This window comes from Lissotriton helveticus, chromosome 10 (genome assembly GCF_964261635.1).
Source record: "Lissotriton helveticus chromosome 10, aLisHel1.1, whole genome shotgun sequence".
NCBI classification, from domain to species: Eukaryota; Metazoa; Chordata; class Amphibia; order Caudata; family Salamandridae; genus Lissotriton; species Lissotriton helveticus.
This window is the reverse complement of record NC_136071.1, coordinates 1022284011-1022356099: the sequence shown is the minus strand read 5'-3', so window position 1 is coordinate 1022356099 and position 72089 is coordinate 1022284011.

Sequence of the window (72089 nt, the reverse complement as noted above, 5' to 3'; positions counted from 1 at the left end):
ACCTCTCCTTTTCAGAAAGGAAAATATGCTTTCCGCTTGTCAAAAGTGGTTTGTTGCTGTATGCGATTTACTTGGAGGAATAATGAGATTATCAAATCTTATGAGAAGCCAGGACTTCCCCCATATTGAAATGAGTGACTGCAAACTCCAAAGTCTTCCCTGCCTGATCTCCACTCTCATTTTATTGCAAAGTCTGCGTGTAGTGTGAGGACTGCATATTCAAGACATGTTACATATTCACTACAATTGCTTTCTTTTATCCGTCTATTTTCTTACAACACTATTAAAGTTTTGAAAAAATATTGCATCCCACATCTCTGTATGTCCAACGTGTACACTAACTACCTAATTCTGTCTACTTACAGGGTGCACAGTTATGCATAAGTACACTTCATAATGCATCACAAAACCACTACTATACAGACAGATGAAAGTAAGTAATTAATTAGTAATGACTTTAAAATGAATATATTTCCACATTTAAATATATATGTAACGTGATGGGCAGCAAAAGAAATAGCCCTACGGTTCATATCTAGTTTGATTTGCATCCAGAAAGCTTACCTATTGTTAATTTAGTTAATGTTTTGGCTTTGTGTGCCAAACATATGCAATATAGAGATCACATTATGTACACTTGTGCTGTATGGGCAACTATGACTGGCACAGAGGCTATTTCACTCAAATCACTGTCACCCCTGCTGTGCAGCAGGTATTGTTGTGCACCATGACAGACTAATACGTTCAAGGTGCACAAGGCTACTCACTACTTTCGAGATGATAGCTTAAGAGTACCTGCAAGTGTGGGTGTCGTCGCTGATTTTCTCCTGGAGCCCCCCCGCTGACCCACATACAGATCCATATAGATGTTGAAGCAGGCCCTGATCCCCTTTTCTCGTGGCGCGGTTTAGCTTTGGGAAATACCTAGTCCAAATTTCAGAAGACTTAAGTTCACCCTATGGAAATAGGCTAAACTGTATTCCTGTCAACACTGAAGGGGTGGGTGCTGGGCGATTCTTTGAACACTCAAAAAGAAAGGATTTTACTTCAGAAGCAAATATTTTTATTTTTACATTGTATATGAAAGATACATGTGTTTTATTCACATATTCCAAAAGTAAAAAACAGTTTTATGGTATAAAAATCATTAGAAAATACACTTTCCATTTGTTGTTTTCATCTGTTCCCAATCACTTTACATATCCTTAATTTCTAGAGTATAACATGTTTCAAAATTACGTCACTAATATTTCCTTTGATTACCACCACATTTTGTCCTCTATTCCAGTCCTTGCATTCAACTATAGGCCATTGGATTCTATACATTCATTAATTTGTAGGCCATTAGATCGCAATTGATGTCACAGCCAACCAACACCTATTTTGAGGAATCTTCCGCTTACACCAGTTGGGCTTCTAGTATTCTTCAGGTGGAGATGCGCGGGGCCATCAAAAGTTATATAAATCCAAAATATTAAAATCCTTTTAACCCTCATTGCAGTTCCCATAGTACTCAGAAATTAAAGAGCTCTTTTTGTGGGGTATAGTTTGTATATCCATGATGTGGGTTTTGCCCCAGAACTTTCTATAATGAGAATGTGTGTCAATCAGTAAGATATAACCTTCCAATGAGCCACGTCCTTGTTCAAATATTCCTCTCAGAGATTGTATGGCCAAAGAACCAGCTGCTGTACATTCAGCATCACAGTCGGGGCCTTGATGGCCCCTATGGTGACGGAAAATGCAGCCTCTGCAGGTTAACAGCAAGTATTTTGTTTGGGTAGAGGAAGCTGTTCTTGGAAATCAGCCACAGGTCTCTACTGCTGAATTTTTTTTTTAACTTCCTCACGTTGTACACATTTATTTGATCAGGTAGGTATGTGTGAATGTATGTATTTGGTATTTTTATAGTGCAAACCTGTTCTATTTATTTAGCTAAACCACTGTTTGAGAGCAGAGTAATCTGTCAGATATGAAACAGAATTGATGGATGTGGAAGTTAAATGATTATAAGCAGATCTTGCAATAGTCACACCAGCGTCTAACCACAGAGAGTGAAAAGACAAAAAACAGGTTTGTTTTGCATTTAGTTGGTCGCATTCACTGTCTTAAATTTTTCCATGTTGAAACATGGATAATCTAGTCGGTGCCCCAGAAAAAGAAAAAAAAATATAAACTTTGTTAATAGGATTATAAGATTTGTGCAATATAATGTTTTTTAGATTATTTCTTTCAAAAGTTAATTTGACTTAAGTCAAAACAAGCTATGCTCACCACACCACAGGGTTTATAAATGCTATGCCAAACACAATCATTTCTGCTTTGAAAGATGTGATTGCTTTTTAATGTGGAAATTTCTCAAGGCTGCAAAGTGAGCACAAAGTGAAACTGTTTCTTATAACAAAAGTCACTTTCGGAAATGTTCTAAAATTTGCTGACAGTTTCCAGATATCCTGACACACGCTCTGTGCCAGAGAGGTGTAATCCATTGATTAGCACAGCCTGGGAATTATGTTTCTACCCTACCTTTCAAACAGACAAATGTTCCTCAGATGGAGTTTATGCATAGATTTTCTGAAGCACTGTGACAGTTCTGCTTGCCTCACATCTAAGCATTACAGACACAAATAAGAGTGAAATGCAAGTTCAGAAACACAACAACTATGTATTTGAGCAATTATGGCTTATTATAATTTTTTATCTTGCATTAGGGATCCACATAGGTATACTAGCAGAAAATCGAGTTCTAAATATTGTGCTGCTAAAATATTGTAGCCAGTATATTGATTTTTTTAATGGAAGGTAAGTATAAATAGTAGGTATAGATTGATAGTGTTTAACCACACACAGGTCGAGTTATGAAAAGTTAATTTATATATCCCTATATAAACTCACCTTCTTGGTATTGTGGCAGTCACTATTCTGGCAATTTTAGTTTTGTAGCACAATATGTTTGGAGTTGATATGCTGCCATCCAATCATTTAACAGAAGAGATTGGTGTGTCATGCATACTGTGGCAGTGTCTGCTGAAGTGTGTATACTATGTTTCATCTTTAATTGGTCCAGCTTACACTGGCCAGGCTTAGGTTATGGATGCATACTCCCTTAGCTGAGGTGAAATGCTCGTTTATGTGGTACCTGGTTGCAGTGAGTCAGTGTGTTAGGCAGTGGCATTGCTGCATTTCTTGCAGAACAGACTGGGGATAGCATGCTAAAAGTACTATTAGGTTGCCACTGCCAGCGTTCACTGTTTTTTAATTGCTGATCTTCTGAATTTCCTCTGCTGCTAAGAACTGGAACAACATTTAGTGCTGTTGCCCACAGGTCTGGGCAATACCAGCTGGTAATTCATTGTTATATCAATAACAGACCTGCACCACATGTGAGGGTTGTGTGATGGAACCACGCATAAGATTACCAAGCGTTTGCCTGTTCCACGCAGTCTGATTAATTCAGGTCTTAACCCTAAATATGCCTTTACCATGCATGCGTTAACAACTAATTTTCTGTTCTTAAGGCATGTATGGTGAAGACATATCCTTGGTTAAGACTTGACAGGTAAGTCTTAACCCCCCGACCTTGCCCCCGCTCTTGAGTCCTAAAACTACCCCCTCCCTCCTATAAACCAACCCTGAGCCCTAGAAACTTCCCTACCTCCAGACCTAAAAGCTACCCCACCCTCCACTAAGCCCTACAAACTTCTCCAACCTCCCCCTGAGTCCTAAAAAACGACCCCACCTTCCCCTAATCCCTCAAAACTATTCAGAAGCCCCGAGCACTAAAACTACCCTGCCCCCTGAAGTCCGAAAAAGTATTACGATCTCTGCCCCTCCCGCCCTGAGCCATAAAACGCCCCCCAGTCCCCCACCCTGATGCCTAAAACTACCCTCTCCCTCCTAAAAAAACAACTCCCTCCCCCCAGCCCTGAGAACTACCCCCCCCTCCCCTGAAAATGACCCTGATGCCCCGGCCCTGAAAACTACTCCGAACCCACCCCAGCCTGACAAATTTCCGAACCCCCCACCCCAGAAATCATCCCAAACCCCATCCCTGAAAACTAACCCCCCCCAGCCATGGAAACTACCCGAACCTCCTCAGCCCTGAAAACTATCCAAACCCCCCGCCCTGAATACTACCCTGAACCCCCCCCCCCCCAAACAATACAAACTGACTGGTCATGGCAAGGGTGGTAGCGCTTGCGTACTCGGAACACAAATGGAGGAGGCCACGGTGTTCCGACTGTTTCTCACATGTGAGCTCTCAAAAGGAGGGAATGTTCATCTATAGCTGGTACTGCTCCACTACTAAAGGCTATCTACACACTAATCAATAATGCTGAAAAGCCACCCCTCCCCCTGAGCTCAACCGTGACTCTGGCACCACTCACACTGAAACCTCTATCTGCTGATCCTCCCTGCCCAGCACCAAAATACATTGCTGTTTGCTAGGGTTCAGTGTCCTAATTCTGCTTGTTAATCCTTCGTATGCCAAGCACTGTTGGTGATATCTGGTGCTCACCTTCTGCCTCAAACTTGAGCCTCCCTCGACAACAGGACTGAAGACCCACCATTCAGCATATTTCAGAAGTGTTGTGCAGGCCGACCTTACAACATGGAGCACTCACACATTGGTCTCAGCGAGCAAAAGATAAAGGGCCCAAAATTCTTTCTTGCTTCCAGGAAGTGATTTCCTGACTGCTTTATTTTCAACGTTTCTGGTTCTCAAAGAACATGTCAGGGTGATCAGCACTCTGAAGGCTGCTATCAAGTTGCTTATATGCATCTGAAAAGCAGCCTTCAGTGAGCTGTCACTGGGTATGCACAGCTTTTTTTTTAAAGTTGTGATTTTCTGTTCCATCTTTCACTCTGAATACACAAAAGAATACATACATTTTGAAAACAATTCCAAGTAGTACATGACAGTGAAAAGTGCACATTTACTTACCTCTGTAACTTACTGTTTGTTTTTAAAATATTTTACTTTGAGTGAGTTCTTAGCACAATTATTCCTTTAAACGTGAAAGAGATACATGTGATTTAAAGTAGCTGGTAATATAATAGAGTCTGTATATGTTGGTTTTGAGCCTGATTGTGTGCATTTATATGCAGGAAAGGGGAGGTGTGATTAGGTGTACTCAGTCCTGGCTTTAGGGCAGTGCAACCAGTGCTGCCGCACCAGGGTTGCTGCATTTTGAAATATCTTATGGGGCTTAAAGCGCCTTCTGTAGAGTTCCTTGTGCCCACCAATTTTCAGGGAATAATACAAATGTCACGATAATTCTGGTGGTTAATGTATCTATTGGAGAGATGTGAGTTTTATCTAAGCTAGCTTTGGCTCATCATACTGTACAACAGAGGGTTAATGTGCCTGCTGCAAAGAACATATAACATGCAGATCACAGAATTGTAATTTATGTAGGTAACGCAGTGGGTTAATCCATTGGTCTCAGAGAATCTTTTGTTATTTGCAATACATGAGTTATAATCCTTTTACTATAGCACAGTGAGGTATAAACTGTCAGGAATGAGCTGCATGGAAACTGCTAGGCATAAGTTTAGAACATTATGTTTTCCCCCCAGTAGTTCGTTATCTTGATGCTGCTAAAAGGGGCTCATTGGGGTAGACATATATTCTTATTAGTAAAGCCAACCCCAATCACTGTGTTACCTTTTAAATCCTGAGTTTGTACTTCTCCAAATCCATGCTGAAAATATACTGCCTACCAGTAAGGATGATATGTGACACCTACACCTTGTAGTCCTCATTGTCTTATGTGACATTTTCTATGTATTGATTTATTCACTTGGGGGCACACTTATAGAGTGGTAGTGAGGGAATCTGTAGAAACGGAAGTCACTGGGGGCACCATCAAAGACTGTTGCACTTGAAGCCACCAGAGCTAAAGTCAACCCTGGCCATACTTGTTCATTGTTGCCTAGGGCATCAAAAACCCTAGGCTGGGCTCGTGCGCTGAGGCAGTGAAAGAGGCCTATCATCACAAAAACACAGGAAGGTCAAGGTGACATGGTTTGTACACCGGTAGAAGGCATGGAAGCAGGCCACACTGTCCCACCTTTGAAACCTTGACTTGGCGGCGGCTACAGAAAGCTTACTGAGTGGGTAAATAACAGTGGTTTCCATAAATCAAGCCACCTGGTTGACTATCGGGACTCCTACTCTCCACTGCGCCTTCTAATGAAGAGTAAAAACATCAAAGATTAAAGGCAATTGTGAACGTGTGCCAGTGAGTATGCTAGTTTGTATCTGTTTACTTTCATCTGTTTGTTGTGTAATGCTTTAAAATATATACCCTGAGTAAATATTTTAGAACATCTCTGAAAGTTACAAGCAATTCGTTACTTACTTGTTCTAGAACTACACCACAGACTCATGATTTTGGATAGTGAACTTGTATTTAGATTCAGATTTTCTCTAAGTTCCAGACCTTTGATTTTAGCAACAGTGTAATATCATTTGCCTTGTGAAACATTTAGAATAATGGCAATATATTTAATTATCACATAAAAAGTCACTTCAGCTTCTGTTACTAGTTGTAGTTTGTTTATTTAAAAAAAATGTTTATCTGTTTGATTACGTGTATTAGAGTGTATTTATTTATTGAGGAGTTTGTTGTGAAGCTACATGTCACTTTAGGGTTACCGAAAAGGGATGTGCAGCTCTGAATGCATTTTCAACGTTGTTGTTTTAGGAGGAATCTAGCTGAATGAAAGGGGAGACCTTGTTCACTTCTTAGACAGATCAGATGACTTCAGCTGAATACAATCTGGAGAGTCAAGCTTTCAAGAACTGTCAAACTTTATTTGACATACAACTGATTTACAATGCTGAGTGGCAGAGACTGTGAAGCACTTTCGTGCACAAATTCTCTGCTGAGCTCGGACACTTCATTACTCTTCTCACTAGCAGTCAGTTGTCTCAGATCCTTTGAATTTGCCATGGTGGGAGCCATATTTCTACCTATCTATGTATGTATGCGGTATTTGTATACTGTTAACCAACCGATTGTATTGAAGCTCTGTACAGGTTCAAAGGCAAATAAATATATAGTTAACATGTGAGTGGAGAGCAAGCTTTTTTCTAAGAGCAACTTTCTTCATTGAACTTTGTCATCCTACCTACCATTTACTCTTCTGGGATCTCACAACCCTACCATTGAGGGCTCGCCCTCACACGCTTTGTTGTCAAGTAATAGTGACAATCCTCCATCCAAAGGCTGGCCAACACTGGAGACAATACATGGTACTGAATTTAACATAACCTATCAAAGGCCAGATAGCACCCTGTTTGATTTCTGGTGAACCTGTATGTTGTCTAGGTTTTCACCTCTTTTCACTTGTTTTCTTCTTTCCATAGTGTGGTTATGTTCATTCATCTTCTGGTGTGTAAACACGACGGCTGGTGAGCTCCTCAGGCTACCTGCTGAAACAGTTCACAGCCCTTCCCTGTTCCATGCCTGCAGGACCCTCTGGCTGCTCACCATGTCTATTAATGGTAGGATGTTAAAGGTCGAGGGGGCTTGAGCATGGTTCTCCCCATCTCACCTGTAGGGACTTCAGCACTGTCTCCTGAAACCCTTTCTTAGTCTCTATACCAAGTGCCTCAAAGAACTAACACCTGCTCACTGCTACTACCTACAAGCAGTCATGTTTATTGTAACTCCTATGAAGATTAAAAAAAAAAATTAAGCACACAAATCAAAGAAATTATTAATAGATTTGAAACTTTAAGAAGTAGTTTTCAAAAACAGCTATACAGAGAAAAAAGAAGTAGAAACACATTACTACGTTGTTACACCACATCCACATAATGTATCACAATGATCACTGTAATTTAAACAATTTCGAAAATGATACGAACTGTATTGGAACACAAAAGTGCATAACAATGCACATTTGTGTTCCAAAGAAATTAAGGCGCCATTGTTAAAATGCCTTTAATTCCTTGTGCATGCAAAATAGCTGGAGGAAGATCTGGTAGGCTTTCAATAACAATAATGCAACAAGCATTGGAATTTTATTGAAGTAAGTAATGGCACCCTACTAAGTGGAGATACTAGCAGTCACTGGTAATAAAAGTGCCTTCAAATATGTAACAAAGGGGGCAGTGGCAGCCGTCATAAGTAAAGGGTGGTGGGACGGGTGGGGTCGCACAGGAGTCGACACGCGGGCAGGAATACAATATTTTAAAACAAACTGAACTTACCTTTTGCCGCCGGCTGCCTCCAGCATTGCATCTCATTGCTCCGCCTCTCCTGTTCTTCCTGGTCCCAACTGCCCCTAGGACAGACTCCCTGTCTAATCCCCGTGCCGCAGAGCAGTGCAGGGATTGGTCTGATCATGCAGGAAAGGAGCCTTGCTCAGACCAGGGAGTCTGTGAGGTTTCTCCAGCCCGGCTGCCTAATGCAGCTGGGCTGGAGAAAACCTAAGAACTCTTCCTCCTCACTACCATGCCTCGGTCCTGCTCCTTCAAACATCACTGGCTATGAGCGGTCAAATGTAAAATAAAAGGATGCAAGGACATCCTTTTATTTTACATTTGCTGGCTCTGAGCAAGTGAGTGGGGCGACGCTCCTTTGCCGTTGCCGAGGAGAAGCCACTGATTGGGGAACTACATTTTATTGAATGTATACATGTGCACAATCAAAACGCGGTCATACAAAGTGAAAGTATACAGTGGTTGAAGTGACCTGACCTGACACAATGTCTGTTACTGTTTGCTGTAGTGAAAGGAAACATCATTTGAGTGACATTTGACAATGGATGTGGAGGGTTAACTAGAAGTCCCCTGTAGGCATGCATTTTTCTTATGAATGGTTTGGAAAACATGAAGCCAGCATACAGCTAAAGCTGTCTTAAGGCCAGACATGAAAAAGGAGAGCCACATAAATAATACTTAACTATAATAGAAGTATTTCCAAATGATTCAGTCTTCAGAGTTCAGTCAAGGTTTTGGCAAGCCATGAACCTTATGCCACTGTCATCAAGAAGTAATAATGATTTTGTAGTACGCTTTGGAAATACTGTAAACAAATGACAAAATCTTAATCAAAATAACATTATAACGATAATATAAGACATTATGCAAAAATGTACAAAACACATCCAAAAATACTCATAAAATATCACAATAGAGATTTTTATAAATTTGTTTAATAATCTGCTCTAGTAGGATCATGTAAAGTCTAATTAGTTTTTGCTTTTACAAACACACCAATACAGATTCTCCCACCTATGATTATCAGGGTTACATCTTTAATTATAAAGTATCATATTTGTCTCACTCAAAAAACAAGCCTCTATTTGTGTATTCTTGCAAAGCTTACCCAATACCTCAAAAACCCTTCATCACAATAGTACTTCCTTGTACAGTGCAATCATCATAATTCTTCCATGAGCTATTCAGAGTTCATGGCATGCATTAAATTGTTTATGTTTAGCATACAGTAACATGGACTAGTCTTGTAAAGATATAGTGATGCACACAAGAGGTTTTGAATACTGGGTCAAGTTAGTGCGGCCCTATATGCCTCACTCCAATGACACAGGGTAAACAGGACCTGGTCACTCCTGCTAATCATTACACGGTATGCTGCCATAACCTAGCGTGTGCAGCTTTACGCCTGGTGAAGGCGGTAGCCTACCACCACTATGAGAGTATCGCTTTGGGCGCCCAACAAGACTGCAATCGGTGAGACAGGCCTATGTCATGGCACAGACGCATGATCCATGTTTGTCTATGACAAAAAAATTAATATTAGGGATCCAGACACGGATGTATGACGGTACGACGTGGGCTATTACCACGCGTACCATTACAACGCGTGTTTTACAACGCAAGTCGTTACCACGACTTGCGCTGTAGGGGGCGGACTTAGGAATAGTTTAATTTACTATTCCAACACCAGTCCCCGTGGATAGTAGGGAAGGTGTTGGAATAGTAAATTAACTATTCCTTGTCCTTGAGCGCCCTCCAGCGCAAGTCGTGGTTACAACTTGCGTTGTAAGAGACGCGTCGTAATGGTAGCGCGGGGTAACATCCGCATCGTAAAGGATGTTCCCCTCCAGACACCAGTATTGTTGAGCACTCAGGGCTTGGGTGCACATCTCTTACCATGCAAAGGACTTTTCCGTCCCAACAGAGTGGGATTTTTCTTGTGTTGTGTTTTCACCTTATTACTGTTTGTGTGCTGCATAAGTACTTTACACATTGCCCATCAGTTCAGCCTGACTACTTTTGTGCCAAGCAACTAGGGGGTTAGACACAGGTTAATTTAATGACTATTTTGTGGTTCACTTTAACAAGCATTGTGGCTGTTGCTTGAGCAGGGTTTCATCCTTCTCAACCAACAACACAAGTTCTACCAGTCTTTACGTAGTGATGGTTTTTCAAGTTCTTGGACCACCTCCAATATACATATTGTCTTAGAGTTTGCATTTGTTTGAAATTTTGGATTTCCATTGGTGAGCAATGCCCACGGTCACCTACAATGACCAGTAGATATTTAGGAGAGTATTGCATGTTAGCTAGGGAGCCTTCCATACATTTTGTGTTTCTCTAGAAAGCCAATAGAGCAAGAATTAGAATGTGTGGTCATACTCTTTGTGGGCTGAGGTAAATCAGGCTGCCCCATGTGTAAGTGTTTGTATGTGTGTTTGTTGGTGGATCCCTATGATCTGTCTTTATGGAGCTTCAATGGTTCACTTTTAATCCATGTGTTTGCTTCACTTTTAATAGTACCACCATTTGTACCAATAACTGTGAATCTGACCCTAGGATATACCTTTATATCAATAGTTCAAGTTATGACTTATATTGGGTTACTTTGCTCACTCTATATGTGTAGGTACACCTGCAGCTTTTTTTTTACCAGAGGGATCTCCAGCAATTTTGATTTTAGGCTATTATTGGTGTTATCCTCATTAACATCAGAACTGACAAACAATTATGTGTTTTTCTTTTGAATGTGGATCTAGTCAGGAATAGAAATTCTAGATTTAATGGGTCATGGTTTAGAACATTTCACTATATGCAAGGAATATAACATTTTGTTCCTCTGAGATCATGAGGTCCATTTTAGTCTCATCTGTGTATTGGTGTGGTTAGATACAGATTTCAAATCAATTCTCCAAATTCTTCACATTCAACAATGTGGGTTTGTTAACTGTTATTACCATTACTCTGTGGGCTATTGGTATATGTGGTGATATGGAATCTTTGAGTTTTACCTTCTGCATCCATATTTGCAATACACATCTCCTGCTATGCCTCATTTCATTATGTTGATGAGGGTCTTGTGGTTTGCTGTATCAAATGCTGAAGTGGGCTTCAAGAAAATGAGCAGGCAAACCTCTCCTTAGTCATGAAAGTGCATTAAATCATCTAAGATCTATATGGTGGCATTTCAGTGCTGCAGTCCACTCTGTATCCTGACTAGTATTCCCCTAGTATTTTGCTTTCTATGATAAGTGTGTTGAACTGATGGAAAGAATTATTCTCTATGGTATTTCCAAGGATCATGAATTAGGATGACTGGGAAAAAGCTGTTAAGATGCTCTTGGTCTCCTGTTGCCTTCTTCATCAGAGTGATATCCTGGCTGACCTTGAGGATCTTTGAGAATGTGGCTTGTTCCTCAGAGGAAGTTAAGATTTTGAGTCAGTTGGCTATTTATTTAGGTAAGGCCTATTTTATGGGGCCTCTACCATTAACTCTCCAATGCAATTCATGTGTCTTAGGGTGCTCCCTGTTTTCTACATGGCTTCCAACACATTGTGGTGAAATCTCACCAATGTGTTGAAATGATTCCTTCTGGTGTGAGAGTAATAAGTAATAATAAAGGAGTTTGAGCAGACTTCTTGCCTCATCTTGGGGAGTTTACCTTGGCACAATTCAGTTTACTCCAGACATTTTTTCAGTATGATACGGGTCATTGTAAGAGTATTGGATTAGAAGTTCATCTTGACTTTAAGACTGATACCTCCCATAGACATCACCAACCTATAAACTAAATACAAATAAGTGGATTTTTTTTACAATGCCAGCTTTATATTTGAGTCATTATTCAGTAATACAATTACACATTGGGCCCCACCTTCTTTAATTTTTATCCTGTTCATTGTAGATCAGATGACAACACATATTTTCATCTTATAGATAGTTTATCAGTGAACAGAACTTAGTGATTATATATAACATCTACCCTCATGCCTCAACACCCTTAGACTCATACACACTGCTAGAGAAAGACATTTTCTTTTCTTTAAAAACTCTTTGACTTGTGTATTCACAGTGGTACTGAGGTCATGCACTCCAAACCTGTTTTCAAAATAAGTTCAAGATTAATGACTCACAAGTGCCAATTGTAATTTTATTTACATTTCTTTTGGCATTCTAGTTGTTTTTATAACTAGTCTGACACCCAGGCTGCTGTTCTGCATTAATACACAGTGCTGGACAGATAAAATAAACACTTGAAAGACACAAAAAAGCAAAGGCCCAAATATTCTGTCTTTAAAAAACAAAATATTCTATTAGAAACACAGTTTAGATTAGGCCCAGTGCTATACCCTTACCTTAAATTTACATAACGTCAACAAATACTGATAGAATATACAATACTCCATCATGTTTTGTGTTCCTCTGACTTGTATGGCCATTCACTTGATGGAATTATAAGAGCGAAAACACACTTCATTCTCACCTTGAAAAAAAAGTCAACTTCCAAAATATATGAGGCATAATGAGAAACAAATGTACTCCACTTTTATTAAATATTTAAAAGTTTTTGAAATTTAAATATAATTCATAGAGTTTACTAACTTTGCCTTTAGGTGAGTGGACAACGTTTTGTGGATTTTGTAAAACTTTGCTTGTGGAAGAAGTTACATGCAAAAACCTTCTTTTCATTAGAGTTATTAAATAAAAGTGAGGTTTGCTGAGTAATTTTATGTGCAAAACCCACATTATGAGAATTTTGGTCCCACAATTAAAACTTTGCTAATTTCACCTCAGTTGCAGATCCTGCACTTAAAAAACAAAAGAGCGTCATTTATTTTGTATAGGAAAAACTTTGCACATTTCTTTTACCTGGGGAAATTCTTCAGCTATCAGTAAGTTAGTCTTTCCCATTGATTACCGTATGACCTTTATTGAAGTCTGTGTATTTGGCTATGTTATACACATTGGGGAATAATGGTTTTCGAAATAAGAAAACAAGTTCTACAGGGACCTGGTCTCGCTCCCCCCATCGACTCCTTTGGTCCCTCTCTGACACGATTTTGGTAGACACTCAATCAGAAACATAGCAAGGCTGCGCCCTGTCTTATTTTGGGTACGTCTCAGAAGGCCCCCCGAACTATTTTTTTATGCTTCCGGTTTGACCGAATTGCTTCGCATGGACAAAGGCCGCAAGATACCCTGGGTTTCAAATCTTGAGTATTTGATGGGGGAAATTGGGCTAGGAGATGCCTGGGAAAGCCAGTCTCCACCACCCAAGCAGGTAGTTAAGAAGGCCAATTGGGAGTGGGTGTCCAATGAAGCAATACGAAATCTGAAGCACGGTTCCCTGACGGAGAAGTTCCTAGATTCCAAGCCCTCCCCCAAACTGGAACCCTTCCTGGACCTCAATGAATCCCCTAGAGACAGGGCTTTGTATTTGAAGTTCAGGTTAGGCACACTACCTGTGAATGCTTTCACTGCGGGGTGGAAACCCTTGGGAGAGAGGGAAGGAGGTTGCCCTGGTTGTGCTTCCCCCACAGAATCCATACCCCACTTTCTCTTCGCCTGTCCAGCATATGGCTAGGCGAGACGGAGGTGGTTGAAACCCGTGTGCTCTAATTTAGGGCCAAACTATCATAAGGAGGCATTGCGCATTCTTACATCAGACACCTCTGTGCCCAGCGTAGTATGTGGGACAGCTAAACATCTGGGAAGCGCTTGGCTACTTAGATCCAAGCTCCCCTAGGCGCATCAGCTGCAGATTATGAGCCCCTGCAATGCCCTCTGTTTTGTTATGGTTATCCTTGCCTGATAATTGTCTAAAATCAATGTTTTTTATGGGTTTTAACTGTTTTTAAAAACACACGTCTTTTAAATTCTATTTTTGTATTGTATGTATGACAACGCGCCATTATTTGTTCTATTTATGAAAAAGGGGCTGTATTTCTGTTTTTAAAAATGATGTATGAACTTGTACACTTTTATGATACATTCTATCGGGAAACATCACTTACAAAGCAACTTTTACCACGCAGTGCCTTTACGACGCAACTTTTACAACGCAAACCATTACAACGCATTGCACTGGGGGCGCTCTAGGATAGGGAATGTATTTATTATACTATCTAACACCTTCCCTACTATCCACGGGGACTGGAGTTGGAATAGTAAATGAAATAAATCACTATCCAGCGCCTAAAAGCACTATGGGATGTAATGGTATTCGTTGTAAATACCGCGTTGTAAAGGCATGCGATGTAAAAATATGCGTTGTAACGTCATACATCCCATTCTATCGAATAAAGTCATACAACAGCAATAATGGTTTTCTCCGGATCAAGATATGTCCCATATCAAGCACAATTTTGTTCAGTATTTTTAATGGGGCTAAAACTCACTCCAAAAATAAATTTCTGAAGTACGGCTATGACAAAACGAATAATGAGTTACACTTATAAAAATACCATCAGAGGTAAATGTTGTAACCCTACAAATCACATACATATAATACTCTTACATGAAGAGATGGATTCTTATTTAAATGGGCTTAGAGGTGCTAAATCATATACATGTCAACAATATTTTTGAATGCAATGTATAGGACAATCCATCAAGAAATTATCTTTTACTAAAATAATTCAGTTGACGCCTATCTTTAAAGTTAGCAAACAACTGCTTTGTGTCCCAAATGGAACTGTTATTTTAAATGAAATATTCAAAGTTCCTCTAAATTAAGAATTTTGGAGCATTTTTTTCAATTGGAAGAAACATGAGAATCTATAGTGGCACTTTTATTATTATAATGCAATAGAATCATATATACCTTATAGTGCTAACTGGAAGCTATATTCAGTACTAAATAAGTGCAACTCAACATGATGTTAGCTATATATACCTGATAACAATTCTAAAGTGGAATGCAAGTTTGTCAAAAACATAGGTGAGCTCTTGAATAGTCTTCTGAAGCTGAGATTTCATAGTTTAGCCGTTTGCTCAGAGAAAGTTGCGCTGTCCATGCTTTTTTCTTGTATGCTGGGAGTTTCCGAAGGGGTGCCCAGTCTAGAGGGTAGGTTTGAGTATTGGATTTTTTTTGTGATTTTCTTCCTAATTAAAAGTGGTATCTTTCTGATGAAAAGTGCTCCATTTCCATGAATTGCCTTGTGCATGATACAAGCCAGCTTGAAATAGGATCTTCTGGCAACTGGTAACCAGAGCAGTGCCTTCAAGTGCCTTACTTGTACATGTACAGAGTACTGAATCCTCTGTACTCTTCACATGGTTGATAAAGGTGAGCTTTGATATAGAACATTAGCATAATCTAGTTTTGACAGCACAAGAGAGATTATTGCTGGGACCTTGTGAGCGAATAATAGGTGTGGGAATGGTTTCATGTCACGAAAAGTTGATTTCGATTATTTATCCACTTGGGCATTCATGGACACTTTAGATTCATTGGTAATACCAAGGTTTTGTACCTCCTTGGATTTTTTTGATGTTAGTTCTAGATTGTCTGGCCAGGCACAGAAAGGGTCATAAGTCTTCCAGCCATCACACGTGACTATTTTAATTTTGGAGGCGTTCAAACGGAGGTGTCTCCATGCCATCCACTGATCAACAGCCCGAGACATGTGAAGATGTTTGAGTTTCCAATGTCATAGGGGCTCTTCAGTTTAAGAAGTATCGGTGCATTGTCTGCTTAGGTATAGTAGTGAACTCAAACATTGATTAGTTCTGGTTAGAATCTCATGTAGATGTTGAAAAAGAGGGTGAGGGGATAGAGCCAATGAAGACTCTTAGTTTTATGCTGTAGTGGTTTGATGAGAAGTATGGATCACATGTGTTCTATTGTGTAGATAACATGAGATCCAAGTGAGAGTGGTACCCTTTATGCGGCTTCTTTGAATCTTATTATTAATGTGTTGTGATCGACTGAAGGCAGCTGAAAGGTCCAAGAGAAAGAGAGCAGGATCCCAATTCTGGTCTACTGGGTTTTGTGTTTTTAAGGTTGTCCAGGAAATTAGCGTTGATTCTGTGCCTCTTCCTGGACGGAATCCCATATGAAAGTCGGAATGTGTAGAATTATCTTCTGTGAATTGTGAGTGACATCTGGACAAAGGCTCCTCTTTCTGTTCATTTGCCAAGGAATGCTCCTTTTGTTATTGGCCTTTAATTATTAGGATCTTGAGAGACAGGGTTTGTTTTCTTTAATAATGGGCATATGCAGGCCTTTTTTACATCTTCTGGAAAAACTACTGTCAATAAGGAGTTGCTGATTAGTGTTCTTAATGGGATGACTGCTGAAATTTCAGAAGATTATTATAGAAATTTTGGGGGAGGGGAGAAAGGACCAGTTGGCTGGCCTGTTTGCTCTGACAGAAATCTGAAATTTGGTTGGTGATTGTTCTTTGGAAGAGAGCAAACGAGGGATTTGTTGAAAATAGGTTTGCACAGTTTGTCTTTGTGTGTTTGTGTGCGTAGGTATATTTATAGGAATAAAACGTGTCTGCTTTGGTTATGTAAATAGTTGCCAGTTTGTTACATAATCCCTGAGGATGGGTTCATTCTCTGCACTTAAATTCTGAAAACCTGTGAGCATTCAAAAAAATACTTTATTGAGGCATTTTGTGTTGTGGAATCTGCTTGAATCGTAGCATTTTAGTTTTTTGATTGATGATTTATATATTCTGTTATGTCTGTGTAGGCATATTTTGTCTTGAGGGTTGTTTGGTTTGAAACAGATCCATTGAAGCTTTGTGATTTATTGTTTTGCTTTTTTTAAATCTGTCTTCTTCCAACCGGCTTTTTTCTTTTATTATGTTTTGATTTTTTTGTGGGATTATTATATCAAATGTTCATGAAGTCATCCATAGAGTTTTGAGCTGAGTTTATTATGGCCAGATCTGTGTTGGAAGTAAGCTGAGTTTGAGGTCCTCCAAATCCAGCTTTTTTAAATATGGATATGTAGTTGTGGTTAAACTGAGTTTTGCTGGGGAGAGTTGTGATGTCTTTTGTTGGAAGGCAACCAGGTGGTGTTTTGACCACATGATGGAGTAATCTTTTGGAACATGACTAGATCTCAGTTGCTGGTTTGGGAATGAATTGTTGTATGTTCAGTGTCCAGATCTGAAAAGATTGTTCTGGAATGGGGCATACTATATACGTCAAACCATATGTTCAGCTCATCAAAGATACATTGTTTGCATATTTAGTAAGTACTTACTGGGTAGTGGTCTGTAAAGAAGGAGAAAGTAACAGGTAAATGCTGTATCTGGCAGGAAGGCCGCAGAGCCTTGTAATGATATATTCTCAACTTTGATGAGAGTTGGTGTTTCCTTAAATATGTCATCTAAGTCACCTCCTTCTTTTGCCTGTGCGATTTCTGTAATGGTTCGATAGCCTAGTAGTGGAACAGCTTCATGCAAAACTGCTATCATGTATTTTTCCAGACATGATTCAGTTATGAAGAATAAGTATGGCACTGCGCCCGTCAATATGTTGAAGTGAAGATGCAGTACTTTTTTGGACATCGAATGAGTGTTTAGTTTTATGCAGTTTTAATGAACTGTTTTGGAGGAGGTGAGATATTGTGTGCAGGAATGTAAGAATGGTCCATGGAGTTTGTAGGTGGTCTGCTATTGGTGAATGAGCTTGTTCTGGCAGGAGTAAAATTGATTTGTTTTTGGGTGCCTTTATACTCATCTAACCGGCTTTCAAGGCATTTTGTAGGGTCTATGGGCCAGATGTAGGTAATTCAATTTTACCGATTCATAAATACCGAATTCCTTCCGATTCGGTAATTATGAAAATAAAATTACCTACATCTGCCCTCCTCTTTTTTACCACTTCTTAAATACCGATTCGGTATGAATCGGTATTTAAGAAGTGGTAAAAGAGATTTACCTACATCGGGCCCAAAATGTGTACAGTGAGCAAATAAAAGAAGTAACCAGAAATGTATCCAAAAACGTTTTTGTGGTGTCCAGATGTGCATGTGTGCAGATTTTTCAAACCTGGGTGACTTCTGGTAAGGGACCATCAAAAAGTAAAATGCTGAACTTTTGGCGAAGTGGTCATTCATAAAATGAAAATTGACGGGATTCACTTATGGAAAAAGGTAACAAATCCATGTTTCTGTAGTGAGTGAAGTGTACAGGTCAGCAATAGAGGTTCGTGAAATTCACATAGTTCCTTTTTGAGTAATTACACACAATTTTAGGAAAAGTACACAAAGGTGAAAGCTTGCCCATGTTGCTATATTTTAGTGATAAACGTGTATTTGCCTTCATTTTGGACACCAAAATGCATTGCACACTAAAAAAAGATTTAAGAACCACAAGCGCTGTGAACAACAATTCTGTTCGGGTCATTCGTGTTGATCATGTCCTCTCCAGCGAGCATGATGCCAAAATGTCAGAATTTGAGTGAGGTTTAGGCAAACATTTCTTCTTTGCTTAGTTAATAAGAAGAGTAGCATGGATGTGTTACCTAATGCGCATACCCATATATCACAGAGCAGCATCTCGTCCACTAAATACTTTCACTCTAATGTCTACAACCAGTTAGCTTGTGTGTATTCTGCTTATATGCAATGGCCAACACCTCAAAAGCCACTGACACAGAGAACAGAAGTGGTGTTATCTGTAACACTGGTCTAACCATAGTTACATTTTTAGCAGGAACATCTGACTCAATGAGGCTCAACTGAATTCACCCATCATTACTAACGATCGACTATGAGTCTATAGGAGCTGGTGTGCAGGCTGAAGGCTGACGCTCTGACCACATCTACAAATAACATGTTACTCCGACCTGCTGCAATGGTTCAAACACGTCTGAGTGTTTCACAATTATTCATTAAGTTAAAAGCATTGAAAAGTGTATTCGATGCATAAAGTTTACAAATCGCTCTTTAAGTTTTCATTTTTTCTTCCTATGAACCTTTGGTTGTTACTTTGCCTTCAATTGCCATTGTTTTCCAGAAGTTGGCAGGGTTTCTTTTAATTCGAAAACCTAATCACCTTATTATGTACAATTTGACTAAAACGCACATGAGTGTTTTCAGCACTTAAAGTTTAAAAGCTGATCTTCATCTAAGATAATGTTCAGTGTACAGCGCATTCATTAAGTGATGCTCAGCGGGTAAAGGAAAACAAAAAGCTTTGAACTCTTTAAAAAGGGTGACACACTACTCTACAAATAACACGAATCCCATATTCCAAGTTACCCATCTCAAGAGATGTATGAGGTGCAAGACTCTCAATCAAAGGCCAGAAATAAATACCAATAAAGAAAATAAGGGTCAATGCACGAAGAAAAGATTGCTTCACATAAGAAACGACGTTGGTGTGTTTAGTCAAGTGGTTTAAATTAAAAACAATGTCATAGAGCAAAGCGTAGAGGCATCTTTAAAAATCAACTGAATAGAAAAATAAATACATTTTGAAAGACATCTTAAGCAAAAGTGAAAAGATGCAGCAACAATTTGAGGTTGGTTCGTCGATGCCAAAAAATAACTTTAAAGTCCCAATGGTTTAGTTCAACAACCGAGGTCTTGACAAACAGGTTCACAAATAGATTTCATCTACACTTGCAAGAAGCAAGGAGATAGTTCCTCTGAACGACTTTACTTTAAAAACATACTAGGAAATGTAAAGCAAAGAAACGCAACGTCATGTCAGGAGAGACCAGGGAAGCCAACCAACTTAAAAAAAATCAACATGTAAGGAAAACGTCAATCAAAAATGTAAACTCAATATTAGTGTGATTGATATTATTAGTAAATGGATTTATAAGAATGCAGAGGAGAAGTGAAACCGTTCATGTGAATCACAATATCGTCATCTGGAATCTGTGCCGACCCCATACTCAAAAACGAACCCAAATGATTTAAAGAGCACTCCTCATGATGTCCATACAGGGGCGGCTCCACCGCCAAGGCGGAGGAGCGTTGCCCCACTGCCTTTCAGCACTGCAAAAAATGAAATGATAACAAGAGGTTATTGTCATTTTATTTTTCGTGCTGAGGCAATTTTGTGGGGTGATGCTAAGCTAGGCAGCACATGGTGGAGGAGTGGTGGCACCCTCTAAGCGCCCATGATTGTTTGGCCGGCCGTCTCTAGCCGGCTAAACAGTCATGCGCACTTTGCAGGTTCTCCACCCAGGCTGCATTACCGCCTGGGTGGAGAACATGCCCATGTTTCAATTCCCTGTCTGAGCACCAAACTACAGTGCTCAGAATTGGTTTAGGGAAACCAATCACAACGCTGCATTACAGTGTTGTGATTGGCTTATGGAGCCTGGAGGCTTCCTCATTCCTGTTTGCAGAGAAGCCAGGAAGAGAACGGAGGCAACTGGCCAACCGTCCAACTGGTAAGTGAACGTTTTTTTTCAAACCCCTCCCCTTCTTCCATCTTCCCTGCCCCACTCCCGCCTCCCGGGCGGAGCCGCCCCTGTGCCCAGAGCCGACATTTGGGTGTCAGTACACATTTCAGGTCACTGTAAAAAACATGGGGGAAGACTTAAGAGTTGGCTATGAAGAAGCTACTTAAGTACAGTAAGGTGTGTCTTTTAGTAAGTACTCATGGTAGCATGGCCACCGTAGGTCGACTGAGACTCAGTAGGATTGCAAACTTAAGAAAATCATTATGAAAGACATTTTGAATGCGATGCACCTAATCTTAAACACCCACTGAAATGCATTCAATAGTATTGAGTAAACAAGGCTCCAATAGCGCACAGTATTAATCGCATGCAACAGCTCTTGTTGCCAACACTGTGTCAAGATCACCCATCCAATGCAGCTATTATTGAGTAAAAAACTAGGTTTTGTGTTAATTTGAGTAACAAGAAAATCAGATCAAAACGTACAGACAGGCCAGCCCATATTGCAAAGGGGATACTACACACACACAGGTGTGCGCACACACACATACTGTTCTCCACATAAAATGATTCCAATATTCCTAGAAGGGTTGTCAAGGCCTGATCCAGACTAAGGGCCTGATTATGAGTATGGTGGAAAGGGTCCCTCCTACCCACCTAGTTAGCGGTCCACTCGCTGTATTTCGATGTTGGCGGGTTGCTGAAGGAAAGACCGTCAGAGTCACGCTGATGACGCCAGCCATGTGAAGACTGCCTCTATGATAGCAAGGGGAAAAGAAGCTGTCAAAGGGCAGTACAGTCAAAGTTACCGCCATCCAGATTACGAGGTACCTTTCTGTCGAGTTGACCGTGGCGGGGAGACCATCTGCTCTAGTCAGCGGAATCGAAGGGAATAGGGTGCAAAGTATCTGTTGGACTTGACCCTTCTGGCAGGTTCACCCCTAGACTTTTTGCTTGTAATGGTGACCTGGTGATGGTGATTTTTGGGTTCTGCGCACTTCCACTGTGTCCCAGTGGAAAGTGTGTGCGCACTCTGAGTGCATGTGATGAGATAGGCCTGCCCTCCCATAGGAATGCATGGGGAATGTATGTGTCCCTGGTAGTTCCTGATGCGTGGGGTGTACAGGCTCGAGTCTGGTATGTGCGGACTCGTGTGATTGAATGCTTCGCAATGATGTATGCGGCATGTATGTGTCTAGTGGGGAAGTGCCACTTCTAGACATGGCTTTGTGTGTGCTGTGAAGGTGCTGGCGTGTGATTGGCTGGAGCTGGCTGGGATGCCAGGCTCCATGAGTCATGATGGGTCTGCCCGGTGGTGAGAGTGGAGATTAGCATGCTGATGGCTGGGGAGGAGTGCACCTGTGGCCTGAATGGGGCTGGGCTTTCCCCACACAATGCTGGCTCCGCCCCCTGTGGTGCGTCTAACGACCCTAGCCTACCTAGTGAATGAAAGGGGCGGTTGGGCCATCAAGGGTGCTCCAAGACCAGCTGCGACTGGTCTCCCCCACCCTGCACCTACAAACATAGGATTTTAGAGTATAAGAAGGGGCTGTGTCCCCATGAAATGTGTTCTCTGCCAGGATCCTGAGGGGGCTGCTGCTGTTGCTGGGGCCAGGAGGACTGCCACTTGGATTGTCTCCCTGCCTGGAGACCCAGTGAGCTGGCTCTGGGCCCAGCCTTGCCCCCTTGCCCACCTGAAGGACTTTTGCTGGCTTCCAGCGCCTGGGAGCGCTTTATTTTGACTTATAGCGCTTGAGAGCACTGTATCTTGCCCTTCAGCGCTTGGGAGGCTGTGACCCTCTGCCCAGCGCTGGGAGCGCTTTATTTCTATTTTCGACCTTGATTTTGGTCCAAAGCGCTAGGGAGCGCTTCCTCCCCTTTGGCCGGTGCCCACCCGGCATTTCGAGTGTCCCGTGTCTCACCGCTGCAGCCCCGGAGTGTTGTTTTACGTTGCGGGGCCGCTGCCTAGTGCGACCCGGAAGTGCCCGCCTCCCTGCTCGGGGCCACGCTGTCATTGGCAGCCACCCGAGGCAGGAAGCCAGGCAAAACGAGAGAAGATGTGGGCGGGGCCGCCAGAACAAACCGGAAGCTGACGGGAGCCCACCCCGTGCTCCGGTGCAAGAAGGGAGAAGAAGTGTCCAGACGCCAGCGCTGGTTTCAGCAGGGCTCCCCTGAGGAGGGGGAGAGCCCCGCCTAGGCGCCTGGTGAGCGGAGCGGAGATTGAGGAGGTCCGCCCGCACCCAACCGAGTTCACCGCCGCCGACCCCTCCGGAGCCCCTGTGCTGCACACCGGTGAGTGGAGCTGACCGGGAGGAGGGGGTGTGAGGCCGAAGCCCCGTGGTAGTTGGTGGAAGAGAGGGGGGCGCCGGGTCACATTGCCGGTGCCCCGCTCCCCCAGTGGTGCAGGCTTTCTTGTGTGGGCATTCCTGGGTAATCGAGTCCCCCGAGCAGGGATCCCACATTGCGGCCGCATTCTTTCCAAGAGCCTGCGAGGCTTGGGGGCATTGTGGGTGTTTTGTGTCCCCCGAGAGGGACCCCAACGACGCCCAGGCACAAAGGTGGGTAGAGAGGATCCCAGCTGGCAGCGGGCCGCTCCCCCCCCCACCCGAGGCACAGTATTGTTGAGAGCCTGTCGAGGCTCCTGGGCATTTTACCCTGAGTCCCCAGAGGTGGGACTCCACCGAAGGCCATCACTGCTTAAGAGCCACGAGAGGCTCAGGGCGCCATTTTTTCAGAGTCCGGGAGGGACTCCAACCCCGGCGCATTGTTGTTTTAGAGCCCTGAGAGAGGCTCAGGAGGGCCATTTTGGTTGCTAGAGCCTGCGAGGCTCCCACGTGTGTGTTGCTCCGTTTTCTTCACAGCTGCCCAGCACTTCGTGGGCAGCTGCCATGTTTAGGCACCCTTGACTTTGGGACACAGGGCGTCCTAGCCCCAACAAGGCCAGTTGGCCTAGGGACAGTCACAGGTGGTGACTTATGTGAGTTTGGCGCAATTGTTCTTTTTCTGCACCTCTGAATGTGTTTTTATGCGTCATGTGCCTTGTTCTTACACCTCTGAATGTATTGTTGATGCATCATGTGTTTTCCTTCCTTACACCGCTGAATGTATGTTTATGCATCATGTGTTATGTGCTTACACCCCTACAGGTATTTTGATACTTAGGTGGTTGTTTTTCTCCTAGTGCAGGTGGTGCTAGTGAGGTTCTGGTCACTAGTGATTACTGGTTGTGTGCTATTTTGTCCTACAGTGATTTTACATTCTATGTTTTATATTCTAAGTGCTATTTCTAAAAGTGTTACTTCTAAAAGTGCTGATTCCTGACAGTGGTCCAGGTGTCCCTGTCTTGTACATATCCCCTGTAAATTCTGCCCGTACCTGTTGGCGCATTGTAAAGTGTGTGTTTTTATCTAAGGTGTTTTGGTGTAATACAAAGGCTATTTTTATATAACCTTGTGTGGAGTTTCCTTTGTGGAGGGCCTTGGGTGTTGTTGCTGGGGTGCGTGCGCAAACACTTAACTCACATCGCCTCCGAGTTAGCCTTGCTGCTCGCGCCACGTTACCTAGAGTTGAGCAGGGGTTATCTTGGCGTGTAACTCCCTTGCCCTGACGTGGAAGTGGTGGTCTCTGACGAACTTTGGTGCAAGCCCTGGCCAGCCAGGGATCCCATTTCTAACAGTATCTAATTTCCTTCTTTTCATTTCAGTCTCCCACGTGGATCCCCTCTTCCAGGGGCCCCTTTCACAGCAGCAACTTGACTCCAAAGAAAACAAGCCCGTTGGCACCGAAATCCAGGTAAGTCCATTTTGCACTCTTCACCAATTGACTGCACTCGGCACATAAGGTCTGGACTCCAGGGATGGGAAAGTACTCGCACAAGGCATTTTATCACATGTGTTATGAATATGTGTACATTTTACACTCGTTTAGTCACAATGTACATACCTGCATCGAAATATGAAATCATTTTCCCCACCATCTGAAACACTGCCGCTGGGCCAGCGGTGATATCGTAATACTGCGGGCGAGAGACCACAGTCTTTATGGTGTACTGCCACCGCGGCAGGATGGCGTGATGACAGCCAAACTCGTAATCCGCACCTAAATGTTGGCCAAAGGTGGGGGGTTGGCATAATGAAGATAAGCTAACACACCAAGGTAGGTGAGGTGGGGCCTGAAGAGGCACCTTTTCTAGTCACTCCTTTATATGCAGTTCCATTCCTTGATGTCCCACAAATGGATACTCCTGGGTGTGGACTGCTATTCTTGGACAGATAATACACAAGCCTTTGAGCCTAAGATCACTGTCCATATAGTATAAAAAACGTCCTCGTGATATCACTCTCTCACCAGTTGTCCCTTTAGCCTTCGACAGTGCAGGAAACTACTGGATCTAACATGTGACACACAGACAGCACCACACACAGATTTTGCTAAGAGTACACTAATCTATAAATAGCTTTATTTCTGAGCTCTGCATTTTCTGGACACAGAGGCCATCATCCCAAGAATTATGGATTCAGGTGGGATCTATTTTCCGAAATGCAAAACGAACCCAGTATCGTGAGTTTTCTCCTAGGAAAATTATAATTTGCCCTCAACTCGGTATGAATGTCTAAATATTTTTAATTTTTAAAACATTAGTACCACATGAAATGCTATCTTGTTTGCCACATAACTATGAGTGTTGTGGTGAGTGGTTCTCTAGGTTATAAATGTACAATACAAGCTCCCTCACGACCTTTATTTCTTTAACTATGTAGACAGAATCTAGAATGGGCTAAACATTTATATGAACAATGTCAAAGCAATTCTACACTTCAACAATATATTACACTTTTCATAATTGTATTATTCAAAGCAATTATATCAAAAGACATTTCTTTTTTTCCTTTAATTAATTAGTCCTAAGTCTCCCCATGATGACCCAGATGTGTATCATGGTTTTGGGTGATGTATGAGTGTGTTAGGTTGTGATTGAGCGAATTTCAGATTTGAAAACTCTCTTGTATTATCTATTTTATTCAGGGGTCCAGAGTAGTATGTTGCATTAGCCCGGAACATGCGGGCTGCTGTGCAATTATGTATAAAGAGAAAAATTTAGTAAAAAAAAAAAAAGAATATATATTTTGTTATACAAAAAAAAAGAAAAAAGGAATGTATTTTGATATAGTTGCTTTGAATAATAAAATTATGAAAAGTATAATATATTGTTGGAGTGTTGAATTGCTTTGACATTGTTCATATAAATGTTTAGCCCATACTAGATTTTGTCTACATAGTAAAAGAACTAGAAGTCGTGTGGGAACTTGTATTGTACATTTATTCCCTTGTTGTTTTTCCCTCTTCTCCCTGTCCTCAGACTCCTTTAGAGGGGGTCCCCCCTTATATGAAATGTGGTTCTCTAGGTTATGCAGGCTTCTATGACGAATTAACATAATTTTAAGGGGCCCAATTGCAATTGCATCAGGATGGTCATGTAGAAACTCTAATGGAGTCTGCCCAATATTTGGAGCATAAGTCTACGTTGGATGACTATGAGCATGTTCACATTTTTTATCATTAGTTTATCAAGACCAAGGCCCTAATTTAGAGTTTGGCAGACAGGCTATTCTGTCACAAACGTGTTGGAGTACCCTGTACGCTAATTTCACAGTCCCCCCACTCAGTTACGAATTGGATGAACCGTCAGTTTTTTGAGGGATGTGTTCCTGCTGGCTCTGTGGTCAGAAAACCTACTTCGATGGGTAGAGGGAGTAGGGACTTTCGAAGTAAGGGCAGTTAGAGCAGATAGTCTGATGTACTTTCTTTCTGTCTGTCACGACCTGCTAAATAAATATTGACTCTTAACACTTTGGGAGAACACTTCCAGTGTGTTTGGGTGGGGGGAGGGGGGGCCGGGGGGCAATCAGATTTTTTTGGGGGAGATAAACATCCAGCTTTGGGAGTTTGTTTCTAAAAAACGAAAAGTTTGGTGCTTTGAGATTAGGGACATGGCAGATATGTACCAAACGTGTTGTGCCTTCAAACAAGCCGCTGTGGTGGGGAATCCTCTGAAGGCACAGAGTCACCACAGAGCTGTGGTTAATGGAGGGCTGCCACACTGACAAATTGAAGTTCATATACCATACTTAAATCAGGTCCAAAGTCTCACACAAAAATTCAAATTATGGACAATCACAATATTAAATAAAATAAGTAAAGATGCAATGAACGTTTTAACTTAATTTAAAACACAAACATCATTTTCTAAATACAAAATTTTTGTGTAATCAATGACAATGGATACGTTGGAGGAAACTGAATGTGAACCCTTAGATAAAGATGATATTTTAGGCATTATAGATGTGTTTTACACAAAGGGCCTCGTCACAAGTCTCTCAAGAATACCAAATTGGTATTCCAGCACCATAAAATGTAATTACAGCAAGTATCAGATATTTTGAGAGGAGGCATTACCAAGGGATTAAAGTTTGCCTCAGAAGGTTCTCAGAGAAAAGGGAAATCAGGAATATTGAACCAAATTACTAGTGTAATTCCCCATTAATGGGCACCTTCTTATCATTACTTCTTACTATTTGGGAAGATAGCATGTTAACCTTATGAGGAGGAAATATAGAATAACTCAGTGTTATCATACTATTTGCCAGGACGTCTTGTTAATTTTGATACCAATACTAAACCATGTATTCGCCCTCTAATTGGCATTGTTCATTGTATGCCATTCCATTTACAATTACTATTAGGACGGGCCTAATAAAACATGGCTTTTTATTACTATCCCTAAAATGAACCACTACTGCTTCTACGATTGTTTTCAAATTTGATTAGTATCTGCAGAGACTCCAGTTACCAATGATTAGATGTGACCCACACAATACTTAGGGACTAAGGGCCAGATGTAGGTAATTCGTATTTACCGATTCATAAATACCGAATTTTACCGATTCGGTATTTATGAATCGGTAAATATGAAGGAGGGAGCTTTAGGTAAAATCGGTAATTGAATTACCGAATCTGTAAAAATCGGTAATACCGATACGGTATTGCCCATCGATTCCTATGGGCCTTGAAGCCCATAGGAATCAATGGGCAATACCGAATCGGTATTTACCGATTCGGTAAATACCGATTCCAGCAAGGGTGCAGGGGCTGTCACTTTGACACCCTCTAGCACCCCGAATACAGGCATGTGTGCCATGTGGCACACAGACATGCCCTAAGGGCATGTCTGTCTGTCACATGGCATAGGTGTGCATGCACACATGTGCATGCACACCTGGATTCGGTATTTTACCACCCAATTGGACTGGGAGGTAAAATACCGAATCTGAAAGGCCTTTGGGACTCAGAAGAGTCCCACCTACATCTGCAAGTTACCGAATCGGTAAAAATACCGATTCGGTATTTTACCAATTCGGTAAATGTACCGATTCGGTAAATTTACTGAATCGGTAAAATTGGCCCCCTACATGCCAATTCTTAAATACCGGTCGGTAACGGCCGAAATCGACCGTTACCGACCGGTATTTGGGCTCCTACATATGGCCCTAACTCTTTGACATATTTGCCCTTTGTACTAACTTACAATTAACCTAGAGGGAGGATACATGTGAAAAATACTCAAGATTATTTTGTAGCATACTACTTGTGCATCATAATACTTTTCATTCAGTTATCATTTCTGTGTTAACCCATCAGCGAGAGTGGATGAGTACTATTATGCTATCTTTGCTGGCACCAGTCACATATACATAAATTACACCAATCTGTAGGGCACAATTTTGGTTTTGTGACATCCCCCCACTTGCTGTTTATTTTAATTAACTCTTGGCTGTGACCACAATTTACATTGAGGGGTAGATTAATAGAATTGATTATTCCTCCATGAATTATTTTCAGATATAGCCTACAAGTGACTTCATTTTTGATCAACCAATCCATCAATCAGCATTTGTAAAGTGCAACACTGTCACCCCTAGGGGTATCTGGGTGCTGTGTCTTAATCGAAGAGCCTGGTCTTGAGCAGGGAGATAGGACGGTCATTTTTTTTAGATGGCTGGGGTCGGTTGAGGTTTTCTTTAGGAGGAGTCTGACGTGTGTGTGTTTCCATCTTCCTAGGAAGGTTGCTGTTAATATGGAGGTGTTGAGGATGCTTGTAAATTATGTGCTGATCGGGCTAGTTGTGAGGTTGTAGCAGCGGTGGGGACAGGGGTCGGTGGGCGCCCAGGAGTGGACGGAAGACACGATGGCTGAGGTGGTTAGGACAACGAGCGGAGACCAGCTGGTAATGGTTTGCCTGATTTTCGCAGGTTGATTGAGGTCATTGAGGTTGAGCATAGCGGGTTGGAGGTTGAATCTTTTGTAGATGTTGGTGATCTTGCTGTGAAAGTAGTTTAAGAGGGTGTTGTAGAGTTCTTGGGAGGGGTGGATGGTGTTCTCTATTGCCTTTGGGTTGGAGAAATCTTTGACTATTTTGAAGAGTTACTTTGTGTAATTGGCCGCGGAGTTGATGCGGGTGGTGATGGCTGCTTTCTTGGCTTTCTTAATGTGCAGGTGATATTTGCTGAGGGCTGTTTTGTGAGCTGCTTTGTTAGCTGGGTTCTTAGTGGTGCACCATTGTTTCTTCAGTTTGGTTGGCCCTGAGTTCTGCGGTGTACCAGCCGGCATGTTTTGGAGGTTTTGTTGGATTTTCTAGTTTTAAGTAGTGCGACTGTTGGCGTTGTCATTGATCCAGGCTGCGAAGTTCTAGACAACCTGGGTGAGGTCTATTGAGGCCTCAGAATGGGAGGTGGTGAGGGCCTGTGACAACTGACTTTCATGACCTTGCTCCAGCTGCAGTCCAGGGGGATCTGATACCTGGTGATAGTGAGCTGGGCATTGATGATGGTGAAGTACACAATGGAGTAGTCAGTTCAGATGGGTTCTGTGGTATGGCTGAAATTGATTCTGTCGATGGAGGTGAAAATGGGGTTGAGTGTGTGTCTGACTTTGTGTGTGGGATCTGTAACAAGTTGGGTTTGGCCTAATGTTGTTCAGGTTCTCCAGGAGGGTGATGGAGTTGGTGTTGATGGGGTCATTGATGTGGAAGTTGAGGCTGCTGTGTAGGAGTTGTGGTGAGATTCGAATGCTGGGGGGTGATGAGGTTGGGGATGGCTTTGCAGAATGTTGCCCAGAGTCCCAGAGGTCTGTAGGCAAAGGTGCCTCTTATTGTGGTCTTCACCTCAGTTTGTAGTTGGAAGTTAAGGTGTTCCAGGAGAGGCATGAGTTTGTCATTGGTGAAGGTGCATCTGATGGTTTCCTTGAAGATGATGGCGATGCCTCCGCCTTGTTTTGTGGCGAGGTCTCGGTGTATCATCTTGTACCCTTTGGGAGTGGTGGGGATTCAAGGAGGGGTTGAGCCATGTTTTGTTTATGAAGGCAACGTATGTGGCGAGGGTAGTCATGGTGTCCCAGAATTCGGTGACGTGTTTCCAGAGGGAGCGGGTGTTAAGCTGGATACAGTGGAGCAGTTGCGGGTGTTCTTGGTCTTGTGGGCAGGAGTGATGTGGGATCTTTTGTAGGTTGTGGCACAGGAGAAGTGGCAGTGTCAGCAGGTAAAGCGTCCTTTGCTGGATAGTGGGGAGGATAAGATGCAGCTGTTGTTTCCCTGTCTGGGGTCCAGGTCTAGAAGTTACTTGGTGTTGTACTGTCAGATGGCGGGGGACTAGGGATCCTGGCACTGGGAATTCTCCAACTAGCAGTACGTTGGCTGCATGCCAGCTGTTTGCATCTGCTGTGTGACTGGGTAGCAGCCTCCATTGGTGGTCCTGGTGGGTGGTCCTAGTGGTGCTGGGCGCCGGGCACGGACCTGGGATGGGCAGCACAGGGTCAGGGACAATAGGCCATGCAGGGACAGGGGGAGCCGCAGCACAGGGAGTGCAGAAGGAATGGGGCAGGGACAGCAGGCAGTGCAGGGAGAGCAGTGGGGAGGGGCAGTGCAGGGGTAGGGACAGCAGACAGTGCAGGGACAGTGCAGGGACAGTGCAGGGGTAGCCGCACTGCAGTAGTATGGACTGCAAGCACTACAGGGGGAGAAAAAACACAGGGGTAGGGACAGCAGGCAGTGCAGAGGGCATGGCAGCGCAGTGGTAGGGACATCAGACAGGGCAGGAACAGTGTAGGGGTAGGGGCAGCATGTAGCCCAGGGGGGCACAGGAGTAGGGACAGCAGGCCGCACAGGGGAAGCAACAGCGCAGGGATTGGGACACCAGGGAGCACGGAAGGAGTCGCAGCACAGGGGAGGGACAGCAGGCAGTGCAGGGACAGCGCAGTGGGAGCGTCAGTGCAGGGGTGGGTACAGCAGGCAGCGCAGGGGTAGGGACAGTAGACAGCGCAGGGGGGTGGCAATGCAGGGGTAAGGATATTGAATAGTGCAGGGACAGCACAAGGGCAACTGCAGCACAGTGGTATGGACAGCAGACAGTGCAGGCACAGCGCAGGGGGAGCAGCTGCTCAGGGGTAGGGACAGCAGGCAGCAAAGGGACAGCGCAGGTGGAGCAGCATTGCATGGGTAGTGTCAGTACATTAAGCTCGGGTCAGGAGAAAGAGGGTGGCCAGTCCAGCCTCCACTGGGCTCTGATGGACCCAGATGGGCCCGGGCTTTAACCGGGTTCCGCCCAAGCACGTCCCGCAACGCAAGAGCCGCTGTGGATGTAAATAGGTCCCGGGAGACACAAAATTCAGCCTCCGGGGCCACTGGAAAATGTAGTGCAGAGTTTGGTAATGGGAGAGAGGAGGTCACTGATTTATATGTGAATAATCTTTAATTGCCAAACCATATCAATAGGCCTTTTTTGTAAAATGTACATAGCATTTTTTACATAAATCCATCATCATCCCCTTCATTATTTTATTTATTTATTTAGATTTGTATAGCGCCTTATCACCTAGAGGTCTCTAAGCGTCATTACCATCCTCTACCTCCCTTAGCACACCACCTTATGAGCGCTGCTAATTTATTTGGGTACCTGACCACCAATATTTCAGCCAATAGAGATTTTAATCAAAAATGTGACTCTACAAGCTCAAAAAGCATCAAATCTAGGTACATTCTCTTTTACTATCAGCTTTCTTATCCTCTTTATCCACTAATCGCACTATTAGCAATTCACCAGCTTGGTACAATTCCCATTCAGAGCATAATGGGAGCACCATTGGATTGAATATGATCTTCATATGAGCATCACTGTGCTTTTTAAGTACCAGCACATTCTCTATCGAGTTGTTCAATGTAGTCCCAGAATGGCCGCATCTGTGCTACAGGTTCAGTGTAACCACTGAGTATGTAAATGAGATCCATGCTGATTTGCTGCATATAAATATGTGGATATCTTTAAAAACGAGGCATGGATCTGACCCTCCTAAACACACTGAACATCACTGTTCTATTTTTAATTTAAAGTGATTGTGCATGACTACATCATTGGCAGTACACTCGGCCTCTGTTTCTATTTTCTGACTCAAGTCTAAAGATAAGTAGACAATTTGAATAAGTTCACTATTAGTTGTCTGTTTCTCAGAATCTTCTTAACAAAGTTGATAAGGAATCGTATTTTGCCTCAAATTAATTATGAAGTTCACAGTCCCGATGATGGGAAGTGAAACGTGTCAACTGTTTGTAGCACAAGAAGAATGTATAATTTGGCAACAATATATTACTAACAAATGATGTTGGAAATGCTTTGAGGGTTCGGACAGGTATGACTAAATGAATATATAAACCAAGTATAACACGCATGCCACATGTTCAGTAGCAGCTGTTACCGGTTCCGGGTGATGGTGGAGTGGGGACAAAAGATTTTTTTTAAAACACTTCCCTGCCTCTCCTGCGTCCTTCGAGTCAACTTCCAGCAGACTCCCAGCAACAGGAAGCACCCGGCAGACAGGCTCTCCTGAGCCAATGACAAGCCTGAAATGCAGCATTGTGATTGGTCTGAGCACCGTGGATCGGCTACAACTACAACAGGGAGCATGTGCATGTTTTTGACCAGTCTTTGTACTGCAGCCTGCTAGGAATATGCTAAGTGCGCCTCTTCTGTTTGCTTGGCCCAAGAGGGCCAGCCAAACAGTCCATGTGCACTTTGGGAGTGCACAGCACTTCTCCCCTGCTCTGGCCAGCCACGTCCCGTCCGAGAGCCACTGACAGCTATAGGAAAAATAACATGATAATTACTACCGTTATTATTTTTTTATGTTTTCTTTTGTTCAGTGAGGCAATGCTCCACTTCCTTAGGGGAGGAGCCGCCACTGCACATGTTTAAGAGATGTACATTACCAGGGCAATCTACCTAAACTAATTACAGGACTGCCCTAGACGCCTTTGCATATACCAACCTGAAGATTTAACCAAATTAAGCTAGTGAAATTATCAGGGGAAATTGTGGGAATGCGGCATTCTAAAATTCCTTGTAATTCCTGATCCCAAAGGTGACACTGTTTTTGGTTGAGTTAGGAATTACAAGGGGCCTATGATGGGGACATTATTATCTCAAATGTGTAATCATTGAAAGCTGAAAGCCTGGAACCGGTCCTAGGATGCATGTTTCCAGTCCAGGGAGTACATGGCCTGGCAGTTTGGGCTGGACTGTTCCCATTTGGCGCAGGGTCAAGACTGATTTGCATATGGCTGGATCCAAACTGGAATGTCATGGTGAGCAAAAAAACGATGGATTTAGGCCCAGATTTCTGTACTGGGGTGAATGTATGACATTGTTCTACATTCTGTCCATCAATTGTTCTTTTTGCATTAAACATTTGAGTAGCCATAGTCTGCAGTAAGGTACCTTGTTAATTGGAACAGAAGAGCTGAATAGGTCATTTCTTTAGTAAAAATAAGCCTTGAATCAATTATTCGGGTTATAGCCCAAATGAAGTGGACAATATGCATAAAGTATATGAAGGCACAACTCCCAGCCTTGGCTGCCATTATTAAATAGTGCAACTTGACCAGAAGGTATCAGAAAACTTTACATGAGCACCAGTTGCATTACAGATGGACACGTTCCTTTTTAGGCACGGGGAGATTAAGCGATCTGCCCAGAATCACAGGATGTTTGAGCCTCACACCAGACTCTAACCTGATTCCTCAGCTTAAAGCTATTCCGCTCTAGCTTTTAATTCAATCTGATCTCAATTGACTCCTCTAGATTGTACAGTTCTAAATAAGAGAAGCACTGATTTCCACTGATTGGTTTCTACCAAACCCTGCTTTGACTCCTGTCAAGCCTCCTTGCTGCTGTCTCCTATAACCAAACGTGGGTTCACAATATCAAGAATCGGAAATGGTGTAATTTACTGGGAAGGATTTTTACTTCCGTAAGAGTGTTGTGCACAAGGTAAGGACTCTTCCCTGGGATCTCTTGATGTTTTAAACACCATCATTAGCCAGCTCCAATGACTATGCTTCCATTCTAAGAATCTCGGTGTGACCTCATAGTCAGACGTTTGAGGCACAGGGGGACCACAGATCTTTTCTTCCTCGCAAAGACAAAGAAATGAGTGCCATTGAGTTGAGTAAAAGCGCCAAGATGCCCGCCGGGTGAATGTGCATAATTATAATGACTGGACGGAATGCTGAACATTGTCAAACATTCACCCTCAGTACAGAGATCTGGGCCTAAGTCCGTCGTTTTTTTGATCACCATGCCATTCCAGTTCGGACCCAACCATATACAAATCACTGTTGACCCTGCTCTCCATGGGAACAGTCCAGCCCAAATGCCAGGCCAGATCCTCCCTGGACTGGAAACAGGCATTCTGGGACCAGTTTCAGGGTATCACTCCTCATCAGCCAGGCTAGCTTTAATCCAATGCTATACTGAGCAAGGGACCCATGTATGGGCATACCTGTCCCACTTAAATAGATTATGGCAGCGCTAAAAGATGATGGGCGGAATGCTGAACATTGTCAAACATTTACCCAGAGTCCTGTGATCTGGGCCTAAATTCATTGTTTTTTTTGCTCCCGATGCCATCCCAGTTGGAACCCAATAATATGCACATCATTATTGGCCCTGCTCCTCATGGAAACAGTCCAGCCCAAACTGCCAGGCCAGATCCTCCCTGAACCGAAAACAAGCATCCTGGGACCGGCTTCGGGCACCACCCCTCATCAGCCGGCTAGTTTGAATCCAATTGCGTATAAAAAAAATTAGTATGCATGTATTGTCTTGATTTCTCATAGTATACACAACTGACTGTCTCTGCATCCTCGCGTGTTGGTTATGTATCCTGTTGCTTTCTACAGCACTCAATTGCCCTTCGGAGCACAGTACAGGCGTTGGAAATACCTACAATACAACATAATAAATACAATAAAGCACCCTTACATGAAGGAATTCAAGTGGCATTCAAGCATCACAAATGAAGGCCGATTGCAGTGACAGATTCTCACCTATGCTGGTAGTATCCGGTTTTCCAGAGCAGCAAAACAAACCGTTAAATCATTGACTCCATTAAAAAATATTTATTTACCTAAAACGTGTACGTAAAGTTCCACGGAATGTACAATATCAGTTAAAAGGGGATGCCTTATGTAGTTTATAAAAATAATATTGTTCTTGAAGTGAGCAGTGCTGGGGAACTAATTCGAATTAGGAAAGTAACACGTCACACATGCCCTTGTCGGACATGTTTTTCCGGGTGGGTGGAGTGGGGGGTGGGTGATATCTGCAAGAAACTTTCTGCGCAGAAAGCCCGACTAACATCATGGCGCGTGCAGGTCGAGACACACCGACTGCACACAGTGACCCATTTTCATGGCCGTCTCTCCTCCCCCCAACTCCAGCTCGCGCCTGCCCGACTAGAAGCGGCCTTTCATTGAGTTTGACTTTCTGAGAGGAAAACTGCTTTGTGTAATAACTTTATGGCAAATGTTGGCAGAGGGTCTGCGCTGCAAACTGACAGAGAGACATTTCTGACCACAGCGCCCGAACCACACGTATTTACACTGGCACGTGTCCACTGTTTGTTCACAGGCTTTCTGTCTCTGCTCAATGTGTTCCATTTGGGAGCCTATAATGTGGCCAAGAGTTTCCACGACATTCCGCTAGGGTAAGCAACTTTACCCAAAACGGTAGTCCGGGCCCACTGAGGTGACGTTTTCAAATACAGAATCTTGTTAAATATCGAGGATGAACTGTCCATCTAGAGGACAATCCACACAGCATGGACAAGAAGTATGCAAGGCACTATGTATCAGAAAGGTGCCTCCATGAGTTAAAGCCAGCCGCTGACGTCGGCGGTTCACATGTTCGGTTCACATATTCGAGTCCAAATCCAGCCCAACTCTGCCTTCCATCATCAGCCCCAAGTCTGCAAATTAAGAACTATTCCGCTGGGTAGTGTAAACATTTCTTGTTTACCACGAGCAGTAGCTTTATATATGACCAGTTTACTACAATAGAAAAGCACATATTCCCCATTAGTTGTTAAAAATACAATTAGAATCACCCACACGGAAAATAAATTCACCCACATCTGACAGCCCCTCATACTTTATTTATCGAGATTGGAACACTCATGTTACACTCCTCCTAGGCTCAAGGCTCTCCAACATTTCGATTGAACCTCCATGCCTTGTCTGAACAGCTTGTCCCTGAATTCCCTGCCCTAAATTCTCTCCTTGCTCGTCTTTATTTTCATTTCATGTTGTATTGTTGAATGTTCTCTTTTTCATTGTTTTTAATCATATTAACTAGATTGTTCACAAGGTTTTTGAGGCCCTTGTTGATCCTGTCATAATAATGGGGATGTAAAACACCTATATTGTGATGGGCGACCTTAGTGGAGCAATACACTGGAACGTTGAAACCTTTGATGTAACTAAACAATAATGCTTATTCAGTAAATTTTTATTTCGGTACGTTAAGTACCATAAAAGATACATAAAATAAAATACATTATAATTACATTACAATTTTACAATATACATCAATGGATCACTAGGTCACATAACGGAGGGGATTGGTACAAGTGGCATGGAAGGTGGTGACGTTTATCGATCCCGCACTCCTACCTTAGGTTCACAATGCGGAATAACGTCACAGAAGGAAGTTAGTGGAACACAACTTAAGGCAGTAGATAATGTACTTAGTGATACCAGCCCTATTGGTCCTCCCGTACCAACTAGTGTTTTTAATTTAAATGGTCCCTCTGATATAAAGCTAATATCGTGGAACATAGCAGGAGTGGGATCAAACATAAGTGACCCGGAATGGAATAATTATATAAATACAAGTGATATTTGCATACTTCAGGAAACATGGGCCACGAAAACTGTACACAGGGTAGGATACAAAACTTACCAAATAAATGCAGTGCCATCGGCAAGAGGTCGACCGCCTGGGGGCCTTATTATTTGGGTAAGAGTGACCATTGACATAACTATTAGTAATTTAGGTATAGACTCTCTAGACATACTTGGAGTAAAAATGGTGACTAATGACAAAAAGGTGCTATACCTATATAATGTCTACAATAGACCATGTCCATCTTACAAGGAGTCTCCTACAATTGAAATCCTGGATTCACTTTTAAACGCTCTAGATCCAGGAACAAGTAAAATAATTTGTGGAGACCTGAACTGCAATTTTGAACCAATTGTAGGGTTAGATAAATTGCTAGAGGACGAAGACAGTGCCAATAATATACCAACACTGTCCAGTAGTAGGGCAGTCGCTGGTCTTGTCCTAGCCCTCCAAATCACAAGGGTAATGGCTGGCCATGGGAAGAGGGCATGCAACGGGCACCTGCCATCTGACAGCCCTAAAGCCCCAACTTTTTTTAGACATAATTGCCAGAGCAAAATTGATTACATTATCCTATCCTCGGATATATGGTCATTTGCTGTAGACATGGAAATAAGAGCAAGAACAGATAGCGATCACCGCTCACTTGAAATTAGTCTGTCTAGGAGCCTACTATTGGGACACAATGAAAATGTCAACAAAAGAACTTGGGATGATACCCCAGACAATATTGTAGTTAGCAATAATCGTTGTGCAGTTAAATGGGCACTTATATTGGAGAAGGAAAACCTAGTGTCAAACATTTATAGTTCCATTGCTAACACATTTGGAACGTATAACACTTCTCAAAATGAGTCTAGGACATTTTTAGACTTACATAAAATGTTTTTCAAGGAACTCCTACTGTTATTGACTAAAAGACCAAAAAAGACGGGAGGAGTAACTGATTCCCAGTCCGTAGGTAAACCCTGGTTTAATAAAGAGTGCCGCACTGTAAAGTTAACTTTGGTTCAGGCGATTAAAAATAATAATACTTTAGAAGTTAAAGAGTCTAGGAAAAAATATAAGAGAACCCTGGCTGAAGCCAAATCATTTTGGGACGAAGAAATTTGGTCAAGTATGCTTTCGGCGGCCAAAATGAAGGATCAAAAATCATTCTGGGAAATAGTAGCAAAAGGTAACAAAAAAGAAAAGGGCTCACGAGAGGTCTTCCTTGATGAAGCCACTTGGATTGACCACTTCACCAAATGATATGATATCGCAGAGGGGGACAAGGCTCTCCAGGTTGTACATTTACCATCATTCGTACATACAGAGAGTATGCCCATAGTTTTTGACTATCAAGAGACAGAACTAGCCATTGCTTTGGTTAAAAATGGGAAGGCCCCGGGGGGCGTGGCTAGCAGCCAAGCATGGCGGCAGCTTAGAGGACGAGCTCCATAGCCAGAGCGGCCTCTCCGTAGATCCGAAGACCCATCCGAAAGTCTACAAACCTCTATCGGGGTGGACCTGAAGCCCGGGACCGGGCGTCGTCGAGGGCAGTGACTCCGGTTACTATCGGGAGCCGGGAAGTCAAGCAATCGTTGGGGACTCCGGAGGCCAGAGTGACGATTGGAGACCGGGGACTCGCTTGCCAGTGGAACCCGGCCGGAAGTATAGGGTGCAGGGGCGTTCCGGGCCGGAAGTGTCCGACCGTCGTGAGGAGACACTGCAGCGAGCGGGTGCCCAGCGAGCGGAGAGCGCCGTACCACGGCAGGGAAGCGGAGACAGTAGCGGTGCCAGAAGCGGAGGTGAGAGCTCCGTCGATTGAGGCCGGACAGCGGGCAGGGGGACCCCGCCAGTGACGCCGGTAACAGGACCGGGACCGGCGGCTGCTTCGAGGGGGTGCGTCAGCTCCGCGCACAACCGGAGGGGGGTGCAACCTATTCTCCAGGGGGGCGCAGCGGCTTGAAGGGGGAATACAAAAAAAAAAAAGAACAAAACCGAAAAGGAAGGCAAGAAAAGAAAGTCCCCATTGCACGGGTACACAGCTCCTACAAGGCTGAGTACAGCCGCGGTTGGGACCGCGCGTCCCCCCCGACGCAGCAGAGCATAAGGAAGGGAGAGCCGTTGGGCCAGTCGCCTACTGTCCGCGCCGTACTACCGCACCCGAGTGTTGTGGAAACTGTGTGTGACACCGGCGCTCGGGGGCAACACCAGCCGGCAGAGAGTAAGCGCAGTGAGCCCCAGGGTGCTAACGCAAGGTACGCCCAGCAAGCGCCATAGCGCAACAACGGGCACACAGCCGTAGTCTGGGTTTGGGACTGCCATATTGCCTGAAAGCCGAACGCTGAACTGTGAGCGCATTAATTCCTGACACTTAAGTGCGCGGAAGAGCATCGACTGCAGTGGATGACTGGCATGACTGATCTCTACTAAGTGGCAGTGCTGGTGTGGTGCGGACATCGAGGGAACAGGTATCGAAACAGACGGGGCCTCCGGTTAACTACGACCTCGGCCTCTAAAAGAACCCTGACGTTGACACGCCATAACGAACTCTAAGATGGCAGGAAAGGGGCCCAAAGGGGGTGCAGCACAGGCCCGCCTCGAGAAGTATGCTTATGGCAAGGGTGCATCACCCCCACCAGAAGGAAGGCAATCCGGCAGGAAGGCAACGAATGGCTCAGGCGGGAAACAGGTGACGCTGGAAGATCTTATGCGCACGTTGACGCAGGTGCAGACCACTGTGGGCTCAATTTCCACGGAAGTCACCCTCCTGAGAGCAGACCTACATAAGATCTCGGAAAAGGTGGGCTCGCTAGAGGTGGTCGCGAAATCGCTGGTAGAAGATGTGTCGGAGAAGCAGACGGCGATGGAACGAGTAACAGCAGAGAACAAAGCATTGAAGGACAAGCTGGATGACCAGGAAGGGCGGTCAAGGAGAAACAACATAAGGATCCTGGGAGTTCCCGAATAAGAAGGTACTGAAGCTACTGACTTGTTCGTTGAAGATCTGATCAAAACGAAACTACAACCTAAAGGCCTGTCTGCCTTCTTCTCAGTGGAAAGAGCGCATAGAGTACCGGGGGGTCGACCAAAAACGGGAGCAGCTCCAAGACCCATCCTAGCAAGACTATTCAACTTCCGGGACAGAGACGCCATCTTACAGTCAGCAAGGAAGTCCCCTCCTGTTAAGATACAGAATGCAACACTGGCTTTCTTCCCTGATTATAAGGCGGAGGTCGCCCGGCGTAGGAAAACGTTCCGGGATGTGAAAAGAGACTTGAGGACACGAGAAATTCAGTACTCAATGATTTTCCCAGCCAGGCTGCGCGTAGTAGCAGATAACAAGACTTGGTTTTTTGACACTCCTGAAGTGGCGCGGGACTGGCTGGAGGGATGGAGGCCTGCCACTCATCCCCGTAGATCGAGCAGGGCACAGGGCGATCGCAATGCACAGGGTCGCACCGGCTCGCGGACTCCGGAGCACGAAGAGAGGGAGCACTCTCCACTGACCGAACGGGTGGAAGAAGGCCTGGATTCGGGACACTGACCGACCGGCGGTTAAAGGACAATAGCTGCACAAGATAGCTGCCTGAAGATGCTGCCATTGGACACTGGGCGGAAGGCCTCCGAGGGGTGTAAGAGAGGCCGCCGACTGTGGGGTATTCCTCACCTCAACAAGCAAGTATTCTATTTGGGGTATGGGATGAGCACTCTGCTAAGTTGGGGGGGCGGGCAGTTCTGAGTCCGTGTGGCATGAGGGCAGGGAGGGGGGGAGTTCAGGGTGGGGTAGATGCAGAAGTTCACACCTCAAGGCAGGAGGTTTTGTTTGTTGACAAGTTGACTCAAAGTAGAAAACCACGTTGCAGGGGTGCTGCTCATGCACAGATTGGCCCGCTCAGGCGTCCACATGGGGACTTCCTGGCGCCATGCAGGGGCGCCTCACTCCATGATATAGATGGCACAGGACAAACAGGTTGATGCTCCATGGGGAGGCCCCCAGATGTCGCCAGTGTCGCCGCTGCAGCTTATGACATGGAATGTAAGGGGCCTGGGAGACAAAATCAAGCGGGGTCTTGTAATGCAGGGTATTAGGAGAGCGCACCTAGCCCTGGTACTTCTCCAGGAGACACACCTAGTGGGTAATGCCAGTCAGGCGTTGAATAGGAAAGGATACCATATGATAGTGCATTCTGACTTTACCTCAGGATCACGGGGGACAGGAATCCTACTGCGGAAATCATCCCCGTTTTACCAAAACTGATGACCAGGGCCGCTTCGCGGCTGCGCATGGCCAATGGGAGAGCAAACCACTGACTATAGTGTCGGTCTATATACCTCCAGCGTTACATATGATTGCGTTTCCAGATCTGGGGAGGTTTCTACTCGAGCTTCCGGAAGGGGATCTAGTCATTGGGGGAGATTTTAATGCAGTCATGGATAATACTCAGGATAGATTTCCGGTACGGACGCTCACCCCTGGGCCCTCCCGTCTCAGTGACTTTATAGAGGCACAGGGGTTGGTGGACATATGGCGAAGCCTACACCCCGAAGAGCTACAATACACCTATTATTCAGCAACACACAATAGCCTATCCCGTATAGATTATATCTTCACCTTGGGTGCTGGAAGCCTCACCATAGACGAAATACAAATTAAACCTAGGGGAATATCCGACCATTTGCCAATAACTCTAACTATGTCGTGTCCAGAAAGGGCATATAAGAGATTATATCAGATACGACGGGGCTATCTAGCGATACCGGCGATAAAAAAAGAACTGAAGAGGGCGACTCGGTACTATTTTGCCGAAAATGCGGCTTCGGTGGAGTCTCCTACGACCTTGTGGGAGGCATATAAAACGGTTCTCAGGGGACAGGTCATCTCGTCCATAGCGGGGTACAAGCGCGAGCAGGGGAGAGAACTCTTACAGCTAGAATCCAGCCTGGCGGAGGCAAACAAAGTGCATATGGCAGACCCGACAACGGACACTCTGCACTCACTTCAACTTTGCCAACAACTCCATGAGAACCTCCTGAAAAGGAGGGCCTCGGAACATATAGCGGCAACGGTGCATACAATTTATGATGTAGGGGACAAGGCCAGCAAACTCTTGGCGTGGCTAGAAAAGAAGAGGGAAGAAGGCAGGAATATACTACAACTGAAGGATGCGGGAGGGAGGGCACACACACGCCCGGCGGTGATCGTAGAGACATTGGCGGACCACTTCCAGGTGGTTTATGCCCCGGAAGTAGTGATCACAGAGGAGATAGCGGTGGCAGCGCTCGATGACGTACCGACGTCGAGCCTGTCACAAGATGAGATAGATGAGCTTGACTCAGATTTCACATCAGAAGAAGTGCAAGAGGCCATTAGCAAGATACACTCTGGGAAGGCAACGGGCCCTAACGGCATTCCGATTGAATGGTGCAAGGCCATGTCGGAAACGCTGAGTCCTCGCCTGCTGGCTATGTATACCGAAAGCCTTGCCCGAGGCATCATGCCACTCGATCAACGTCAAGCCATTATAGTGGCGATCCCGAAACCAGGCAAACCACCTGATGACTGCGGGTCATACCGCCCGATATCGCTTCTCAACGTAGAGGCTAAAATACTAGCGAAAATGCTGGCCACCAGGTTGATGCCCTGTCTCGCCCAATTGATTCATCCGGACCAATCGGGATTTATGCCGCACAGAAGTACAGCACTGAACCTCCGTAGAGTTCATGGAGCACTGGCACGCGCTCCGCTACTGACAGAACCGACGGCCATTCTATCTCTGGATGCCAGGATGGCATTCGATATGGTGGAATGGGAATACCTTTTCGCGGTACTGGCTCATATGGGCTTTGGTCCAACGTTTATCTCGTGGAAACGGCTCCTATATAATAGACCGGTGGCTCGGGTGACAGCTAACGGCCACATCTCCCGTGAAATACCACTGGGGAGAGGGACGAGGCAGGGATGCCCACTTTCTCCGTTGCTGTTTGCATTGGTATTAGAGCCACTGGCTGTAGTCTGAGGTCTACCCCGCTGCTCAGAGGGATTACTTGGGGAGACAACTGGGAAGACAGAGTTTCTTTGTATGCAGACGATATGCTGATATATCTGACGGACCCGGAGAGAGGCATCCCGGCGCTACTTGCACTGTTGAAAAGCAGGGAAGAGCGTCCGGATACAGGATCAATTGGACCAAATCAGTCATATATGAGCTGAGGGGTCCCACTCCGGTTTTACCGAGCGACTGCCCTCTGGAAACGGCGGACACATCCTTCAAATACTTGGGCATACACGTTACACGTGATGCAGCGGCCTTCTATGAGTGGAATTTCTTGCCACCATTAACTAGACTGAAGAGAGATTTCAGACACTGGAAGACCCTTCCCCTGACGCTGCTGGGGAGGGCAGCCTTGTATAAAATGATGGCCCTGCCGCACTTCCTGTACATGCTGGAGAATGCTCCTAGCCTGGTGTCAACACGCTACCTACAGAAGGTGACAGCAGTGGTGAATGGGTTACTGTGGGGCGAACGCCCGCCACGAATAGCACATTTAAAACTTAATAGAGGTTGGTATGACGGTGGTATAGCTTTGCCTAACATACAACTATACTATTGGGCGGCTCAGCTGAAGGTTATTAACCGTTGGATACATGCCCCGCAGGATGACCCAGCCTACATGGAGGACAGAGCACAGCTGGGTACGAATAGTATGCTAGCACCGTTATACACAGGGGCGTGGCGGGAAAGCTACAGGGGCCGACCAAGCACACAGTCACGCTTTGGTACAGTGCGCAGGCGAGGCTCAAATGGAAGGGAGTCATAACGAAATTAACACCCTTATGGGACACCAAGGCATTGGGACACTTGCGACGCACCAAGGGCTTCACCCAATGGAACATCATAGGAATTTCCACAGTAGGGGATATGTGGACAGCAGGTGGGGTGGTCCCGTTCTCAAACCTCCAACAGGACTATAACCTAGGTCCCAACGAAACATACCGGTATATCCAAATTAGGCACGCACTCATGACAGTGATACCATCGGGAACTGCAATCCCAGAGTCCTCTCCGATGGAGGACCGACTGCTCACCGATAATATGCAGACTAGCGCCACATCCCTCACTTACCGCAAGTTAATAAACAACCTGCCAGACCCGTTAGTTAAACTAAGGGAGAACTGGGTAACTGAACTAGGGGACATGGACGAGAATGATTGGAATGAGGCACTGGCGTCCCCAAGAGAGGCCGGTATTTCGGCAAAGTTTCGTTTAGTGCAACTTAAGATCCTGCACCGAATATATTTCACAAGGACCACCCTACACAAACTGCACAGGGCGGATCACCCGTATTGCTTGAGAGGCTGTGGTGAAGAGGGCACATTCATGCATACACTCTGGAACTGTCCCAGTGTCTCAGATTATTGGAGACGAGTACTCCGCTCCATTTCACAAACACTAAACAACACACTACCACCCGATCCCCGCACAAACTTACTAAATATGTGGGGCCACACGGAGCTGACACACCAAGGTAAAATATGGGCGACTATAGGGTTTATGGTCGCCAAACGGGACATTGCTCAGAAATGGGGGGCAGCAGACACTCCGACTCTGGCCCAATGGTGTAGGACTATGGATGCGATCATGGTAACGGAGAGGGCGGTGTAAAAAAAGAGAGCCAACCCACGCAAATGGAATACGGTCTGGTCACCCTGGAATAAATACCGGGGAGACATATGTGAACTGTTAGTAGAGGACGACGTAGGAAGCTCAGACAAAGAAGAGGGTGAGGGATAAGGAGAATGATTTAAATACAAGACGGGACTATGGGTAGCTGGCAGGACTCACTCGGAAAGTCGAGTAGAGGGGGGTACACCCTGTATGTGGATTAGTAATGCCGACGCATAGGAGGACCGAGAGTGGAAGTTTGTATCACGGGGGCTGAGACACAAGAAATCTGTAGCACTACTGAGTCACAAAGTTGAAGTTTTTGTTTTAAAAATTAGAAAAGTAAGAGGAAATCTGATTGTAAAGTGATATGAGGTATGATTGATGCGCCGTTTCTAATATCTCGCTGCTGGACCGCTGGTTGTCGGCTGAATAGCTGTGTAACATACGAATGCCAAGCATGTCTTTGATAAGCAGCCGGCCCCAGGGTTGTTGGCGTACTGCAGTGTTAAAGTGACGAATATCAAAAAAACTCTTACGACTCAAAAAAAAATAAAAAATGGGAAGGCCCCTGGGCTTGACAAAATACCAGGTGATTTATTGAAACATGAAACAAGTATTTGGGTACCATATATAAATCACTTATGTAATGTTATTGCTACGGGTGCAGAAATCCCGGACACCTGGAAAGGGGCAGAAATTATCACTATTTTTAAAAAGGGCAATAGGAATGACCCTGCTAACTATCGCCCAATTAGTTTAATTGATATATTAAAAAAAAATGTTAAGGCATATTTTAAATCGTATTAATATATGGATGGAAGAAGAGTTGGTGCTCACAAAATATCAAGCAGGGTTTAGACCTAAAATAAGCACCATCGATCAGGTTGGTAAGATTCTGTGGTTTATGCTGGACGTATATCACCTTGAGAAAAGGTCACCTGAATGTAGCATTCGTTGACCTTCGGGCGGCGTTTGACCTAATCCCCTGAGAACTGTTATGGAGACCCTTAAAAACCAGGGGCTATCAGCCGACTTATTGAAGCTGGCAATAAAATTACACATGAACAACTACGCCAAAGTTAGGTGGGGACCGAATGGGGAGTTATCACAATCTATACCAATAAAGAGGGGAGTCCGTCAGGGATGTGTGTTGGCTCCGACACTTTTTTCCCTGTTTGTCAACGACATCCCCTTGTGTATGGAGGATTGTGATAACGATTCCCCAAAATTGGGGGGCGAACGGGTCTCGTCCCTCCTTTTTGCGGATGATACCATTCTTATCTCCCAATCACCCCGGGGCCTACAGAATCTATTGAACAGGTTTCAGGTATACTGCAGCAGAAAAGGCCTAGAGATTAATGCAAAGAAAACAAAATATATGGCCCTAAATGCACACAAAATGTTTTGAAAAAACCTGACGTTAAATGGACAAAAATTGGAATGTGTCCAGAATTTTACTTATCTGGGGGTTTCTTTGGATTCAAAATTAACATGGAGAAGTCAGATAGAAAAAAGCAAAATAGTGTTTAAACAAAATTCTCTACCTATAATGAAAAGCCATGGTAATAGCCTGAACAAAGCAATCACCCCGGCATTAGAGATTTTTAAATTCAAAGTACAATCAGCAGTACTATACGGGGCAGAAATATGGGGACCTATGTGTAGAAACTCCTTTGAGATTGGAGAGAATAAGTTTTTCAGGGCGTTGTTAAAACTAGCAGTTAGAACCCCGTTGATCCCTCTTCTTTTAGACCTGAACATGAAACGCATAGACCACCACGCAATTTTGAGATCGTTAATGCTCTGGGTCAGATTGTGGACGACCCCAGAGCTGTCAGACTACAAGGATGGTCTAAAAGAAGTTATGGATCTAGATTGCTGTAATAAAGTCCAATGGCTCAAACATGTAAGATCCTGGTTGGTAAAAATAGGTCTAGCACACTTTTGGATTGAACCAGTATTAATGAACTCGTCCTCAAAGAAAATTTTAAAGCTATCATTCTGGTCATATGTGAGTTATGAGATAGGGAACATTAAAACATATGGACGTCTGACAAATAACTTTTTATTGTTCAAAGATATAGCATCTTTTGAATCATTTTTGGACCAGATTCACCCACCACTAGCAAAGACACTCTATATGAAATTCAGATATGGAACGCTTAGGACACATGCATGTGAACAAAGGTGGTTCAATAGTAGTAGTAATCTGTGTACCTTATGTGCAAACCAGGCAAAGGAAGATGAGCCACACATTTTGTTTTTTTGTCCAACTTATGCAATACCAAGGAAAAGGTGGATATTGCCCCTTTGTCGTAACTTAGGTTTGAGTTCCCACAAAGAGGCTGAAAGAATTTAAAAAACTGATACCAGTCAAGTTGTAGTCTTTGGTGTTAGCAGATTCTACTTGTCTGTTAACTTTATGAGAATGAAACTGGGACTGAAACTTTGAGGTCATAGAATCTATTTAGTAGGTGCAATCCTCTTAGTAATATTGTTGGATATTTATGAAGTTGAATATTATATGATATATTAACAGTCTCAATGTTAGACCCCCAGATTTTATCTTTTTTTTTATTTTTTTTAAACATTTTTATTGCAGAAACACTGTAAATACCCGCCTTCAGAGCGCACTACATTCTATCCACGTTAAGGATAGTCGAAACAGTTGTAGAGTGTTACACAGCCATTCAGCCCACATCCCAGAGGTCGGGCGGCAGATGTCAATCATTTGCTGACCTTACATTTCCAAGAACCTGCGCAGGCAATTAACATCCAGTAACTCCTCTGCATTTTTACTTTTACCCCTTCCCACCCCCCTCCCAACTTGTCATTGTAACCGAAAGGTGTTCTATAGTCATGGACTTAGTCACATCATACACTTCTGGCTGCGTTTGTGGACATTGCTAACTACTTCGACTCGAAAATGTGCAGCCCCTTTCTCCCCATCCCCACACCACCCTGTATGCATCCGTATGTCATCCATTTCACATTTCCCCGCATCTCACCTCCACCCTCCAATGTTGTCCTTCAAGGCTACCTCTCTGGCCCCTTTCCAAACTACGGGTCCGTGGCAGTCCCGTTCTCCTCTCTCCCGGGTCGTCCCGCCTCAGTGCACCCCCTCCAATCCATGGTATTGCCTCCATTTGGTCCACACTCTTCGGAACTTTTTGGGGCAACCTCTAGCCTTATAGGTCACTCTTTCTGCCGCCATGTACATGTCTAAGCCCCTTCTCCATTCCTCAATGTCCGTTGTTTCTGGGGCCCCCCAGTGTCTCGCGATGTCCCTTTTGGCCACCACCAGTGCTAATACTAGGAAAGTAAGTAGAGGGCTTGGCAGGTCCACCTCGTTCGTCATGCCTAGCAGAGCCAGTTTTGGTTCCTGTACTAGTTCTACTTCTATGACCTCCCCTAGCTCAGTGAAAATGTTTGTCCAATAGGTTTGTATCCTGTCGCAAGCCCATATGGTGTGGTAGAAATCCCCTTGTTGGTGCCGACACCTGAGGCACGCCGGGTCGTCTATTTTCCCCATTTTAAGGAGTCGCACCCTATCGAAATAAGTTCTGTGGAGCACATTTAACTGGATGAGACTTGATTTTATTGCCATGTGTCGGGAATGCATTAGGACGATCTCCCAGTCTAAATCCTCCATCTCCCCCACTTCCGCTTCCCACACTCCCCTAAGTTTCATTAAGTCACCTAGTAAGTTATTAGTCAGTGTTTTATATGTTAGTGAAACCGCCTGGCCCAGTATCCGTTCCTGGAGGAGTCTCCCCTCCAGTGGCGCATATTCCGGTATCTCTGTGAGTATGATATTCTGGGCCCTCCAGGCATGTCTCAGCTGTGTGTGTTTAAAGCTTTGTGATTGGTGTAGTCCAAATTCTGCCTGGAGTGTCTGGAAGGACTTCAATTCTCCCCTTGCGATCACGTCTCCAATGCTTGAAATGCCGATGTCATCCCACCTTTGGAAGCCCCGTAACTTACTGAGTTCTTTTACCCATCTACAGTGCCATAGCGGCGTCTGTCTGGTGGGTCTCCCTTCAAACCCCATACGTTTAGTGGCAGTGGTCCAGGCTCTCAGTGTGATTACCGTTGCCGGCAGGAGCGACGCCCTCGCCTCACCACCATAAAGATAGTACAGTATGTTTTGGGGTGACATTTTGCACCGTTCTAGCGCGTATGTCGGGTGGTCCGCCGGGGTGTGGATCCAGTCGTTTACCGGGGTCAGGTGTTCTGCCCAATAGTAGGCCTCCAGGTTGGGAAGCGAGATTCCTCCGCTATATTGATGGCGTTGGAGTGTCTGCAGGGCTATCCGCGGTTGTTTACCTAACCATAGGAAGGTACGAAGGTCCGCATGGATTTTAGGGATCGCCCTGGCCGGGAGTGGGTAATATTCATTTTGTAGCGCGTACAGGAATTTTGGGAGGGTGATCATTTTGTACATAGCCGCCCGACCCAGTATGGTGAGCGGCAATTGTTTCCACCTATTCATATCAATCCCTGCCTTGTCCATTATCCGCTCTATGTTTTTACGGAAAGAAAGGTTCCTGTCTAGGGTAATATATATACCTAGATACTGAAATCCCTCCGAAGTGTTGATCAATTGCTCCGGCAAGTTCCCCCATCTCTCCATCCCCTGTGGATCATAAAAAACAGACTTATGCCAGTTTATGGCGTGGCCTGCCCTTGCTCTAAACTCATCCAGCTCCCTAAACAGCTCCGGTATCGTGGTTTTGGGTTTAGTGATGTAGAGGAGCACATCATCGGCATAAAGCGATATTTTTTCCTGCGCCGCGTCAGAGGCCTCCCGTTTAAAGCCAGATATATCTGGATTCTGCCTTATTTTTGCTGCCAGAATTTCGATAGTTAGCATGAATAGTAGGGGGGATAGCGGGCACCCCTGTCGCGTTCCTCTTTCAACTCAGAACTCTCTAGATAGTCTCCCATTCACCCGTACTCGTGCCCTTGGTGCAGTGTATAGGAGCTGTATCCACCCCTGGAACTTGGGGCCGAAGCCGAACCTTTGTAGCGCCGCCAGGAGAAAGGGCCAGTGCACCGCGTCAAACGCTTTTTCTGCGTCTAAGGAGAGAAACCAGTGTGGTTCCCTTCTGCTCTTGACTTCTTGTAACCAATTGTGCGTCCGCCTGAGATTTAACTTGGTGGCTCTATCTGGTAAAACCCCCGATTGATCCATGTGAACTAGGTCGGGGATTACCGATCTCAGCCGGTTAGCTAGGATTGTTGCTATAATCTTCACCTCCATATTAAGGAGTGAGATGGGGCGGTAGGAGGCACAGTCATCCTTTGGTTTGCCCTCCTTGTAGATCGGTACAATGGTGGCCAGTGCGAGATCCGGATGCAAGTTCCCTTCCCTATATGATTCGGTGAAGAGGGTTTTTAGGTGTCTCGTCAAGAGATCGGTTGTTCTTTTAAAGAATTCCGCTGGGAACCCGTTCGGCCCCGGCGTCTTACCCGTTTTCAGTTTGGTTATGGCCTCTGATATCTCGTCTAACGTGATATCTGCTTCCAGGGCTGTACACGTTTTGGAGGGCAGAGTGGTCAGCTCCGTATGTCCCATATATTGCAGCGCTACCTCGGAATTCCCCAAGTCTTTGGCTGCATAGAAGCATTCGTAATGAGACCCGAAAGCCTCCGCTATTTCGTCGTCGGTATTCACAGATCCCCCTCCCATCGATTTGACTTGTTCCACCCATCTAGCCGCCCTTCCTTTCGTACTCAGCCACGCCAGAAGCCTACCGGACTTATCCCCCACATCGTAGAGACGGTGTAAGGTTGCTAAGGATTGTGTCCGTGCCTCGTTAGATACGACTTCTCTGTATTTCCTTTGTTTATCAAGCAGTTGTCTCGGAGTCCCTGCCTCTTTGCGTGTCTGGTATCCCTCTTCCAAGGACAATATTGTGGCTTCCAGGTCAGTTACCTCGGCTTGTTTTTTTCTGCGCTCCCCCCCTACCCTCATCTGTATTCTGTCTCGCAGAACTGGTTTCATCGCCTCCCAGAAAGTGACTCCCGAGGCGACTGTACCTTCATTCTCGGCTATGTACACCTTAATGTCAGCCCTAATGCCACGTGCAATCTCTGGAGTCTGTAGATCCCAGGCTGCCAACCGCCATTCCGCACCCCCTCTCCCCGTCACCCCTCCCACCTTTGTGTATAAGGGCGAGTGGTCCAAAATTCCCCTCGCTTTGTATTCTACCACATCACCTACCGTCAAGTGTTGCCTTACCATGAATATATAGTCAAGCCTCGAGAAGACCTTGTGTGCTCCGGAATAGAAGGAGTAGGCCGTTCGCGTCGGGTGTCGCCACCGCCATACGTCAATGAGTCCTATGTTTGTCATTTGCTGTGCCAGCGATGTCTGTGTCCCCCCTCTGCGTGCGTGACCTGTACGGTCCAGCTCTTCTGACATCACATCATTGAAGTCGCCCCCCACTATTTGTATAGTGTCTGCCGTATCCATCAGTATGGACGCAATTGCCTTGAGTTTACGTGCCTGTAGTTTTGGGGGTGCATAGACCGAGAGTATTGTGTACCTACGTCTTCTCCACAACCCCTGCACTCCTACATACATGCCCTGGGGGTCGCTCCATGTGCGGGTGGTATTGAACGGGTCCGATTTACGGATCAGGATTGCTACTCTTCTGGAGTCCGATGTGTACCCCGCATGAGCTAAGACCTTATAATGGCCCCTCGCTATGAAAGCACATTTATCTCCTCTAAGATGCGTCTCTTGGAGTAGTATGACATCTGCCGCAGCCCTCTTAAGGTATGCATTCACCAATCCCCGTTTAATTTTCGATCCCAGACCATTTACGTTCCAGGTTAAGATGGAGGTCCCCCTATCAATCTGGTGCGGTATGTCTAGTGTATCTGCCATTGGGGGAGTTGTTCCCGACTACCATTTGTAGCGGTGGTGGATGTTTGGAGCGGAGTGTCGAAGTGTATGACTGTAGCTTTCCCCCCTTAGGTCCCCCATCCCAACTTTTCACTGCCCCCCCAACTTGTTTGAACATTTTGACCCCTTGCCCCCCCCCACCCCACCACCCTCCCCTTCCAGACTCCTCCCCATACAGGACAGAGCTTTCAGTGGGAGCCGGTCTGTCGCCCACCCGGTTCCCCTGCTGGTCAACTACACCTCCCCCTTCCCACCCAGTGAGAGCGTGGTGAGGTTACCAGTCCAGACCGTGCGCCTGGATCTAACAAACCAAGTCAAACACAAACTTTTAGAAAATGTAGAGAAAAAACAAGTGGGTAGTGTCAACTTGCGTGCCTCAGGCCGTCCCGGCCGCTACCGCTGGTGGACCACTCCATCATTGTTCATGAGTGTGAGTCTTGTGTGGCAGTGTCCGTCCCACTATTCTTGTCGGAGGAGTCCTGTTCTAGGTTCCGTATCTCCTTCACCAGTGGATGGACCGAGCCCATTCTCTCTCCTCGCACCTCCTCGTCGGCTTCCGATGCTCTGTGTTCTGCCTCTTCCTCTTCCTCACCCTCTGAGCGTATCTGCTTCCGATTACCTTGTAGTCTGGAGCCCGCCGTGGATGATTCCCCAGGGGATTCCGATCGCCCCCTTCATACTCCGGCAGAGGTGCGTGAGTGGTACAGTGTCCAGTGTGTGCGGGAATTCAGCCTTCTAGATTTCCGTCTTTGCATTCTCGGCAATCCCCACTGTGCATTGTCTCTTAGGGACCTTTCCAGTTCTTCACGTCCAGCTGCTTCTCTACCATTGAAAATTGGTCGTTCCTCTAGCCACTGCCAGGCATCGTCAGGGTGATTGAAGAATATCGATTTGTCTTTATATATCACCTTGAGTTTTGCTGGGAAGAGCAGCATGTAGGTGATGTTCAGGGTCCTGAGTTTCGCCTTTACCATATCAAAGGACCGTCTCTGCTTCTGCACTTCCTGGCTGTAGTCCGGGAAAATCATGATGTTAGTATTTTCAAGGCGGATCTCCCCCAATTTCCTTGCTTCCCTCAATATCAAGTATCTGTCCGCAAAATTGAGGAAGCGTGCAATCACTGGTCTGGGTCTCGCACCCTTCGGAGGCTTCGCTAACAGTGCCCTGTGAGCCCTTTCAACGACAAAGCACGCCGAAAAGCGTGCCGATGGAAAAGTTTTGGTTAGCCATGTGTGAAGGAACGCCGCCATATTGCTTCCCTCAATTCCTTCTCTAAATCCCACGAAGCGTAGGTTATTGCGGCGCGCCCTATTTTTGGCATCATCCACTTTCCATTGTAGTTGTCTGTGTGAGGCTTGAAGTTCCACCATATCTTTCCGGAGTGTGGTCAGCGAGTCTTCCGCTTCGCCGATTCGCGTTTCCGTCTCGGTAACTCTAGCCGACAGGTTCCTGAAATCTTGTCTTAGGAGAGTGACCTCCGACCCCACCTCTCCGATTTTGACCTCTAGGGCCGCTCGTGAATCCTGGATGTCGGATCTTGATGCCTGGATGGCTGCAAGCAGCCTGCCGGTGTCTACGGACCCCTCGGGTGCTGTATCGGGGATCTCCCTGCTCTGGCGTGGTGCCGCGAAGTTGTCCATCGGGCCCTGTTTCGTTTGTTTGGTAAGTGGATCTTTTTTCCCCATTGTCGGCCGTTCCAGGGCAGTACTACTCGCCTACCGCTGTCGTTAGAGTCCGCCGCACTAGGTCCAGGTGCCGGAGGTACTCTGCCCGTTTCGTGGCCCGCCGACTCCGGTACCTTCAAGGTATTCCAGTCATGCCCTTTGGATATCCGATGCCAGCTCCCTCCTTCCTCTTCAGGTCTCGGTCTCACCACCAGGATGTAAGTCTTGTGGCCGACTCTGCTGCCGCTCCGGGGCAGTGTCAGTGTCGGACTGGTTCCCCCGCTAAAGGTTACCAGCATTCCATATTGGGCACGCTCACTTCAGGGTTGTATAGTAGGCAGATATCACTCTCCACGCTCCTGGGTATGCCGGGTCCAACCTCTTGCAGTCTTTATTGCCTGTGCACTCGCAAGGGGTGTTCGGGGTCTGTGTCTTTCCCACGCCGGGACTATGGTAGTGTCACCTTTGACTATCCGGAGTAGGTTGTAAGCACGCGCTGCACCTGGTTGCAGGCCCTAGTTCTCTCTCTCTAGTGGGTGGCCCTTTTGAATCTCTCTGGTCGGGGAGTCTCGTCTCACACCTCCCTCGCCCTGCTTGCAGCCGGTGTCACCCTCTTAGTGCAGTCTACGTGTGCCAGGCTTTTTTAGAGCTGCCGGATCTCCCGCTCCCACTAGTTTCAATCGCTCCTCAGACGGGACATCTCCCTACTCCATGTCAGGGTCCCCGGTCTGTCCCTGTGAGGTAGTCGTGCTCTCTCCGTCTCCCCTCACTGCGCCGCCATGTCCGGAAAGGCGTTGCTGGGCGCCCGCCGTTTTTGGTGAAATTTTCTGTCCCGTGAACTCCCCTGTTGCTGCGTGGGGTCTCCGCTGGTCCACGTCCCTCTCTGCGGCACCAGCGAACTAAAGGGGGCTCACCGACCGCCGCCGATGCCTGTGGTCGCCATCTTGGTGCAGGGTGATTTGGGCGCCGGGGGTCTCACTCCTTCAATGCGTGGCCTTCCGGACCTCTCCACCGCGGGGTCCACTCCCTCCCTCCTGGTCCGTGGCTCGCAGCGGCTCCGCCGTCCTTCTCTCGTCTCCCGGTCACCGGCTCCAGATCACGCCGCCATCTTGGTAAAGGATCGCCGGGTGCCGGTACCGTCTTCGGCCGGAGGTCCGGCCGGTGAACTCCCTGAGCGTCTCCCAGTGCCTCGCAGAGCTCAGCGTCACTCTACTCGCTGCGGTGGGGCCATTCACGTACCTCTTTCCAGCTCCGTTGCCGACACTACACGGCGCCGCCATCTTGCCTCTTCGGCTCCCTTCCCGGCCGGCGAGCTAAAACTTCGATACCGCAGCTCCAGAGTCACTAGCGGGTCCCCTGGGGCCGCGCAATGGTGTCAGGGTTGATAGGTACTCGTGTACTGACGTTTACATGCGAGTGGTCTCTAGTTTAAAGGCGGATCGTGGTGTAGGCGGCCGGGAGCTCCCGGACTGCACGTCTAGCTCGGCATGCTGCTGGCCACGCCCCCCCCCCAGATTTTATCTTTAATAAGTTTTATATGTATGCCTTTTTAGCTTTTTAATTATTTAAATGTTTTAATATGACTTTTTTGCCCCCGGAAATGATGTCCAGGATCTATATGAAATTTACTGCCATAAATTATTAGCTCAGTGATGTGACCTTGTGATCCATTGATGTATATTGTAAAATTGCAATGTAGATATAATGTATTTTATTTTATGTATCTTTTATGGTACTTAACGTACCGAAATAAAGATTTACTGATAATGCTTATTAATTGTGATGCTTGTATACGAAAACTGTTAATAAAGTGATATAAAAAATGCAATTAACTGGATATTACAGGTGCCAGTGTGGACGCCCTTGAACAATCTTGCAACTTGTTGAGAGTATCCAGCTTACTTAACCAATGACAACAGGGTTTAGACAAGCCAGCTAGGGAAGCTACCAGGCCCGGCCGTTCCCATCTTGTCCATCACAAATAGTGGTAAGGAATTTTCCATCTAAAATGTTTTAGAAGGAGTGTGTTTACCATTTGCACTTGCTCTTTGGTTTTGCTGGGGCTCTATGCATTCGGGTATTTATATGGGACGAAAGTACCCGAGCGATGATAAAGGAGAGTGGTTGATGTCACAAGTATAGTGTTTTTTAGCTTTATCTTTATAGTCAGTTCAGATAAAAACATCCATCGACAGTTGCACACATTAAATCACAAAATGACAAATTGTTAAGATTAATACAAAAATCCCATTCAAAATGCATAAAAATACATGCACATCGGTTTATAAAGTGCTCTAGGAAGAATTGACTTAAGCATACTGATTCCTATTTTCTACCCCCAAATAATATAATTCTTTTAAAGATACATACAGATCAGTGCATAAGATACAGTAAAGGGGGTTAACTTAAGCATAGTAATTTAAAATGCCCCCCCCTTATGTGCCACACCATTTGGAGGTACTTAGAGATCACAAACACAACTCACAAACTAGTGTCTGATTTACATATTCTAAGCCCAATATTAACTTCGGGTAAATCACCTCGTGACACAGTCTACTTCATTGCATTAAAGTAAGACTGTGAACGCGAGCCGCTCACACTGGAGTATGGATTTCAATGTTATTAATTAGAATGCAGGATGCATTATTCACATTGCATCATTTGTGCTGGTGTTTGCAGATGGTGGGAACCAGAGCTCGTTTTTTTAGGACCAATTATTATTTATCATTACCATACTTTAAACCAGCACAAGAGAGAAAAAGTCAGAAGAGGGCGAGAGAAGGAGGGTCAGAAAGACAGGCAAACAGTGACAAAGGGAGGAAGTAGGGATGAACAAACTCCAAGAGTGAGATAAAGATATGGGAAATGCAGGATGGTGGAAGAAAGAGGTGAAGTGGAATCAAAACAAGGCAGCCTTGCTATTTGGCAAATACACTATTTAGTAGCCCAGGCATCTAAAAAGCATGCTTAGCCATTGCACTTAGTAGGTCTGGCTAATGCCTTTGATTTTTAGGACTTGTGTTAGCCAAGACACTTTGGGGCTGATTACGAGTTTGGCGCAGTTGCACTGACTCGCCGCCGGCACAGCTATGCCAAACCCACGCAAGGACCGCATGCTGTGCTACGAATTGTGCTCATATGGCAGACAGTCCTTTGCCTTTCCCATGGTGGAGCCTGAAATACAGGCACCCCTATAGGAACGGCAAAATAGTTCTAGCACGGCATGTACAGTGATGGCCATGCCGTGCTGGAACTTTGGGGGAATACAGACAGTGGGCACATGTTGTGCCCCCTGAATGTATCCCCATGGCAGGGGGGCCATGAGGGCCCTATAGGGCCACCTTTGTTCCTACACTGCCAGCCTTTTCATGGTGGGGCTTCTGCCATGAAATGGCTGGCGGTGGTGGTATTTGTAATATGGTCAGCAGGACTGCACCAGTCCCACTGAACATCTTACGTTGTGGCACAGGTGCGCCACCACCAGGGAACGACTGTTCCCTGGTGCAGCCTGTGGTCCTCTGCCGCAACAACTTTCAAAGTCATAATGTGGCGGACGATGGACTGCCACAGCAAGTCTGCTGGTAAGAATACCGGGCTCGAAATCAGGCCCTTTGATTTTACTAAAATATGAAGAATATACTTACATACAGGGCTTTCAGCCACCTCTCTTCATCTATTTGTCTGTTCTTGTGTCATTCACATTTTGCTTCCGCCCACTACAGCATACATCATGGGGCAACAGGTCAGCCTACTTAAGCTACTGCTTTGATCACTGCATTTTGCTCTTTCACAAGGATCACACCCAACCACAAGCTAGTTTCTTCATTGCCAGTGGTATGTTTTTTACTTTAGTATTGCCTTTTTTTTTAGAGCATGGTGTAAGAGCCGGATGCTTCTGCTGCACCTTCCATCTTTATCAGATCCCATCTCCTGCCATTGCTGTTGTAAATTCCTTTTAAGGTGTTTTCCTTTTCCTTTCGCCGCGCACCATATTGAGTCTATTTGGAACTGTTCTGTTTTAAGCTATACTCCTGTTACTTTTTTCTTTCTTTCTTTCTTTCTCTCTCTCTTTCTTTCTTTCTTTCTTTGTTTATGCGTTTGCTTGTTTGTTAGTTTGTTTCTTTATCATTTCATTCTTTTTTCTTTTTCTTTCTTGCTCTTTTTTCCTTTTATCTTTTTGTTTGCTTGTTTGTTTCTTTCTTTCCTTGCAATTCATTCGTTTTCTTTCTTTTTCTTTCTTGCTCATTTTTCCTTTTATCTTTTTGTTTGTTTGTTTGTTTGTTTCTTTCCTTGCAATTCATTCTTTTTACTTTCGCTTTCCTTTTCTTTCTTTCTTTCTCTTTTTTCTTTATTCTTTCTCTTTGCTTCTTCTTTTCTTTCTTTCTCTTGCTGTCTTTATTTCTTGCCTTCTTTCAATCCTTCTTTCCTTCATTGTCTTTCTTTCTTTCTTTCTTTCTTTCTTTCTTTCTTTCTTTCTTTCTTTCTTTCTTTCTTTCTTTCTTTCTTTCTTTCCTTCTTTCTTTCTTTCTTTCATTTCCTTACATCATGTGGTGTGTCCACATCATGGAAACAGACACATTCCTACCTACCTAAAACACAAAGGTTTAAAATCTACCCCTTCAAGTCTACTTGTAAAGGACCCACTCTTTCCAGACACCTTCTATTTTATCTCTCCCTTCTGAGAAGCAGCCACCCTGTGCTTCCTGTCTGTAATGTAACTTCCTCCTTACTTTAAGACTATTCAGCCTTTCATACTGATGCTACCAGTTTATTTATTATGTGGGTTTTGGTCCTTTTTTCTGCCTTCCTGGGCCACTGCTACGTTTGTGGCCTGAGTTCTGATGGGAATCTGTGCACCCACTTTCTCTGCTTTGTGTGGCGCTGCTTCTAGTTTTTCACCTGCCCGTCTCCCTACTATGCTTGGGACTGGGATTGTGGTTGCTGCCCTTGATGTTGCTGTTGGCCTCTGTCATTTGATATAGATTACCCTCAAACAGACGTGTTTGGTATGGGCATGGACTCTCCCCCTTGTGTTCCCTGTTGGACCTTGACTGGAGGTACCTTTTCAATGATCGGTGCTAGATACCCTTTTACTGGCCAACCGGTGAATGCCCCGGGCCCTTTCTCTACCTGGTCTTAATGCAGGGCATGTTCTCTCACTATGTTCTCTACTGATGTTTATAGGATATTCATTTGTCTCTCTGTCTCATTGCCTCTTGTCTGGCAATTGTGTTCCTTAACCTCAATTGTGGGCTTATTACAGGCTGCCTAGTACAGTTCAGGTGCTTAGCATGTTTCTTCACTGCTCCGTGGTTGGTTTGATGGGGAGGCTTGTAGGGTATGTGCCATGTCTCTATTTTATGAAGGTGCTGGATTTGGTATGTGTGTGCCTTTGCTTCCAGCTTCCAGTGGGCAGTGGGGTGCCGATTCCCATTTAAAACCTGCCCTTCCCTGGCAATCTTTCAAGATTGGGGCTAATGTGTCCCTACCTCATGTGGGAGCTTGGGCCTCCTTCACTGAAGAATAAGTTAGTTTTCCTTTGTTTCCTGGCTTTCAGCAGGTTTGAAATGATGCACCTTGGACAGCATTCCTACTGGACTTGGGTATTTCCATGTGTGTACAGCTCCTCATGGTCCTGTAAAATGTGTGTCCTGGATCTGCCTCTCACTTGCTAGGTTATCCGGCATGCCGCTTCACCTTTTTGTTCATGGCCTCAAGGCTTTAACTTGTGACTGCAATTGGTGACACATTGGGCTTGGCCTTGCCTGCCTTTCATACATTGTTGAGTGACATCCTTGTGATGTGGGGTTTTATGACTATGTGCCTCAGTTTATGGTCCTTTTTGTTCGGTCATCTTCTCTTTGGAATGGGGGTTTGTGGTGGGCTGTTCCCTGTGCTCTTTGTGTGTCTGGGGCTGCATGGATATGGCATTTTCAGATTTCCTTGCTCCACCATTATGATTTTTAAACATGGTGGTGTTGGTTGAGGTGTTACCTTGTGCACACCTCTATGGGTTTTTATGGGGTGGGGGCTTTGCCTCCCTGTCCATTCTGCGCCTTGTGGCTCTTTCTGCACTCCTACTTCTTTTGTTTAGTGTGGGGATTATAGGTGGGCCTGCCCATGTGCCCTGTTTACATTTAGCTTAGACTGGGCCTGCTTTGAGTGTTGTTCAAAAGGCCCTTATATCTCCTTTGGCAGTATGCTGGAATTGCTCCCCATCTCTATTGTTTCCTTCAAGCCTGGTCTTTATGCCCCCATATTTTCTTTGTGTAGTGTTGTTACCTGTGCTTTATTGCTGTAGCTTAGGTTCTCCTTGGGGTACATGATTGTGTCATTGCAACTTCTATTGGCCTAATGCCCACCCTCAAAGATGCTGGAAATAGAGTTGTGTGGTGTGCAGCAGCACCCCTAACATACACAAGCTGGAGTTCCAAAGGTGATTGAACCATAAAGACTTTACATTTTGTTTATCTTTTCACATTTGTTGAGCTTTCAAAGACAGAGGTCAAGCATCAGCCTAGTCTTCTGACAAAGTACTGCTTATTCTTTTAATATGGAGACTGGTGTTTGCTTTTCGTTCTCTTACTTCACAGTGTGCGGATTTTGTGAAGTGAATTATGGACACCATTTGGATGTTGGGCAGAAAGACATCTGACAATCTGTCGGAGGCTTTCCGCTCAGCATCCAGGGTTTCCATTTGACTGCCGTATTATGATGACGGTGATCAGAGGGAAACCTGCAGGGGGATTCCGCAACTCTTTTTTGATGGACTCACAGAGCCTGTCGGAAAAGGAGTGGAATTGTAATCCCTTGAATGATGGCAGAGCCAGCCTCGGCTACGCTGTTGGGATTACGATGTCGATTTCCAACAGCCTTTACTGTTGACCTTCAAACATGGAAAGGATGTTGGAAAGTGCCTTTTGGGGCCCCTAGCAGAGCTCCCGTACCCTGGCCCTCCAGTATGGAGCCTGAAGAGCACCTATGGTGCCCCCCTAAACTTCCCTGCAGCACGGTGCCTACCACACTGTACATGGATGTTTACAAACATCAATTGTTCAAAGGAAGCTTGTGCTGCAGGCCGTCTCTGCTCACCGCACAAGCTTCCATTGAAAAATTGATTTTTGCGACCACCCTATGGGCGGTCACAACCTAATCCTGCGGTCGGAACTGCAGACCTAAGATCAGGCGGTTCCAAACCACAACGGTGTTGGGTGGACATCAGTCTGCCCTGCATCGTAATGGGCTCCTGTGTGACGATGTTGCCAGTGCAAAAGAAAAGGCTTTAGGGTGGTGTTTTCTTTCAACACTCAACAAAATTGAATCACTATAAATGAACTCTACAAATATTTCAGATAAAATGAAAAGTTAGCAAAGAACAAATGAATGGCTTTTTTAATAATTCTCAAGCATGATGGAAACAAAGGGCCCTATTCACAATGGTAAACTGAGATTAAAGTCTAACTTTACGAATTTCGGCATTCACAAAAGGCATTTATGAGTAGTAAAGTTAGATTTTTGTGTCAGTTTAACAAATTTTTGGTCTTAAGTTTAAATGAGACCAAATATCTAGTCTCAGTTAAACTTAAGACCAAAACCTAAGTTAAACTGAGGCAAAAGTCTAACTTTACAGCTCATAAATGTCCTTTGTGAATATCGAAAGTTGTAAAGCTAGACTTTCGTCTGAGTTTACCTTTGTGAATCAAGCCCATTGATTTTAATAGGATGAAAACAGATCAAGACACATTACATGGTGATGTGCAAACAACAAATATTCACTGAAACCTAAATTCTACACGTTATTGTTTGTGCGCTATATGGTTTTATAAGTAACACTGTAAGTCTGTGCAAATGTAGTGCTCACTTCAATGGAAAATGTGCCATATTTAAATAAGAGTTTGGTACCACACCATCCTTTAGTAATATATTTTTTACACTGTGATACTAAATGCAACACAAGATACATACTTCTGCCTTACCACTCTCCTGCTGAATAGGTGTGGCTTGTTTGTGACACTTGTTCTTTGTGTGATGCTTGGAGTTTTTACAGTCCATTTCAGTTCAGTGATTTAACATTAATGGCAGCACCTCCAGTTTGAAAATTGTTCCAGCAATACTATTAATATGTATTAAGGGGCAAGTTAATTGCCAGATGTGCCCTATTTGAAAACTATGTAATCAAACAGAGCTTGCACACTCACCACATTTGAATTTGACAGAACATCTTTAAGGCTTAGGATAAGCCCTCAATATTCTTCCACTCAAATGTTCTCCTTAATTCTAAACAGCATTCCATGTACCTGTTGAAAATCTGATGCCATGTGCTTTAAGAACCACTAAGCTACCACAGCCCTAGCAATGATGACTAGACCTATGATTGCAGTTCTCTGGAATAATGTACTCACTGAACCTCACAGATGTCATTCAAACATCATGGGTGCATGCCCTCAAAAACATACATTTCTAAAGGTTTCATAATAAAGGCAATTAACTAACAACAACATACGTCTGTCTACATCATCAACGTTGACAAGCTATTTTTGCTTTGTAGAAAATAGGAACACAATATTTAAGGAGACATCATATACACATAAACACAGCAATAGATGACCGAATGGAAAGTCCTACTTCACCGTCAGTCAAACTAATATCCCACCAATAAACAGCAGTAGAAAAGGCAGATAGTAAGTTACCAGAGAAAGTGGTGACTAAAGAAGGGTGTTTTTGATATATTAAGGCCAATCTCTGCTTCATCAATCCGCTTTCAATCAAAAGCCAAATTTGAGAATAAATGATTGTAAAAAATGAGGTTTCTGGTTGGCTAAGGTATACACCCAGGCCAGGAAGAACCCACCATGCTATTCAGAATAAGCTAGATACACACCTCAGATAACTTGTGCTCACCATCTTGTAGCTTGGTGCAGAGCTGGGAGGCTTATCAAAAGAGCCAATATGTAAAGCATTTGTGCAACACACACACACACATGTACACAGTATCACAATGAAAGCACCCAAAAAAGATTCCACACATGTTTGTAACAATAGCATATTATATTTTGAACAAAACAAAACCAAAATTATAAAAATGACATAAGTATTTCTAAAGTTATCCAAGCTTTTTAAAGGTAGAAAAATTGCAGAGTATAAATGTTGTAGAGTGTTGAAGGAACACATTGGATCGGGAAACTACGGTCTCCTCGGTTTACTCTGCCTTATTTAAAGGAATGTTAAATAACAGGGCTACCACCAAGTCAGTCATCAATCCCCAGCGGGGACGGCTGTGATAAGCCCTAGGATGGTCTTTTGAGACTGAGCTGGAAAGGCAGTCTCAGCCACCTCTCAGTGGGAGCGTGGATCTACCAGGACCTCAGGGAACCGATGGAAAACAGTACCTGCGCCGGGAGCTTAAAAAGAGGTGAGCCGCTGGCGTTGGCGGCTCTTGGTGTGGTAGTGTCCTTTCGGGGGCCACGCTGGGAAATTCAAAGTGCGGCGCTGTCAAAGAGGAGGCTAGAACACAGCACTGCCGGGCAACAATCCGGATCGGCACGGTGTCTTCTCTCGGCCCTGCAGTGTCGTCGGATGAAGCAGGGCACACACAGAATTGGAAATCAGGCAGAAAGATGCCTAATCTCTCTCCCAGCTAGGTGCTTGAGTTGCACCGCACATGCAGGTGATCTAGCATGGTCTTCTTGGGTCAAATGGTAGTTGCCAGACTCACCATGGCAGAGTCCCACAGCAGCGATGAAAAAACGATGTCTTGATGGCCCTGAGACTTCAAGATCAAGGACAAGCCATCAAGCCCACGGAGAACACTCTTTACTCAGCACAGCGAATAGGTAGCAGGCAGAAAAGTGGCAGTCTCTCTTGCAGCTCAGCAGTCCTTCTGGCAATATGCAGTTGTAGAGCCAGCAATGTCTGGTTACAGGTCCAAAAAAAGGGCTGATTTGAAGGGGTCAGAGCCTCAGTACGTTTACCCAAAGTGCCTTTGATGTAGCAGGTGACTTCAAAAGAGCCCTCTGGAGTGTACAAGGAACCTTTCAACCCAGTCCTGCCTGTCAGGCTACTAGAGGGAGGTAACCAGCCATTTGTGTGTGGACAGGACTCTATCTATTGAAGTGTAAGTGCCTGCCCCTCCCTGTCCTCCCTGTCCAGGAAGACCCATCAAGATGCCAGTTAATGCAGATACAGTTGAGTGTCCTGTGTTGTGGCTGTCTAGAAGGAATGCACAAATGTAGCTGTCACCTAGCCCAACCCAGACGTGTATTGGAGACAGACTGTCAGGCACTTAGAGCAATAAGTGCAGAGATATGTCCACTTTCTAAATGTGGCATTTCTAAACCAGTAAGGTTAAATCCAACTTCACTAGTAAGGACGATTTACCATTACCAATCCAAAGATATAAAAAGTGAAAAGGCTACTCCTCTCTGATCAGGAATTACTGCATAAACAGCTATAAGGGAATTACCATTGCTAACCTATGCGTTGGGTGGGCCTCACAGTAGTGGAAAAACAAAAACGAATTTAGTTGTTTGTCACTACTAGGACATGCAAAACATAACAGTACATGTCCTACCTTTTACTTACATAGCACCCGGTCCTTAAGACTACCTAGGGATTTCCTTAGGGATTACTTATATGTAATAAAAGGGGAGTTTAAAGCTTGGCACGCCGTTTTAAATGCCAAGTCGAAGTGGCATTAGGACTGCACACACAGGCACTGCAATGGCAAGTCTGAGACAGGCTTGAAAGGCTACTTCTGTGGTTGGCACAATCAGTGCTGCTGCCCACTAGTAGCATTTACCTTACAGGCCCTGTGTATATGGGATACCAAAAACAAGGGACTAATAAGTAAGTTAAATATGTCAATCAGGCTTTCACCAATTACACACATGTTTAGGGAAGAGGCACATACACTTTTCAGTGATTAGCTGTGGAAAAGGGCTCAGAGTCCTAAGGCCAACAACAAGATACAGCAAAACGTGGACGTAAAAAGCAAAATGATTGGGGGAAGACCACCCTTAGGATGCTTGGTCTAACAATGATGTTTCATTTAATCTTAAGTTGGTCCTATCCTGTTGTCATGAAGAGTAAATAAGTGAAATGGAAGAATACACTTATAAGGATCAAGAATGGTGCATTTGTCTGTGTTAGAAAGAACTCCAGTCAAGGCAATGCCAGTCTGTATTTGAATGTCAGATAACATTCTCACCATCAGAGAGTGGTTATTTCACCTTCCACTCTCTGTGTTTGTGCCAGAGGCCCCCCTCAGTGTGTGTTAACGAACCTCTTAGCCTCTTTCAAAGACCAAAGAAGCACAGACATTAAGACAACTTCCGGAAAGCGTGATGCCCTTCTGTATGTGATGTTATGTGACATGGCAGGCCAACTAGAGAATTCACTTGCATGCTAGTGCAGAAGGGGCACATGACATCTTCGGCAATATCACGCTGCGTGAGCTTTGCAAAAACTGTGATTCCACCATTTTGCCACTTTTGTAACACAGGTCAAGATTTTGTAATAGATTCACGTTAGTCAAAGGCATGGAATAAGAGTGTACTCCCTCAAACAGTCTTCGAGGTGAATAAGAGATGGAATACAACTAAATGTTCAAATACGTCCAGAAAAAATAAAGTCATGTGTAATGATAAAACAAAGGCGTTCCAATGGCTGTAACAACATTCAGCGAACAGTAATATGTCAATGGACAATTGGTTATCAAAGCTGTACATTTTCTATGGCTAGCCACAGTGTTCCCCTAGAGCTGTAACTACTAAAGTGTTTTACTAGACTAATTTTGCTTTAATTGATTTACGAAGTGAACTATTGCCCTCTCAAGTCTGCAACATGTTGCTTATTCTAAGAGCAATTATCTATACACCTTTTAATTTAATTTTCTTTGCATTGTTATCCCACAGAAACCTTTTGTATAAAGAATGAGGTAGACATTTTCATTCAATTCTGATTTATATTGGCTATCTTGAAAAAACTCATTCCACATTCACTCAAGAATTGAGAGGGATTTCCTCTTCTCTCGAATTTCTTTCTGCCTTAAATAATTGTAGAGTGAATTTTCCTTCATATTTGGGACTTATTTCCTTCCTACGGTCGATCCAGCAGGCATCACATCGTATTATATTGTAGCTTTGATTGAGGGTATATATTTATACAGGGACACTGTAGTCGCTAGAGATCCTGAAAATGTCTGCACTCCGGCTACATGTGCAAATAAGGCCCCTTCTTCCCACAGTGATGCTGACATTCCAGAAAGCTATTATTCATATTAAAATAGCTAATGGTGCCCTGCGAGGTTGATGTTTCACCTTAAATTAAGTTTCCTTGAGAGGTAATTCAGAAGAAAATGTTTCAGGATATTTGAATATGCTCACTGATTTTTGTGCCTGTACTTTTTAGTGGAACATTTTTTCCATTTTCCGTCTGAATAGGTTTTGTGATTATTATTTTCATTCTCATTAGTATCAAAGTTTAGTCCCGAGACACCCGGAAGTTTAGCTGTCAAAGCACCCTTCAGAGAGATTGCGTGTGTTTGGTTTACTCTGTGTCTTGTTCGTAGTACATTTCATTAAATATGTACAAGTGGAAAAATCAGTGTGTCTATACAATAATAATAATAATAATAATAATAATAATAATGATCTTTATTTAGATATAAAACATATCTTTAAAAGAATTTACAGATTCACAGCCTGACCGAATATTAGAATAAAAACTTCAAGGAAATAGCAACATGAGTGTAAGTATAAAAGCATGGTCCAGTTACAATCATTATAAAAACAGGGAGTTTGTCTCGTAATATATTTTAAAATCACAAAAATTAAAACAAGGCACCAGCTTACATTGGGGATCACCAAATTATGTCTAATGTTACTGAGGATAATGCCAGTTATTACTGTTTTCATTAAGAGAAAAGAATTGAGCACTTTAGCTTGGTCTCCTTAAGTTAAAGATGTAATATGCTCGCTGGATGAATTTTATAAATTTTATGTTTAGCGCTGTATTTTCTGGGTTTAAAGCTGCCACGATGGCTTGCCTGCAGGACCGAACCCTCAGCCTATTCCATTCTAATTTTAATCCGGACCTGCGTTCTGTATTAAGGGCTGGGCAAAGGCAACTTACATGCAACATGGTTTCCGCTGTTTTCCCACACCCTCTACAAGAGAGATCTTCCGATGTGCGTCGATGTGTGTAAGTCCTGCAAGAAACGCCATTCGCCCAGTCTGATGGCAATAAGGCCGCGTTTCAAGTATAGTGAGTATGTGCTGGCCAGATAACAGGCTGGGACCAGGTATCTGTAAGAATTTATCATGGCCCAGGCGTGGCTACGTTTCAGAAAAAGTGCTTTATCAGTGAGACAAGAAGTCATTCTCACACATTTTTTTATAGCTTTTTTAAATGCTATCTGGCCTGGGTTTAGGGCCCACAGGTCGCTTGCTAACATTTGCTTAATGGCGTCTGTAAAAAGACGTCCATACAAACCCCCCGGGTTAATCTGGCTGATTTCTTCCCAGACTAGTGATTCTAAAGTGCCTGGCTCAGCTTGTCTTAACTTGTGACACAGGTTAAGGTATGCCCCAGTGGCTGAGGCCTTGTAGTTTATTAACCCCATCTCCAACCTAATCTGCGCTGCGGAGGCGGTCTTTGGCAACTGGAGCACCCTTTTATAGATTTTAGTGGTCTGTTGGTTCAGAATTGTGTTCATTTTGCCACTGAAAATCTCAACGCCGTAGGATAAAGTGGGGCCAACTTTTGCTCTCATTACCTCCAAGAGGGGAGCTAAAGTTGGACCGGAGAGATCTTTCGCAAGTTTGCCTAGTGACACCATTAGAGTCACTGCTTTAGCTCCGATCTCTCCACGCTGTTCTTTGTAGCTACATTTTGAGTCCAGGTGGACACCTAGGTATTTATAGGACTGGGCAATTTCTAGACTTACGTTGTTGAATGACCAGCCGCCCCCTGTGTGTCGTTTCTTACCAAATGTAACTACTTGCGTTTTCTTTAGGTTAACCTCGAGTTGGTTGTTCGAGGAGTCTTTGTAACCCTACCCTGGTTAAACTAAAGAGATCCAGGTCGTCGGCATATAAAAGATTGCTTAGGGTCATGCCGCCCACCTTCGGAGAGTGACTATTAGTGTCGTCTAGGACCGCCGACAGATCTGCTACAAATAAGTTAAAAAGGAGGGGGGCCAGCACACATCCCTGCTTCACTCCTCTAGTTGTCATTATTTTGCGTGAGAGATGTGTGCCGGTCCCCAGCTTCACACGCACCCACGTCCTAGTCTGGGATTGTGGCTGTCTTAATGCGTAATTAAAAAGGTTGGCCAATGTTCCTGACCAGAGAGAGGGTGATGTCTGATTTAAACAAAGTCTGTGGCAGGCCATTTGGGCCTGGCACTCCGTCGGATCTTGATTTTGACAATAGTTTCGAGACCTTTTCCTGTGTTGTACTCCACGGGGGACCATGCCCTTGGCTGATCTCAGTTACGGTGGTATTTCTGATGGTGCTTTGATAATCAGGAGACTTAAAATGATCGAATAGGAATTGTACCCAGTCTGATTCCAGGATGTTAGCCGATCCCGTGCACACTGTTCCTAAGCTGGTGTGGTTAATAAGCGCCCAGAATTTCCTTGTGTTTTTTTGCTTACTTTCCCACACCAGTTTACTCCAGAATTCGTTTTCATATGCCCATTTATCCTTTTTGGTCGCTCGCCTGAGTGATTTTTGTGAGGTTTGATAATTGGATATGCAATCGCTGTTTCCCGGGGATTTGGCCAGTGCCCGAGGGCCTTATTTCTCGCTTTCTTTCGTGACTTCGTCGTCTGAGATAATGTGAATTGATGCGTCGAAGTTACCCTTTGGGCTTGATACCTTGCGGGGAACAGTTGAATCAGGTGGGAGCATCACATGGACCATAGTTCGGTTGGACTGGCCTCTTGCTCCTGGCCCAGTCTTATTATGTCTGAGCTTGCCTGAAGAATATTCGAGCTAATTTCTTCTGTCCACTTTAGGCGCTTTAGATTTTCTGTGTAGGTTCCCTGAAGTGTCGGTAGTGCCATTTTGTGATACTCTGGGTTTATGTTGAAGACTGTGACCTGGGGCCTGTGATCACTTTCAGTTCTTGGGTGTATTCTGAAGTCAATAATGCAATTTAACAGGGGTGCGGTGCAGATTGTGTAATCCAGATGCGATTGCTTTGAGCCGTTTGTCCATGTCTACTTTGGTGGAGTGTCCCCGGCTGTTCTGCCATTGATAACAAGGTAACCTGCGCTGTAAAATTGGCTCACACATAGGTCGCCTAGGTTACTTTGGGTTTGTATTAGCGGTTTGGTTTGCATTGTGACCTCGGTAATATGGATTAAAGGGGGGCCATCATTATCTGCTGTGTTCCCCTGAAATAGGAAGGTGTTAAAGTCCCCAGTAGCTATGCAGTCTGAATTGGGTTGGTCCGTGACTATATCGTTCATAATCTCGGTTAGACGAGTCAGATGGTCCTTTTTAGTGCGTGTACTGGGGTTGATATACACATTTAAAAGAAAGAGAGGACGATGTTTCCGCCAAGGGTCGATCTTGACCCCTAGGATCCAGTCTTCCTTGAGGGCCCATCGTGTGATTCGGGCTTTTAAAGAGTTTGATACATAGGTTGCCAGCCCGCCTTTCGGGTGGCCAAAGCGACTATCCCTGATTGCTGGATTACATGTCTCAGTGAACCCAATCACTGGGCACCCCTGTAAAGCCCAGGTTTCATGTAGTGCCATTACTGAGAGATTCCGCAAGAAAGATTGCGTGTCCGGGTCCACAATTTTTTGGTGTAAACCACTTATGTTCCAGGAGCATAATATGGTAATTTGTTCCGATGGTGAGCTGAATGCTGCTCCTGACTGTGGTAGCTGCGCTGGACTTTTTGTGCCAATAGACATGATCATGGGATTAGGTGGTCATTCGTGCCTTTTAGCTGATAAAATTGCTGGGAGCCAGTCCCATCTTTGGCCAATGTCTTTGATGGCTACGTCTCTGAGTTGAATGTTACAGACTTCTTCTGAGCCTGAGGCATTTTTTAGAATTGAGTAGGTTTTTTCTTGACCCTTCTGCCTTGTTGTCCTAGTTTTTTTAAGTGATGTTGGCTGGTTGAGGAGTGTGATTGGATAGCCCGGCACAAAGTATGGGTAGACTCGAATACCCCATTCCCTTAGAGTTGCTTTGTTGTTCAAAAACGTGGATACCCACTTTGCCTCCTTGAATGTCACCAGAGTTACCTCCGATGGTTGTGTTCCTCTTGGTGGGAGGAACTCGATAGCCTCGATTTCGTCCGATACTAAGCTCGTGAATCCAGGGGTCCCCTCTATCAGTTTGAGTATGTTTGCTCTGTTGAGGATGTTGTGGCGGCCCTTTGATTTGTATTCTGGGGCTAGTATGATGTAGGAGTATGATGTAGCATTGGCAGTCTCAGTTTGATGGTGGCCCATTATGTTTTTGGTAGGACTCGTTCCTTCGTTCTGCTTGTTCTCCTGAGCTATCAAGTTCGTCCTGGTCTTTGGTGACCAGCGATGATTTGTGAGGTGATCTGGTCTCTGGATGTGAAACATTTTAGTCAAATTCTGACCCATCATTGTAACGTCACCCTGGACTGGGGGGGTGACGTACCCTGTTTTTGGGGGCACTTGGGTTTCTTTGGGTCTAAGTGTCCCTGTTTCAACTTTTGTCGTGTCCTTGTTTACTAGAGCTGGGACAGGCTCTTTTTTGACTACTCGCATTGGGGGATCACTTATTTCCTGGGGGCTCCCCATTATGGGTTGGATGTTAATTACAGGTGAGACCTCTTTTGGCTTGGGCACAGCGAGGTTTCCTAGCAAGGGTGGTGCATCTGTCGCACTCGGAGCTTGTTTGCTTAACGCTGATGAAAAAAGCTGGTAGTATCCCGAGTTGGTAGCAGTTCTTGATGCCTTGGCAGTATTTCTTTGTTTGGCGCTTGCGTTCTCTTTTGCTTAGCTGTGGTTCAACCCCTGACTGTTCGTCCTGGGTGGTGAGTGCTAAACACTGAGGGCTAGCCTGTGGGCCCTTCGGAGGATTAACCAAACTGATGGTACCTCTGTATGGCGACCCCGTCTTTCCCTGCTCGGCTTCTGCCTGGTCGGGTTGTGTGTGACCTGGTGATGGTTGGGCCCTTGCCTGGTTTAAGCTCGAGTCTGTGCCCTCGGTTGGCTTAGTGCCATCTTTGGCCGCTGGTTGGGAAGTGGCGTAATCCTGGGTCCAATTTGGCGACTTTAGGGTTAAAGCTCTCGGTATGGAGCCTGTGCTGCTGCCCCTCAACTTCCTTACCTCCTTTAGAACACTAGCCAGGAAGTCAGGGAGCGATGATAGAGAATCAATTATTGGGGAGCAGCAGCATACCGACTGGATTAGTTTTGTCGACGCTTGGGCACCCATAATTAGATTATTCAGTTGGTCTAATTTATTATCTATCCCTGCCGTGAATACGGCTAGCGTGTTTAGGAGATCAACCTGTACGTCCAATTTGTCCGAATAGTAGTTTAGGGCATTGACTGTTTGTTGAAATGTCTGCAAAAGTTGGGGCCAAACGCTGGAGACTGATTGAACATCATGATTGGGGTTTGTGACAGTAGGGGAGTCATTTGCGTGATTTTGAATATCTTTAAAAAAATAGGAGAGATCTGCTAGGAGCTGGTCACTTGGGTCGGTTTTAATAAGCGTCTTTTGAGACGGAGGCATAGTTAGTTCATATGGTACGAATGAGTGCAGAACCGTGGGCAATGGGCTTGACTCCGTCGGTTGAGCAATGGGTATACTGATTAAGTAAGGAGTTTGAGCAGTACTATTGCTCAGTGCGGTGCTAAGGGCGTGCATTTGAACACAGATTTTCTTCTGATGCGGGTCCGGCAAATCTTCTATTGCGGTGAGGAGGTCTTCTTCTCCTTGGGAGGTTGCCAAGGTGCATTGTTTCTGGGTTTTTTCTGTGGAATCAGTCTGTGTTTTCAATGGGCTCGCTGGTGAAGTTTGCGACATGAGTCCACCCTGGGTGTCTGACGCCAGATGAGCCGGTTGCTGGCCCAAAGCCTCACCCGAGGATGTGTCCTGTTGGCTGTTAAAATTACATGATTCTGGAGTGGACCCACCCCGGCTTCCAAGACTTTCAAGACTGGGCGGTGGTTTGGTTGGGGTGGCGCCAAAGGTAAATACCTCCCTGGCTTGAACTGACTTGTTGTATTCGCCTTCCCAAGGCTGGACGTTCGACTGTTGTTGGAGGGGGGAAGTTGATTTCCACTCCCAGAGTGGATTCCTGCTCCTGGTTGCCTCCTGGGGCTGAAGCTGTTGGGAGATTTTAGGAGTAGTTAGAAAGTATTTTAACAGATCCGACTGCTTTCCTTCGTGTGATTTAATCTTGGTGGTGGCCTTTTGGGAGGAGCCGCAACACCCTTCAGGTGGAATACCATCTGCTGGTAGGGTTTCACTGGCTAGAGGAGGAACCAGCGCCGATATCGGTTGCCTGGTCCTTTTTCGTTTTAGGACCGATACCACCTTCCTTACTTTCCCGGACCTCATGTTTGTTGTGGCTTTTTGCTGCAGCTCTGCTCTTCACGCCGGGGTTTTTTGGTATCCTCGGCAATGTTCAATAGCCTGTAGGCAGGCTGCGTACACTGATAGTACACTGATAGTAGAGTTATATGGGTCTAGTCATCTGCGCTTGGCTTGTATGGTTGGTTTGATTTTCCCCCTTCTGTAGACACCGGATTTTAAAGAATGTAATGATATGCTTATTCAAGACAGGTTGTTGAGTTGTTGAGTTTATGACTTATTAGGCTTGTTAGAGTTGTTAGGGTTGTTAGGATTACTGAGCCTAGGCCACCCTTGCTGCTCCTTGGTAGTTCTTTTAGTTATTCTTTGATTATTCTTGGATTCATGCTCATACAGTATGGCCCCCTGAG